At 37.2% G+C, this 72,089-nt stretch overlaps 1 protein-coding gene and 1 pseudogene across 1 annotated transcript; both read left to right on the top strand.

Moving 5' to 3' along the window:
- The first annotated feature begins 39,764 nt into the window (after positions 1 to 39,764).
- On the top strand, positions 39,765 to 40,439 carry LOC146544621 (heat shock transcription factor, Y-linked-like; annotated as a pseudogene).
- Positions 40,440 to 65,882: 25,443 nt separating this feature from the next.
- On the top strand, positions 65,883 to 67,811 carry MC4R (melanocortin 4 receptor). The gene has a single exon (XM_003204799.5). The coding sequence runs from the start codon at positions 66,353 to 66,355 to the stop codon at positions 67,346 to 67,348; it is 996 nt and encodes a 331-aa protein (XP_003204847.1). The 5' UTR covers positions 65,883 to 66,352; the 3' UTR covers positions 67,349 to 67,811.
- Positions 67,812 to 72,089: the final 4,278 nt, after the last annotated feature.

The raw sequence follows: 72,089 nt of genomic DNA, 5'->3' as shown, positions 1-72,089 counted from the left end.
TACACAGGCAGGTGTTGGTGCTACGGCAGTAGAGGCTGAACTTTCTCATCAGTATTCCATTACATGTTTTTGTCATGTAAGAGATGGCAGCAGAGGGGCAGTCTGACTAAATGGCATCTGACATGGAAGTATGTATGAAGCAAAGGTGTGCCATTGAATTCCTCCATGCAGGAAAAAATGGCACCCATTGACATTCATTGAATGTTGCTGAATGTTTGTGGAGACCAAACAGTGGATGTGAGTGCAGTCAGATGGTGGGTGGTGCATTTCAGCAGTAGCTGTAAAGTCCTGCTACCAAAGCACATCCTCCACCAAAGTTGTAGAACATATTGATTAAAAGGATAATCTATTTATTTTCTGTTTTTGTCCTCAACACAAGAATGCTATGTATCCATCCATAGATCATGAAGATCCAGTATTAGATAAGTTGTAAACTCTAGTTATGGTTTAATGTTGTAGGCAGTTCAGCACTACACAGCTGTTCACTCACTTCCTCCTCCCTTTGGGACTGGGAGAGAATCAGGGGTGGAGGGAGATGGGTAAACCCACATAAGTAAGAGAATAGAATTCCTGGGCAGAGACAAAAGCTATTTGCTAAGACAGAAAATGGAAGAGGGAAAAAAAGAACGATAGACACAGTAATTATATATACATGTAAATATACCAAACAAGTGATGCATAATGCAATTATTCATCACCTGCTAACCAGTATCCAGCCAGTCCCTGTGCAGCCAGTTTAGGTCAGCTGTCCTGATTCTGTCCAGCACTGTCCAACAACTACCTAAATATGTCAGTATATTTATCAATGTTGTTTTTCTCCTAAAGCCAAAACATAGCATCACACAAGATACTATAAAGGAAAAATCAACTATTGAGCTGAAACCAAGACGAATTTCTAACCAAGTTGTTTTGTGCAGTCTCTTCACTGCACAACCTCTTTTCTATGTATAATAATAATAATATGCCTTAACACGGAGTTGTTTTCTCTTTAAACACAGATTTGATTTCTGGTGGAGTGGAGAACAGTCTTCAGCACACAGTTAAATGCAGAACAGCTACCTAATTTCAGTAAACAAGACTCCTGTGTTACAGAGTATTTGTCTGGAGATAGGCATTCCCCTAAAGCATCACTTAGCATGGTAATTTTAGCTTTATTTTATATGTTGTTATCACTGTACTTTGGAGGCAATGGAGTACTAGCCTCTGAGTCTACCTGAGGCTGATTAAACCTCTCCAAGCCTCCAGGTGGAAAAGAGACCTCAATGATAGTTAAGGGTCCTGTTGCTCATAAGTAGCAGGTGTGCTAAGAACATGGGAGTGTAGGGGAAGTGGTGTCGCCCCTTACTGGTTTAAGTAAGTGTTTCCTTGACACATACAGTTCCTCCCAGCCATTTGGTACTGATGCTGGATTTATGGAAGTCAAACCACATAGAATCATAGAATTATTAAGGTTCAAAAAGACCACCAACATCTTCTACTCCATCCATCAACCTACCACCACTACTACTAAACCATGCCCCTCAGAGCCATATCTACACATTTTTTGAACACATCTGGGGATGACGGCTCCACCAACTCCCTGGGCAGCATGTTCCAGTGTCTCACCATTCTTCCTGAGAATGATTTTCTAATATCCAGCCTGAACCTGCCCTGGTGCAACTTGAGGCCATTACCTCTTGTCCTATCACTATTACCAGGGAGAAGAGACTAATTCCTACTTCTCTGCATCCTCTGTTCAGGGAGTTGTAGAGAGCATTAAACAATTGCAGCTCCCTCAGCTGCTCCCCATAAGAGTTGTACTCCAGGACCTTCACAGGGCCATTGCCATTCTCTGGAGGTGGACCAGGGCCTCAGTGTCTTTCTTTTAGTGAGGAGCCCAAAACAGAACACAGTACACAAGGTGTGGCTCCAGAAAGAAATGAAACCTAGCAATAATAATCCTAAAAATGAACTGAGTAGCAACATTTTGTTCCACAATCACATAGATATAAGAGCCTGTTTTTAGGAAATCATAAATTGTTTTGGCTACTCATGCATAATGAACCTTATTTTCCATCCATTTTCCTTGACAGAATGTTCTGTTGACTTTACTACAGTCAGAAGTCACAAGTCTAAAGCAAGAGATTCTCATCTACAACAGTACGTTTGATTCATTCAGAAATAATGCTCTATATTAGAATACTTCACTGTGAAGAGATTGAGGCAGGTCATGTTATTGAGTTGGTTTTTTTTTTTTGTTTAATAGAGAAGTAATAACTGAAGGTCAATATTTGTGCAATGGTTGAGCTGACTTCTTCCTGAAAGAAACTACTTAGAAATAAAAGCCTGAGGCTTATTAAGCTGATGAATCTGCAGCCTATTATGAAAATATGGGCCCCAGCAGCTGCCTTAAATGTTCTCTTTCACAGTGATTTGTCAGTGCTGTGACACTGCTCAACTGTTTAGGGTTCATAAGCTGCTGAATATATATCTCATTGCAGTCTATATCAAAAGGGAGATTGTGTTATTACAATGCATTGAGTATATCCAATTTCAGACAAAAATTTTTCTGAACTTGCTTGCTTTTTCTTGTAATGTATTTTTACAGCCACTTCTGGATAGATACTGGAAAGTGTCATTAATGGAAAATGGAAGGAACTGTTCAGCACTAAGCAAATCCTCACATTTCAAACTCTCTATTCCAAGAACAGGGGAAAGGCTTGCAATACGTTGTTGAATGGAAAAATAAAAACACCTCATCTTGCCAAGATTCTATAAATAATTAATAAAATGTAAATAAATTCAGACAAGTACAGCTTGGCATTAAACTAGAGAAAACTGCAGCACAGAGCAGATACAAACAAAAACAAATGTCAAACTGCAGAAATCACTACTGATATCTAAAATGCTGATTGCCAGAGATAGCATTTAGGCATGCAGAGATTCTTTTTCAATCTTATGAGATACTTGTGTAGTATCTCATAAGATTGTGGTATCCCCCAAATGCTCTTTGAGAAACTGAAATATTAATGAAGACAAGTGTGCTACTTGTGGTGTATGGTGTATATTCTGCAAATCCCCCGTATGTTCACAGGAGGCTGTAATCTGAAGACGTGACTTTGATTGTCAAAATATCATAAAAGAGTTTAAAACCTATCCACTGTGTGTGGAGGTACACCTGGACTGAAAATGAAAGCTTTGTTTAGATTGTTAGCTTAGCAGCTCAGTTATATAATGACTTTAATATTAAAATTTTGTTCCAGCTTTTTCTAAATTCACTCACTCAGCAGGCACTGATCAGCAAGGGAAAAAAGCTCACTCCAGAAGGTCAGTTCCTTGCATATCTCAGGTTCACAAAGATAGAGATTCTTATCTTCATTTTCAAACTCTGGAATATGTGGCAGTCTGTCAAGTGACTAAAATGAATGTGAAAATTTGGCTCTTTGTTATTACAGCATCCAAAACATCATGAATTTTGAGAGCCTCACAGAACAAAGTAAAAGCCACTGTTTTACTTTCTTGCCGAACACTTAGGTCCAACAATCCTTGTGCCTGGGCTGAAACTTATCTCCAAGGCAGAATAAGGAGAGTAGAGCTAAGAGTTTGTGCTGATGTATGTTAGACTTGAAAAAGTTCATGGTCCTGTTCTTTGTACTCACCAGTTTCTGAGCAAAGGTGATACTGAAGATATTTTTGGCTATTTTTTCTTCTTTGTCACTAACACATTTGAAAATAAAGTCTGTAGGTTTGCCTTCTGATATTGTAAAAGTGAATTGGTCTCACTGTTATCATATTTGGTAATCTTTCTTTAACTGTAGATGTCCACACATTACTCTAAAGGTTCAAGATAAAAACCTGATTGCAGTGGTGTTATGAAGTGAGGCTATTGCTTTCATCTCTGTACTATGAGAGGGTTATAAAAAACACTGCCACTTAAAAGACAGAGAAAACTGTGTCAACTGCAGTGTCCAACACTTGAAAGTTAAGAAGCTTTGGGCTTCCTGAGGATCCTCAGTTCTATTTCCTCCTGCATGCTCACTGTCAGAGTCCTTATGTGACTGCATCCTGCTTCCTCCCTAAGGAGAACGAGGCACAGCTGCCTCAAGTCCACAGGCTGAGTACAGAGGAGGCCAATCCCTGCATTCACGGCAATTTGTGTATGAAAGTGTGTGATAAAGCAGAGGATCCCTTCAATAGCATAGTCTGATCTCAGCTGCTATATGGCTTTGAAATTCATTGGCTATTGCATCTTCTTCCTTCATTGTGCAGCAGTAGGTAAGAAAGTGTTGGAGAGTTCAGAAATTCAGTTATATAAAGACAGGGGAAGGCAGGAGTAGAGAGAGTGGACTTCAGCTGGGGAAACCTCTGAGGAGCTGCTTCTCATGCAACCTGACAACTCTTCACTGGCAATGACACGTTCAATTTTGTAAAGGGCTGAGGAAAAAAGACACATAGCTACCACAACTGGAGGACAGGAGCTCTACATATGTTCATGCTTCTGCACTTCTGAAAAGGCTGGAATTTTTCCAATACGGGAAGCAATCACAAACTAAATCAAGGATAAATAGGTGCATAAGAGCCTAGTGACTAGGCTTCTCTCAAACTGATATCTGAAGAAAAGAACCATGATGTGATTAAACTACCTGAGGCGTGATTTACTGTAAAAAGGCAGCCTTTGGCAAGTCATCAAAGATGTTCCTCTGCTTTCTTTGCATTTCTAAGTGTGTAGCTGTAATGATGACGAATGGAGATTCTGAAGGCTTATTTTCCCTCTGTATATTCCCCGTTGAGTTCTGAAAGCTAGCAGTAAAGTACTCAGTTAACATCTCGCTCTTTCTCAGTTCATCTAATGAACAGACTGTCTACTTAACAAGTAATGGCCACTTAAGAATCAAGTGATTGTGCTTCATGGTGAAGCATACTATTTTAATTCTACCAGCCAGAAGTTTCTTGGCACATCTATTCTGCTAATCTAAATAAATTTTCTGGCCTTCTTTGACAGTAGAGAGAACAGTGGTGAAAGGTAACAAGCTCTTAAGTAGTGCTTAAATGTCATACCTCTGTAATAGGAAAGTAGCAGCCCAAGGGATCTGAGTACAGAACTACCGATTTACTACAAAAATAGCTTCTACAATTTATCTTCATTGTTAAGACTCATCTCAGCTGTAGACTACAATATTTCTTAACCACAAATTAACACAATGTGCTCAAATTCAGATGAATCTGAGTGCTGATATGTTTGAAAAGATACCTTTCAAAGAGCTGCAGGAACCTATTTTCTTGTTTTTAGTAGAACTAAACCCAAGTTATCATGTTTCATATAGATTTGCTTTTATAACTGTTGATGGTTAGTTTTCTTAAAGGTCTTTAAAAATTACTTCACTGTCAAAAGATGAATTCATAATGATCCCAACAAATCAGTAAATGTTACATTTAACATCCTGTAACTATGAACCCCCATGTCTTCAACTCAAAAAGAGTTTATATTAATAGGTAAAGCTAATCCATACCGAGAAGATAATGCAGACAATTGCAGTAGTGACCTAGCATCCCTAACATCAATTAAAGAAACTGCTAGTGTTAATTCCAATGAAAATATATTTTGAGTGCTGAAGGATAAGATAACAAGAAAAGCAACAACAAATCTTCTAGTTGCATATTAAATACCATTTTAGATAAAGTGATGGCAGTAACTCGGAAAGCAAGAGTTGGTGAAAGAAGATGAGCAATGGCATACAGAGAGAACTAGATAAAACATAAATCTTCAGTATAGTTCATCATTAAGTATCATTTCCCAAGTACAGAGGCACCCAGGTCTTGGCTAACACAGGAGACAATAACTTTCAGAGTCCTCTTGTAGGCTGTGCTTGTGTTAATACCCACTGTATAAATGCTTCCTCTGAGTTCTTCCATAGGATGTATGCTTAGCTGAATCCTGGTCTTCTGTATTATAAACTCACAGACCTTAATACATCGAAGTTTATAGGACTCCTTGTCATTATCAATTTCTAGCTGTCTGCCTTGTCCAAAGGCAAAGACAGATTAGAAGAAATATTCTGTAGGAAACATGGGTTTATAGCTGAAACCGATTTGAGCCAAAATTACTTAAAGTCTCCAAATCATAACACTTAAGAACTTTAAATCACACAGTCAGAGCCAGTAAGTGTAACACTTGGGCTCTTTTATAACTTCCATAATCTCTATGTATTTACACTGGCTTGCCTGTCTATCCACACGAGTGTAAACCATGCCATTTAGTGAAGTCTGAAAACTGTCAATCCAATTCTTTAGTCTCAGCCTACTATCTGTTTTCCTTTTGTAGAGCTAAAATGTGTACGTGCAAATAAATATAGGTTGTAACTATCTGACACAACAGGGAATGCTATATAGTTTTGTTGTTTTTTTTTTTTTTTTAAATGTGAGCTTTGCCATTTTAAAAACCCTTACATTAGTTAAGGAATGCTTTCTATCAACTCTATCAACAGGACAGAAAATTATCACTATTATTTTTTCCTGTGTGCTCTTATTTGTGGAGCTGAATGACTTGTGACATAGGAGAGAGGAAAATACCTTTGAACTCAAACACGAAATACTGCCCTAAATTCTCAGCAATGAGAATGTTCTTCAAACATCTACAAAGTATTGGCTAGTGATCCAGTTATCTACTGAATTTCAAGCTTCAGCAATTAAATTTTAGCAGATACCTGAGATACTAGCTATCCTATCCTTCTCAGAATGGATAAGGAATATCTCTGAGGAGGAATATCCCTTCAAGCCTGTGAAGCAGGTTTTTACACATCAGGCAAACATAAAGTTTTTCTCATGATGAATAAGAATTATACTGGACAGTCACAGAGCAGTTGTGGAAATGCAGACTAGGAAGGTCTAAACCAGAAAGAGGGCATCGTGGGGGGGGGGAGGAGGAAAGGCTTGCAATAGTACGGACTTAACTTTAATATCTGAATGATCAAAGGTAAAACGAAAATAAAAATAAAAATCAGCATTGATTCTCCAATTTAATGGTATTTAGCTCAAAATAAATGCTCTAGGGATCAGTTTAAACAGAGAACTGGACACCTGCTGTTGCTTGACTTTAGTATCAGTCTGTAAAACAAATTTTGGCCATTGTAGAAATGTGTAGTGTAAAGACATGTTAGTAGCAATGAAACTCTGGGAACAAGAGCTGTCTTTACCAACCTTTGATACCGTCAGGTTTATTACTGTAATTTTTCACTGTACCTCAGCATGGCTGATTCTGTTTCTTTTCTTGCTGACAGGCAAATTTAGTCTGGCTGCTGATGACAATCTGTGGTGATATTTGTGAATGAAATCTGTTACTCTTACTGAAGCCAATATTTGCTGGAGTTTAGTTCTATCAGATAAATCCTCTTGCCTATGCTGTTGTTTGGTGGTTGGGCCTAGGAATAGGCTCTCCACGGTCACAGCCTCAAGTTGCTGGCATTCAAGGAGTGTTTGGAGAATGCCCTTAAGCATAGGGTTTGAATTTTGACTGGTCCTCTGTGGAGACAGGAGCTGGACTCGGTGATTTTTATGGATTCCTTCCAACTCAGAAGACTCTATGCTTCTATAAACCTATGTGTATAGCAGCATAGGTCAGTTCACAACAGTTAATGATTTCAAGGTCAGCTCCTGCAAGGTGTCAATTGTCCTTTGGGTATATTGAATACTCAGTCCTTATCACTTAGGTCAAAAAGCAGGAGGAGAGATTAAAGCAAACACAACAGCTGCCAAATTGATAAGTTTATGTGAAGTGTCACCCACGAAACACCAATTAAATCTATGAAAATTTAAATTCACTGTTAGACTTCTGTCTTTTTTGTGATCTTTCCACACCAAACAAATCACTGGAGAGGTGACAACCATCACACAGCTCACTCACACTGAGACTACTGAGCTAAATCTGCCTCAGAGCAGGCTGCCCAAGTCTTTGGTGTGTTTTGTGGCGAGGAATTGATCAGCAAAGTTTGCAGCCTGAAATTCCTAAGCTGGTTAGCTAGTGCGTGCCATCATGTGCAGTCATAGGCAACAAGTAGAAATGCAGGCTTCTATTGAAAAATAATAACGTTGGGTTTTGTTAGGTTTTTGGTCATATTTAGTTTTGTTTTTTTTTGTTTGTTTGTTTGAGGCTCTCTTAAGAGACTGATTTTTCAAGCATTGTGATTAGGAAGTCAAGCACCCTCTGCCACAGCAAATAAATGGAAAACTGATGGATAGTATTCAACTGATGTTCCAGCAAGTGTTTGGAAAACTTCTTCCTCCTCCCTCCCCCCAAGGCTCCTAAAAAAAATTAGCAGAAGAGACACTTGAAGATCTATTGGAGCTATTCCTTAGAGAAGAACTGCATATTGAAATTTGACTTCACAAAGAGTATAATTCTTCAGTCTGTTTGATCAAAACAAACCTCTGGAAAGGGATAAAAACACTGCACTGAACTTACTTTCGCTTGCTGATACACTTGTTTTGCTTTTAAAACAGTAGACATAATGAGGATCCTTGTACTACCACAATGACATTACCAGAGAAACAGCCCTAGAACTTCTATCTCATGTTACAAATCAGCCTCCAAGTTTCTACTGTGCCACTCCGCAGGTCAAAACCCAGTCAAATTTCCTCCTCCTCCTCTTATCCCACCCACCTTTGCTTATTATATCAAATGGTTCTGGAAACTGCCATATCTTCTCTCAGACCTGAAATGTATTCTGGAATGCTGCTGCTGGAGTAAAGGTTGGGAATGAGGAAAGAAGGAAGCAAAAAGTGAGGTATGTTATATATATGTGTGTGTATATATATATATGTATGTATGGTATATGTGTATTTCCATACTGAAATTCATCATAACATCACAAAGATTATTTTGCTTTCATTTATTAAACACTTTTATATAATTACTACAAATTTAACTACAGTAAACAAATATGTTTTTACTTGCATAAGCGTATTATTTTAAGTGACCAAATAAATGGATAGGCAAGCAGAAGGTTTAATAAAATCTAAAAAAAATGAAGTGTTTGCATGATGTATTTTTGTTCACTTTTAGGTAGTTATTCTTTGATATGGTTATTATAATTCTAAATTGTACAATTGTACAATTGTTCAATTACTTCTGCCTAAGGTCATGAAAATCCATTAGTAGCAAGATATAGAAAGAGAGAGAAAAAATAACAAAAAACTTTGCTTTTCTGCTTAGATGTTAAATATGGTTGAAATTATTTACCTTTGTAATCCGAATGTAGAACTCAGATTATTCAAGAAGGCAAAAAAAGATAAACTGATGTGAGAGAATAACTGATCAATTATTAAAATATAAAATCATGTTCATTCTTTACTATGGGTTTGTATGGCTGTATGGAGAAAAACTGTAGATTGTACCGCTCCTGTTAATGTCGTATACCCACTACTCATCACAGAAAAATAGACTATGATATGTCTAACTCAGTCAGTTATGCAGTTATTCTACTTTTTTTTTTTTTTTGTGATGCTGAAGTATAAAAAAATGGAGAAGATTTCTTGCTGATAGCAGCATGGGTTTCATTTACTGGAACTTTGGGAAAACAATGTTCTATGTCCTTTGTTTTTCTGTAAATGTCAGTTAAATGTCCCTAGGTATTTACTGGATTATAGTCAAAAGATTTTTTTAAAAGTACAGTTGCTTCCATTGACCTACCTGCAATCTTCTGTAATCTCCCTCTCTAATATTCTACTTCTCTACAGCAGCAACTTAAAAGATGTAAAAAGATACTGTAACAGTTTAAAAAATATTATGAATACTTCTTTCTAATGGTTGTAAACTGTATTTATCTGAGTAACAATGTTTACTTAAAACTGCAAACTAGATAAAGAATAACTTTTTCTATTTTATGCAATTCTTTTACTATCTAAAGCTAAATTGACCTTATGGGATAGTGCAAGCCTTACTTAGATTTCAGTCTGATTTCTTTCCTTATTTTCACCCATCAAAATGTGCTTTTAAAAACACTCAGCATTATGCTAAAGGATGCACGTCCATTTAAACTGTTTACAAAACATACTCTCTAGCAAAAATAATGGTAAAAGATAACTCTGGGATGCATCTATCAACGTTTTACTATAAACAAAGGTTCTCAAAGGACTCCACAGTTCTCAGCCATAGGAGCAGGGTTTTTAACTCCCCTGAAGTCCCTTGGGTATTCGCAGGGACTTAAGGGCATGAGCAGCAGCATGAATGGCAATAACTTAATTCACAGCTGATCTCAGTCATTGCTAATGGGAAGTTGGATACGATAAAGCATTAGCATATTTTCATCTCTTAGAATACACAGTGTTTCATTTAGCACCTCTCTTTGGGGAGGCAAAATAGGAAGGACAGCTTCTAGCATTTGCTCATTTGGCTTGCTGACTGAGTCACTCTCAATTTGTCTGCAAATGGAAGTGCTTATTTAAGTTTATGCCTGATCTGTTTGCAAATGTGACCCTTAGCTAGGACTTCGCTTGCAGGTTAATGGCACACCGATGTTAATGGAAACTGTTCATACACTGCTAAGCCAAACTTTTCAGGTTAAGACAAACTAGCAGTTGTTCACATTTGGAAAGCTGTCTTTGCAACCAGAGGAGACAAGTAGTTTCCTCTCTCACTGTGACAGTAATTATATATCATTAGATGCTTACAACTTAAGAATAATGGGAATACAACTGTGCATTCAAATCCAACTCATCTTTATTTAATTTTTAAAACAACCTGACTTGACTTCCAGCAGGACTGCAAGCTCATCATGTGCCCATTTAGAACATGAAAAAGGGGATTGCAGTGAAAAAATCTGGCACTTGCAGTTCTTATTCTTCACTTACTGCTTACTTTGGAATTCGTCTATGGTAAGGCAAGAGGGAAGAAGCTTTTTGGGTTTAAAAAAAAAGTGCTAAATGGCCCTCTCTCATTGTATTTCAGAGTTCCTGTAAGGTGCTGGTAAGTCCTAAGAGCAAGGTTTTTGTGAATGTTAGCTATTTTCCTCATATTTTCCTTATATTCTATATGCCTAAACTGATCAACGTTCAGCAGTGCAACATGAAATTCTCCAGAACTAGGAAGCTTTTGACCAAACCCAAAATATTTTGCATAGTACAAGTGTTTATTCTAGTAATGGGAATACAGTTCCTTAGCTGAAAACCACCTGCAATTGATTGCAGGCTCCATCTCGGGGGTTTGTTAAATGTGAAAATGTCTACAAATTATTATTATTTTTTTTAAACTGAGAGCTATAAAACGTCTCCAATTCTTTTCATAGCTATCGTTCTATTTAGTCATTTCCGGATACTTTTCATCAACACCAACAGATGCTAATCAAATATTTTATTTTTGATAATAAAATCATATGTCTCTTTTATTATCACAGTTATACAGTAGAAATCTTCCAATATAAAGGAATAATCCTCATGTAAGGAACAAGATGTAGACAGAAGCTTTCCACAGATGCTGATGCTTTAACACATTTGATTGTGCATGGCACTGAAGATGCTAAGAGCTTATTGATTAATAACACAATTTCAAAATATTATCCAGCTACAGTACCTTGAATTTTGGTACTACTGCCCCTGCCTTGTAATATATATATTTTTTAATTTCTGTGGTGCATTATCTCTAAAGAATGGTTTATTCTAATTTTCCATACACTACTTACCTTTAAGTTCATGTTCTTTAGAAATCTATGGTTTTCTCAGTACTAGTCTCTTTTGCACAAAGAAACTTTTTACAAAGAAACTACATGAAAGAGAAGATAACTAGAAAATAAATCAGAAGAGAAACACAATGACTACCAAATATTATTTCTGTTATGTACTACTAATAATGCATGAAAGTACTTCATTTTTTCCCCTTTGAAATGAGGTGTTTAGAATTCTGCTAAATGAAAAATGTAGCGTGAAAAAATATACTAGTTATAAGAATCTTTCACTCCCATTGAATCTTCAAGGATATGTTAAAGTAATCATGCTAGGTTAGCCTCTCTTCAATTTTTTTTTTTTCAGAGGGAAACCTTTCCCTCTAAGAAACCTTGCTGTATGGGGCTGCTGAATCACGGCCTGAACCTCTGATTAATCACCTGAGGCGAGCAATGAGTCAGCCACGGAGCACAGGTGAAGGCAATTCACCTGTGCTGCAGGAAGGGGTGGAGCCTGACTCCATCTCTCCTAGACCCATTTAAGAGCTGACTGCCAGTGGGGAAGGTTCTCTTATGGAGATCCACTCCACTGGATTTTCCTATGCGAGCCCAGGATAGGGTGAGTGTCCTTTTCTGCTCTAGTATAATAACTATACATGCCAAGCTCTCAAATATACTATATCATCTGTATATTTATTGATTGTACACCTTGCTTTTTTTTTTTTGAAGTTGCTGTTTAACTATTATTTTCAAGAAAATGTAAATGTAAACATATTGTATGCTGTATTTTACAACTTACTCTATGTACTTGGACAGGCTGATATTTTTTGGCTATTTATAGCAACAACAAAAAAAAAGTATATGTAAAAGAGCTTGTGTGCTACCCACAATTGTATGTACCACTGTGTAAAAGAAAGGTGTAGCTGGTGGAATTAGGGAGCGACATAACTAACAAATAAATAGGTCATACTGGAAGAAATCTGTTCTATGTGTCCACAAATCCAGGACAGGAGAAATGAATCCATTTTGTGACAAGTGGGACTTAAATTAAATGTAAGGGAATGCTTCTAATGGTAGCATGTGGAATCATGAAAACGGTCAGACAGAGAGATTTTGGTATTTCCCACATGGGAACAACTCCAAGGTGCAATAGGGCTCACGGGTTAGGAAGGACCCTGATACAAGGAGTAGTGAAGTAGCAGGGACCGAACGACAGCTTAAGGATGCATTTGCCCCTGTGGTTCTAGATTACTGTGGAGTGGTAGGGAAGATCTCTCCAGTTCTGGAGCTCATTCATTTTGCTAACAATCACCACAGCTAAGGTGACTGTGTGCTCTTTATGATTGTCAGCTAGAATGCCAGAATGACCAAGCCAGAGAGGAAGTTATACTATGTGTGTGAAAGAAGTCATATTCAAAGAGTTTCTATCAATAGCCTAAGCTTCTTTCACAGTGTAGCAGAAATGCCAAGTTGCAGCCTCAGCCAGTGATTGAGCACCTGTTAGGAAGGTAGGGTGAACTCAGGGGAGCTCAGGTGCAAGCAATGTAGCTGAGGGACTGGAACAGATGGAGCCATGATGCACTCCTTCCCAGATTTCATTGAAGGCTAGGTAGTGAGGGTGAGGGCTTTTCATCTTGAAATCTCTGCTTATGTGAGAACTTCACAGGCATTCTGAAGGTAAGCAGATTCTTTCTCTTATCTCTGTGACCACTGCTGTTACTTCTGAGTGTATCCTTACTCTCTGTGGCCTGGGATCTTGTTGTTCTGCTGTCCTGTTGTGCTTTCCATTGCATTATGCACAATTTCTAAAGCAAAGCCACTGAAGAATTATGTTTCAAGTGAAAACTGCATTCAGAGCATGAAATCAGCTCTATGAGAACCTAAGACATAAACTCACTTTGAAAATTTGACTTTTCTATTTGCTAAAAATGTTAGGCGAAAAATTGCTTATCTGTCTCAAGCACTGTAGCCTCTAAATGTGTAATAGCTTTTTAAATGTTAAAATTACACTCCATGCTGTTCAGGTTTTTTTAATTTACTTCTTGTTCTTATGTATTAATGGCTATCTTGGGTTTGCTTTCTTATTCAGCCTGTAAAGCAGAGCAGCATATTGACTAAACTCTATTGTCAAAGCCAGGTTGAGTGGAGGTCTGAATAGAATTATTGATTGAGACTTCATTGGCAAAAGCTAAGGTTCAGTGCAGAATATCAGCAAATGGAAAGCTTAACTTCTGAAATTAACTTCAGCATTGCAGTAGCTGTCAGTATGTTACCATGGAAGCGTGTTTGAGATGGAAAAACTGAGCTGCAGAGAGGGAATTAACTCTCACAACATGGCTGGAGATAACTTTTACAATGGTAAACCTTTGGTAAACTCTTATAGCGTTCCTCTTTTATAAAATTTACCTAGAGACTGTAAATCTAGACCAATATTCCATGATTTGCCTCATTTGCAGATGAGTGGTAATAATTCACTAGCTGTCTATAGAATTGAATTTACTCTATACAACAGATCTCATGAAGAGGCTCAGATTTAGACCAGATTAGTAGAAACTTCAAATGCTAAATAACAAAGAAAATAGCAACAGCCATGAAATGCCAATATAATTGGCAAAACATTTAGTGCAGGAAGGGTAGACCATGTATGGAAGAGAAGCACAAGGTGTTTCTGCCATTTTTATTTCTGTCAACTTTTTCATCACAAAGCAGTTGGCTTTGATCCCAGAGGCATATATTTCAGGAGCCCTAATACTTAAGTTCAAACCAAAAATGAATAGAATTTCATATATAAAGGAAGATGTATAGTTGAAATCCTTTCTTCAAAAGCACAGTAAGAGCTAGGCTTATAGATGCCTTGAGGTAGATCCACTACCAGTTTAAGGGAATTTTGAAACTCTCTCTAAAATGTTAAGACATACCTAAAATGCTACTCCATAAAGATCTTACTGGAAAAGGCATTTTTGAAGGGTACTGGTATACTCCATTACTCACGTGTCATTCAGAAAATATACTCACATTCAGTACTCAGGTGTTGAGCATCCATCTTTCAGTGTAAAATGGCACATTAGACCTCTGGTAATCTCTAAATCTATAACTCCTCTGAGTGCTTAGTCAAGGGACTTGAAAACAACCTGCACTTCAGGGAAACAATTTCCTCTTGCACACTGCTCTCCAACACGTTCTGTTGGAAGAGTGCAAAGGCAGTCTGTGACTTACTACATATATTAACCTACAGATTACAAAATGCAGAATATGTTGAATATGTTTGAACACCACTTACTCTTCCAGTGTTAGTCTAGCTTTTTGTATTCTCCTCTTTTAACCCTGTTTTCATATGTGGTGAGTGAATTCCCACTGGCTGTATGTTAGAGCTGAAATCCAGTTTAAAAACTAGCAAGTTTAATGGAAAGGACTGAAATGAAATGCTTCTTTTCCATCAAGTAATAAAGAGTGTACTTTCTATCAGCCTGTGCTAGTGGAGATAGAAAAATACAGTCATCAGTAAACTCAGTAATGTATATATTGGAAGATTTTTTTCTTGTTTATAATTTATGCTATTATGTTTTCTTGCCTGATCTTAAAAAAAAAAAAAAGAAACAAAGCTTATATCACTACAAAGAAGTCTTAATCACATTAGTATCTTCATTAACAGCAACTGAGCTAGGCAATCCATTGGCAAAGACAAATGAGTCACAAGCATAAGTAATTGGAAAAAGGAAATAAGAAAATAATAAACACATAAATTGATCTCTCTTTCTGCAAAACACGTAAGAGAAAATAGCTGTCAATTGTTGAGATGTTTTGTAACTCCATGAATTTCTTTGTACCCAACTTGTCCTTGTTCTGCTGTTTCATTTCATTGACACTGAGTCTCACTAAAGCTGTGTCAAGGGTTCTTGTGGAGAACAGCATTATCTGTTTCTTGGAACTGAGGATGAACTATCTGACTGACTGGTGCTGAGACTGATGTATCTTAATTAAATCCTGGGTCATATCTAGAAATACTGGAGGTCATCTAAAGCAACCTCCTGCTTGAAGCCAGCATTACTGTTGATCCAGAGTAAGCCATGGTTATGTTTAGTCAGGTCTTCGCAACTTCCAACAAAGGCATATCTTTTTGCACGACTTTGCTGTGTTACTTTACTATCGAAAAGTCAGATCATGCCGATAGAGATTCAAAACAAAACCCAAGCTCTCATTAAATGCTAGCCTATAAGTATAATGGCTCCTTCTTACTGCTTCTGCAGAAGTGTGCTGGCAGTACAGATGTGTTCTTTCAGTTTCCACATTGTACTGAAGTGTCAAGAGTTCATGTAACAAAGAAGCATAGAAAATTTTCCTCTAGGATATTCTACCCTCTTCCCAAGAGAGTACGTATACCCTCTTGGCACAAATCTTTGGCAAATCTGTATTTATAGAGCTAACTATCCCAGAGGATAACTTGAATAAGCAGTTCTTGATAATGACAAGTCTGGCTCCCACTGAGTGCTGGGGTCAGTGAGGAAGGTTCTAATGCAGAAGTGTTCCCAATTCTGCTCTGTTGTTGTTACTGTTGTCATAGTCTCACTCAACCACTTGAAGCCTCCTGAATGTTAATGAGGTGCTTGTGCATGGTAACTCAGTGTGTTGAGCTGTTTGAGATGGTTGCAGAGCATTCTTAATCTTCATTTGCATCTAGCCAAGAGCTGCAGTTAATACTGTATGTGGCATTGAGCGTATTAGTTCATGTTTAGAAAATATAAGGAAACTAAGTTTTTCTACCAAATCTCATACTTTGGAAATAGAGAGTTAGAAATCTTATACTAACAACAACTGGTGACACTCAGAGATGCAAAATTTTGTTTCCTCTAGCTGAGATATATTTTCTTTTCCTATTGCCAAAACCTTCATTATAAACAAGACAATGTTATGCAAAATATTGTCTAAGCAAACAAAAGCCAGAGGGAGCCTCCTGTGTAGACATTAAGACAAGAAAACAAAGAAATACTTCAAAGAAGGTTACTCAAGAAAAGTGAGGTAAGAGTGGACAGGAAACAGTTTCAACACCTTTTATCACCTTCACAGAAAGACTCCAGAGGGGAATTATAAGGCAGAATTGAGTGAGGGCAAAGAGGTGATATTAGAAGTTCATAGAACTCCTGCTTTTCAGTGGGGAGGAGAAAGAGATAGAAGTATGAAAGAGAGAAGAGTGAAAATGTGAAGTAGTGTGTGCTGGTGACCAAGAAGGCCAGTGGGATCCTGGATGCATTAAAAGGAGTGTTGCCAGCAGGTCAAGGGTGGTGATCCTCCTCTACTCTGCCCTGGTCAGGCCTCACCTGGAGTACTGTATCCAGTTCTGATCTTCCTGGTAGGAAAAAAAAGAAAGACAGGGATCTCCTGGAAAGAATTCAGCAGAGGGCCACAAGGATGACTGTATAATCAATGAATATACAGTTCTTATAATTAAGAAATATCCAGGAAAATTTAAGCTAAGTAAGATTATTGCAACAGGAGGAAAATAAATGGAAAGTGCTTACTGATGATATAGGCTTGCAATATTTTCCAGGAGGAGTGATCTCCAGGAAGAGATCCTTCCTCAGTGGCAGTCAGCCCTTAAATGGGATCTAGGAGAGGTGAAGCAAGTCTCCATGCCTCCTGGTAGCACAAGTGAAGGTAATTTACCTGTGGCTGATTCATTGCTTACCTCAGGTGGTCAGTCAGAGGTACAGGCTGTGATTCAGCAGTTTCCATACAATGATAAAAACCTGGAGCATCTCCCCTATGAGGAAAGGCTGAGTGAACTGAGCATTTCTCAGCCTTGAGAAAAGAAGACTTGGAGGGGATCTAATCAATGTCTACAAATATCTTGAGCGTGGGAGTCAAAGAAACATGGCCAACCTCTTCAGTGATCTGTAGGGACAGGCTGAGGGGAAACAACCATTAACTGGAGCTTAGCTAATTACACATCAGTATGCAAAGGAACTTCTTCACAGTGAGAGTGATGAAGTACTGGACCAGGCTGTTTAGGGAGGTTGCGGATTCTCCTCTGGAAATATTAAAGACATACCGGGATGCCTACCTGTGCAGCCTGCTGTAAGGGAGCCTGCTTTGCAGTGGGTCTGGACTCGATCCTTAGAGGTTCCTTCCAGCCCCTACAGTTCTGTGATTCTGTGAAAATGAAGCAGCCTTGGTGACAAACTTCTGGTGCAACTGAAGACTGAGTGATCTGAAATTTTTACTCTATCCAGCAAGAAAAGATAGCATTGTATCCCCTGAAATTAGCTGCTGTCTTTGAGCGTAATTTATCTGAACCAGTTCTTATGAGGTCTATTAGTTCTTTTTCAATAGAAGAAGAACATACAAGTGGATAGTAATTTATCATTACTAACAAAGAATATATGGCAGAATAGGAATAGCAAGTGGGTTTCATCTAAATGGTAGAGGCTGAAGGTATATTGCAATGAGCTAAAACTCAGTAGGAGCTTTCTGCAAGTGAAACAGTAATCAGACCTTTAGAGTTTCTTATTCTCTTCTTTTCAGAAACTGATATAGATGGCTGTTTAGTTTTTTTTTTTGCTAGTGTTGGTAGTATTCCAGGATAGAAACTGAAACATCTCCTTTCAGAAGGATTATGGTCTGTAGACAGAGGGTTGGGAATACATGTCTGAATGTTGCTGACAAACCACACACTGTGTCTAATGCTATAAATATTGTATAGCATCTAAATTGATTTTGGTACTTCTTGTTTTAATGAGTTTGTACTAACTGAATAAATTTGGAAGGGAAACTTCTTTTTACTGTGATACAGCTTGCAGGGGAGGCAGTGGGAATTAGGTTGGGGGAAGCATCAAAGCCAGTGAAAATTATCCAAATGAAAAGGCATAATGAGGAACGTATTGCTTCTGTGAGCTGCTAAGGTTTTACAGTGTGAGAAGGAGGACTTCATGATCTAGCAGTAGCTCATGTATTAAACAAGAGATAAGCAAACTGTCAAATGGATTGGGCAATCAGCACACGTCAGCTATTAATTGTTGAAAGTCTTCTCACATGGAAGTCAGTTTTACATATGCAGATATGCTCTTTTATACACCTAGTCATCAGAGTTATCTAATGAGAAGAAGATACGGCTCCTTCAGGTTGTTTCTGCTTGGGAGGGATCGGCAAGTTTAGTTCAAGACTTGGAATGTGACCTTGCACAGCTCTTGTTGCATATGTGCTAAAGAAAGGGCTGCTCTCTCATTTGCCTATCAGCATCCTTTCCCTATGCTTTCTTGCAAGTATGTCTATGCTCTCCCTGTACATTGCTGATCCAAATGCTGTCTTACCACCTTGTCTTCCTAGACTGACTTGAGAATGGCCTTGTAGCTGCAGCTTCACTTGGACAGTCTGGAATCACCCTGGGACACAATTTGCACATTATTTTAGTCTAAGATCTTATCCAGAATACACAGCTTATAAAATGCAGCTGTGGACAGTTGCTTTCAAAACTACAGGCATTGATATTTTTGTTATGAATAACAGAAGAGCATCAGGCCATGGGGTTCATACATGCTTGTATGCTAGGGGTGACTTTGCAGTCACCTTACCCCCAACAAAGATATATGGTAATGATGGCTGGTTACATTACCTACCTTTGGGTACTAGGATGCTATTTTTTGCTGCTGTCATACTACAGAGTTGCCCTTCTTTCTTGTTAGACCTGAAAGTAAGCTGTTTCCTGGTATTGTGAAAGAGTTTCAAGGGTTCTCAAAGTGGAGTAGACAGAGTGCTTATTCTTACCAAGGGAAACGAGATATGAAGTACTAGAATTGGTGATATTTCCTCAAAGGACTATATGTAAAGTGACTTCCAACATTCTGCAAAGAAGTTTGCAGTATGTATTATTTATTGGTGCACAGAAGCAACAGTTTTCATTTAAGTTTCTTTTCACAATAAAGATGTAACAAATTCCAATATATATTCTGAAATAAGTGTGCTGAGAATTTTATTTTTTTTCAGGAGACAGATTCCTCTGCTTCTGTATTTTCAATATCTAATAGAAATAGTTTTCTCCTACCTCAGTTCATTTTGTCTCTTAGATACTCCGTATCAATTCATGTTTTTGCCACTGACTTCCCAACCAAATTTCGTAATTAAATTTAAGCCAGAGTAAAATATTTCTCTGTATAAATAACAAGAACTGAAATTAAGTAATTTTAGTAGCATGTACATAGTGCATGACTGCACTTTGTTATACGTAAAACATGTATGTTTAAATATTCTTCAGCAAGGTGGAAGGTCTAAAGGGAGTAAAACAATTTCTATTACTAATTGTTTTCAAACTGTCTGCAGATCTGCATGAGATTTTGCAACTATAACTTCACTAAAAGGATCTATCAACGAAGGTACCTCAGCAGAGATAAAACATAAGTTATATTCAGCAGAAGTCAGTTGAGTCTGTGGAAACTGTGCCTATATAGATGTATGGCTCCGTGCTATTAACTTTCACTGTCTGTCATCCTTTGGCATACAATATATGTAAATTAAGTACGTAGTCATAATTTTTGTTAATATTCACCATTGTTTTTTCTCACCTGCTACATGTAGAGGAACACAAACTTATCATCAGCCTTCTTCAGCTTTTTCTAAAATGTCCTTTGCTCTTCAGGTAGTAAATGAAATTACTTCCTTCACATGCCATTGAGTGAGATACTGCTTTGTGATTGCTGGCCAATGTACAAGGGGATAAACAACCTCACAGAGCTTACCTTTAGCTCAGTGGTGTAAATGTTCAGTGGATTGCTATAGCAACCAAATTGAAGAATTCACTAGTTTCTCCCACTGGCATCTCTTAAATTACTCTGTATTTTGGAGGAGAAGGAGATGGATTTGGTTCTTGTTCAGTGACGAGCTAGGAAAAAAAAAAACTAGGCCCTTTGACATGATCCCACTTGGGTCTGTGTGTGTAAGTGCTACCAAACTCAGGGCAATCAAGAGTCCTGTGACTCTGCTGCTGCCTAGCACTGAGACCCAGAGATAACTACTGTTGGGAAAATCCTGCATTTTGGAAAAGCCCAAGCAGAAGCAGGTTTGCAGCCCCATAGGAGGAGCTGTGGCTCACAGGAGTTATTTGTGCAGCAGAATCTTTTTCTTCTCTGGGGTTGCCTGGCTTGCTTCTGAGGTTGCTCTGCAACCTTCACACTGGTCTGTCTGGCTCACTGAAAAAAATGAAATCTCTGAAGTGGTTTGGGAGAACTTTGACTGTACTCCTGAATATGATTTTCTCAGTCTAGCATTTTCCCTTACAGTGGTGTTCAGAAAAAGAAGCAACACAAGCATCTGTTGATTACTCAGTCATTGTTTCCCTCACTCCTGTTTAAAATGCTCATCAACAAGAAGTTCTTGAGGGTGTGAGGATGAAGTCATCAATTGCAGAGACCAGAGAGGGGGGATCAAAAACTATCAATTTGGAAAGTATTTGGGCCTCTCAGCTCACAAATAAAGCTGAAGGTAAGAGCTCCTGACTGACTTGTATCATACTTCTGCTCTTCTACCAGGAACTAAGCTACCAGGCTCTTGAGTGGACCTTGATGTTGCAGGTGCCTTTATTAGTTGAAAACATTACCCTCTTTTGCTTCTTGTGACTTCAAGGCCAAATCAGAATCAATAGAAGTAATAGCTAAACCAGAAAGTTTGTAAGTCATCTCATCCTTGTGGAGTTCAAAAACTCAGGAAATGAGTAAAAACTTTCTTACAGCACCAGAGTAATTGGTCTCAAATCTAGATCAGCATTAAAGAAAAATATATTCTTACAGTTTTATCTTCGTGTAGGTGCAATGACTGAATGCACATCAGCAAGCAGCAGAAAAGCAGAAATCCTCATATGACTGAGCACTGGAAAGTAGCAGATTGCTATGTACAAGACTGATATGAGTTAAACTGCAGCAGTCATGTAGTGTCTACAGCTGATTTGTGAAGCTGTAGCAGCAGGGAGGGAGGCTTTCATTTCAGATGTGGGGCTCCATGCTTCTGGGGCTGTTGAGGCCAGGATATCTCCTGCTGTTTATTGCCTCATGGTTAGCCATGCGTTAGATCTGAGCTTTCCATGCTTTTTCTTTGTGCTTCTTGGAATAATAATAATTCATCCATTAGCTGACATTGGTGCTTTAAAGTATGTCAGGAATCCTCTATCTGCAGAGATTAGGAATGTTATCCTTTCTGGGATAACAAGGTTGCAGCACAGCAGCTAACAAACAGACCTGCAAGTGTTTCATTTTATTGTTTGTTTGCAGGTAGGAAAAATAAGTGGTCCATTTGAGCAGTCCCAAATACTCTAAAATATCCTGTTCTATTCTACTTTACCACTTCTGGGGTAAAACAGAATGAAGGGACCTCATCTTGAAGTACTGATGGGTAGGGCATCCTCCACATTCAGACAACTGCCATATCGTTTAGGATGGTGCTGACTAAATTTGAGAAAAGACTGTCTCCAAATCCTGGTGTTACCTTACTTCCATGCCTGGTACAATGCATGAGTAAAGTTAGATGCTAGTAGAAAATCCTGCAAATCCAGTGGCACTAAATGTGTGATAAAATATCCACAAATAAAACAGTTGAATATATCCATGAAAACAAAGATGAAACAAATATGCAGAGAGAAAAGATTGTTTTCTCCACAGAATACTTCTTCCTTCTTTTGTACCATAAGTATTTGTAAATTGCCTTCCCTCCATTTTCTCACCATTTTCACTAAACACAAACTGGATTTAATAATAGATAACTTATTCCTTCTCTGAAACTCTAGGCAATATAAGTTTAAAGCAAAAATGAAAACTCTCTTTTAGGATTTAGTTGGATTAGGGGCTTTTTCACTTCTTTGTGTCGATGTATGTAGAGGCCATAAAAACATGAGTTGAAGAAAGGGTCTCCTTTGTTCTTACCAGAAAATTCACCATACTTTAAAGAGCTTCATTGCTTGCTTGCTCAGTCCTTAATCCATGATAGAAGCAGTTCTAAAGTGAATGTACAAATGAAATAGCTCAGCTTCTGTTATGACTGACTGATAAGGGCGTTTGCTACTTTCTATGATGTACTTGTTTCACATTTACATTCAGAAGTACTGAAAACTTCATTCTAGATTCAGAAGAACTATTAGGACACCCTGGTTGAGAAATAAAAGCGGGAAATTCAGTTTTCTAGTTGTTTAACTATCCACATAACATGAAAAGAATAAGATTTTCTCTCACCCTGGGCAATCAACCTATGAAAGAGGGAATCAGGTTTTCACTTGACAGCTTCCACAGAGGAAGTTATTAAGTTATTACTTGGGTTGAGATAACACATATATTGTCAGTGCAATCATTCATTTTACCTGCAGTAGATTTTAAGGAAAAAAGATGGTATACTACTGTTTACAGACAGAACTACTCTAGCATTTGTAAGGGCTTTTCCACAAGGACAGTGATTTTTCAGCAGTGTAATTACAGCATGGGTAAATATTTTCAAGCTATCTCTAATCTTGCTAATATGAGTTAATAGCAAATATTTCAGTATCTGGTATGTCAGCAACCTCATGCAGAAGTCTGTGCAGCTAGTAGATAATGAGTTTGCTGTATGAAGTAGCTTCTCAAGTTTACTTGTGGGACTGTCCAGTTTTGCTCTCAACAGCGCCTTTGAATCACATTGAAAGATACTCTCTGGTTAGAGGTGGGTACAAGTGTTCTGATATCTTCATCAGATTTATAACTGCTGAATTCCATGCAACCATTTCAGTTAGTATTTTACAGCTTTTGCAAGCTTTTTGTTGATGAAGGACTTTCATGTGATTACAGAAGATCTGTGGGAAGAGTTTGGTTGAAAGAAACAGGATGTCCTAGGTTCATGACATGTTCAAACTATGATAATGTAGCTGCTCCACTTTCATGCTCATTTCTCTCTTAGGAGACAAGTCTGCTATTCTTCATCACAGAATCACAGAACTATAGGGGTTGGAAGGGATCTCTAGAGATTGAGTCCAACTCCCCTGCTAAAGCAGGTTCCCTACCATAGGCAAGTAGGAATCTGGGCACATCTTGAATATCTCTGTGGGAAGAGACACCACAACCTCTCTGGGCAGCCTGTTCCAGGCTCCCTCACCCTCACAGGAAAGAAGCTCTTCCACATATTTTTGTGGAACTTCATATGTTCCATTTTTCAGCTGTTTCTCCTTGTCCTATCACGACACACCACTGAAAAAGAGCCTGGCTTCATCCAATTGCCTTCTGCACTTCAGAAATTTTTTTAAATGTTGATCAGATCCCCACTGTCTTCTCTTCTGCAGGCTGAGCAGAGCCAGTGCTTGTTTTTTAAAGACTGAAGTGGATACATGATTAGGAATTGATTTGACACTGTTGGTTCACTTTGAGATGGACTACAGGGGCTACAGGAAAAAAAAAAGCCACAAATATGTAAAACTAATGATTATTTTGGCATCTTTGCTGAGTGGCTAATCTTGGTCATTCTCTTGTTTCCAGTAGGTAGGGGATGCACTTCAGCAACAGATGATTTCTCTGGTGTTTGCTCAGTCTTTTCTCTGGCTCTGCTTCTCAATGAAAGCAAAGTGCTCTATCAAAGTGAGTTAAGTACTACAAGAAGGACTCTTCCTGGGAAGTTGGTTTTGGATGATCTTTCCTTCAATAAGGTAGCTGAAATCTTGATACACTGTCTGAACTAAAAGTGTTTGATGTAAAGCCTAGAAATGTTTTTCTATGCTTTTGAATTTTGTCTCAATTACTGCTATAATACATACTCTTGTCCAAGAAAAAAATCTTGTTTCCACCATGTTTGAAACTGAAAGACAAACTGTATATCCACTCTATGATCACTTTATGATCTATCTATCTATATATAGAACTGAAACACATTTGGGGTAGCTAATATGCTAGTAAACATGTTGCAGCTGAGAGGGATAATTGCTGAAGTACTACTACCACCCTGCTTAAAGAAGCTTTGCAGCCTCTTCTAAGCTATATGCTGAGAGCCAAACTGCTGCTGGAGAAGATAACTGCTGGTTTGATAGATTATTTATTTATTTTTGAAGCTTAATGAGCTTAGTAACAATTAGATAAACAATTTCAAATGTTAGACTTGTAAATATCAAATTTCCAAAGGTACAAGTATGTGATATACTCCTGGGCAGACCCTAAAGACTTCCAAGTCTTTGTATGTGGTCAAATTGTATAGGCAACAGTGTTATTTTTTGTTGCTTTGTTCTGAGAGCCTTCTATGCCATAATGTTGTTACTTAACCTTTTGAAATGCAAATTTTAAGCTCAGAGTATCCTTTAAGTCATTTATTTGGAGAAATATGCTGAGAAAAAGGGAAGGCATACAATTTTACTGAGCATTTGAACATCGGAGACATGTAGTATTTTTGACAGGCAGGTTCACTACACTGGAAAATAAGAAAACGTTAGTGCAGAAAGAACTAAATAACTGAAGAGTGGCAAAACAAGGAACTCAAGAAGTTGGAAGTGAGTTACTAGGACTTTTAACTTCAGGTCACTGATTGTAATCCAGGCTAGCTCTGTATTGATAAGCAAGTAATTATTCTTTGCCACCTCTGAAGGGGTCTGGGGTGCTATGACTTAAAGATCTGGACTAAAACCTAATGAAAAGCTCTACATGTCACAAAGGAAAAGAATACAAAGTGCAATCAATTTAGTCAGAAAAAGACTGAGAATGCCTATTAAAATGTGCAAAACTGATTTTATGGGAAGAAAATAAATGTGATATAGATCCTAGTCTTGTCAGGAACCAGGGTGTTTCAGCTGTCTGTAATAATGGATTCTATAGATCAAATATTTTGTTTTCTCTTCCCCATCCCACCCCTCTCCTCCCCCCATTCCTGTGATACAGACTTCCATCCAGAAGGACTTCATTTAACATGTTCAGAAGGTCACAGGGATAAAAATCAATGTAATGAGCACTAGTTTCGTTGACTGAAGTTACTTGCCAACTTTGAACTCTCCTTTGAATTAGCTGTCCTAAGCACCAATGCACTAATGTAGAGTCACTGAAGTACAACTGCTGAATATGTCTTCTGTGCTTTGCACTTTTATGTTTCTTTAGTCTTCACAGACCCTCTTCCAATAACAGCTATCCTGCTAGGTTCTGTGATTAGTAGCACAGAGACTGTAGGGGATTTTATATATCCTTTGTACTTAACTAAAATATGTCCTTTTTCCCCCTTGCTTTGATGGCAAAATTGGGAAAAATCTGATAGCATGGCCGGAGTCACAGAAATCAGTAGAACAGGAGATAATCAACTGTATTTTATAATCAATAGTTTAGAACAGTCAGTATTTAGAGGTATTTTTTATGAAGCAAAACTTTGTGTGGCAGAAGGAAGGAAAACTGATGCTTTTGGTATTTATGTAATGCATGATTACACCTTTATACCAAATGGAAAGAAAGTTACAATGAAAAGGTGCTCCATTATCATTTTCAGGACTGGAAATAGAAAGCAGACCTTGATTGACCAACTGTGTATTGACAAACAACAAGCAATATTAAAGGATCCCTAGAACATCATTATTTCATCAGAAATCACAATTTAAAAATAAGCCAAAACATTTTGCAGGAATTCCAAAATCTTACAAATTCTGAAGGGAAGGGAGGGAAAGAAGCAACAGATCCCAGTCTATGGCACACTTCAACATGTTTACCTGGTGTCCCAGCAACAGGACTAGCAAGCAGGAGAGAAATCTGCAAATCAAGTCTCCTTCTGTTCAGCTTGCCAGAGCCTTATGCTACAGCTTTTCAAGAGCTGTAGCTGTGAGCTTGGCCAACAGGTGATCTTCCTCTGCTGAATCAAAACTCTCTGCAACAAAATAATCTCTGCCCACTTGGTTCTGCAATCATCAGAGCTGGTATAATGTTTAGTGTACAAAAGAATGTTAGAGTACAAAAGAAAACAGTTTACTAGTTCCAGCTAGGAATAGAAAGCAAACACAAAAAATGAGACCTGCATTTAAAAGGAAATCAGATTTAATTTAAAGGTTTTGCTCAGCTGTGTATGAGCTCAGTATGAATATTATTTCCATGCTCAAATTACTGCATACTACATTCATCAGTTTTCAGGGTACCATATAAAGGATGCTTCCATAGTGGAAAATTATGGCAGTGGCTTAATTTGCTTCTGATTAACTACTTACTGTATTTAGTAAAATGAATGCAAGAACATGACCTGAGTCTTCAGTAAGCCATCTGGGAGCAATCTAGCCCTATCAAGACTAATAAAAACACTAGCAATTTCTTGTCCTCCTCCAAAGTTCACTCTCTACTTTATAATTAATCAATTTCTTGCTTACTTGTACTTGTAAATTAGGAACAGTGCACTAAAGAGAAGAGGTAAAGAAAAAGAATCATTATTCCTAATCTAATCACAGCAACATTTAGATGAAAAAGCGATCATATGGATTAGCTCCTTAAGTGACAAACTGAGATTAATGATTACAACAGTAACTATACAAGGCCAAATATGAGAGCTGCTCCAAAAGCAATGCTTCTATTTTAGTATGTTGGCCCATGACGTCAGAGGCAGATGTTGGTGGTATGACAGTAGCAGCAGTAACCCACCTGAAAATATCCCTTTACATTTTGTTGCTGTGGGACAGATGGCAGCAGAGGAGCAAAAGACAAAACTGTGTCTGACATGGAAATGCTTATGAAGCAAAGGTGTAGAACTGAATTCCTGTATGAAAAATGGCATACACTGACATTCATCAACGTTTGCTAAACACTTCTGGAGACCAAACAGTGGATGTGAGCACAGTGAGGTGGTGGGTGGTGTGTTTCAGCAGTGGCAACAGCAACATGAAGAACAAGCCGCATTCCAGATAGCCATGCACAGCTGTTGTGCTGTGAAATGAAGAGCATCTTAGCTCATCCATGTGAATAGGCTAACAATGATGACTATATTGAAAAATAGCCTTTTATAGTTGAGAGTTTGCTGTATCAAATAGTGTTATTGTGCTCTTTGCATCTGTTGTAGTTTCTATGGAAATAAACAGGAGGCATTACTTTTGAAGTGACATGTATTTACAGTGAAGGTTCAGCAGCAGCATAAAAGAAATGGAGGTTTCAATTTGTATCATCTTTTTTTTTTTTAAGGCTTTGGTTTGTTTTTGTTGTTTGTTTTATTTTGGTAAACTTATCCTGGTGTTGTTTATCCTTTTGCACTTAGATTCAGAATGGCTTTTTATATTTTTGCTGTTTTTAAGTGGCAACTATACCTATTCTATTACCATAGTTGTCTTGGGATGGAAGGCTGAGAGCACAGAATCAGTGGCTTGAGACTCCCTGTTAGTCCAGGTAATATTAAGAAACACAACTGCTCTAACTCTATCTGCTTGTTTAAATGCATAGATTCCTGCAAAACGGCAAAGAATGATCTCTTGTTCTGACCACAAATTAAGATGAAAAGTCTTTCTGTGCAGCTTAAAAAGAAAGAATTAGAATCTGAAGGATCATTTACCAACTGACACTTTCATTTTCATTATCAATAGCATCCACCAGGAAGCAAACAAGGAAGAGGAGTATTTTTATTCTCACATCTATATAGGTAGACTTTGATTCTTCTGACGTTGTGTAAATGAAATAAGTAATAAGTAAAATGAATTCTCAAGGAATGAGGCAGATTGTCTATACATTGTTTTATTTTGTTAATTTTGACCTACTCCAATATTGTTTTTTCTTAGCTAACCTCTAACACTATTTGTCTTATTCTCTTTCACTCTTCCTGTCACATTTCAAATATTATGGTGTGCATTTTGATCTTGGTATTTGACCTCCCAAGTCCGTTAGTGATAACAGGAGTTGCATTGAGTTCTCAGCCCTACAACTAGGGAGGAAGAATTTTTATGAGGCTTGTTTGCCTCTTAACGCAGTGGCAAAAGTGCCGTCAACGTTCTTTGAAACATAGTCACTAATAACTTTTTAAACATTTATTCTCTCTCCTTGAGCTGAAGATTCATATGTTTATAACGTTGAGATTCAACTCAGAACTTCTGTTGCTGTATTTTTTTTTTCCTAACAGTGCCTATCAGTGTTTTGGTAGCACTGCATGAAGGAATCTGTTCTCAAGTGAATTATGCCTCTCTTATTTACAACTTTATTACTACTTACCTTAATGACTAAGTCCCTTCCCATTACTTTGCAAAGTGCCATTTGAATCCGAGTGACAGAGGAATGCTCTCACCTAGTAGTTCCCTTACAGCAGTAGTTCCCATCAATGTTCAATCACTATAACTTCCATTTCTTTCTTCTAATTTCAGTATTTCCTTCACAGTTTTGAAATGCCTATGAGAACATCTTACCCTTGCTTTGTTTCTGAAATGTCACCCCATGAAATCCCCATAGCACTTTACAGCTCAGATAGAAGTTTTAAGAGCCAGGAAGGAATATTGAGTTGTCAGCAAGGATTCCTTTCAAAAACTCCCCTTTAATTTGCAGTGGAATGACAGATATGAGAGGTGTCTGTGACTGGTATTTTGCACTTTTAACTGTATGAATTAAAACTGAACTGACAAGATATTTCCTCCCCAGACACTTCCTTCAGAAAGCAAATGTCTTAGGGGATAACTTTTTCTGTTTTCCCATAGAATCAGTAAAGTTGGAAAAGACCTCTGAGATCATCTAGTCCAAACTTTCACCAATCTCCATATTTCCACTGAACCATGTTCCTTAGTACCATGTCTTTATGGCATTCAGTCTGCTTATTTCTAAGTCTTATCTGGAACAAAGCAAATAGCATGAGTGCTGCATATATTTTAAACAGAAACTATAAAAACCCTTTCATCATATTTCTGTTGAGAGGTATCCTCTCTTGTCCAATCTGTAGATGCAAATTACATCTGCCTCTGTTTTTCACTGCCTTCCCTATTAAGAGTTGTCTTTTTGTCCTTCCGTCACTGATAGGCTAGTTGCTGCATTAGCTTTTGAAGCTTCTACACTGGCTTTTTAGGTGAAGGAGACAGTGATCTTTTCCACTGTTCACAGCACCAGTATTTCTCATTCACAAAGCTGTTTCTGGCAGCTGAAATCTTTCAGATGAATGCTCCTTCATAATGAAATTGTGGTAACACAGCACAAGAAAAAGCCAGCTCAGCATCGGAAACAGAAATTGTAAGGGATCAACTTTATTTTTAAATCAAAACCAGTATATTTGCTTATTTTCACAAAATCAAGACTGACCTGACGATAATCTTGATTTTTCTGTTAGAGCAGAATCCTACAGGATCAGTGTCCATTTAATTTGGCTGTTAATGCCATGTTTGTCATCTTTAAAAGAAATAAAGTCCAGTTCTCTTGAAGTTTATTTTGTGACATTTTAGAGGAGATTGATTTATTTGACCTAAGCAGGCTGAGACTGCTTAATATCTGGTGTGCTGTTCTTTTGACTCCATAATGACCTGGCCTGTTTTATGCTTAGCATGAAACTTTGATGAATGCCTGTATTTTATTTCCTCTCTGCCACATACCTGTGTACATTTCTACAATAGTGCTGAGAAACAAGTGAAATAGATAAAGTTTACAAGATGTATTCAATGCTGCTCAAGTGTTCTTATGATTTCTTGAGTTTCAATTTATTCTTAATCCATATAACTCTGCCACCTTCTTCACTTTCATTACTTTTGAAATTATAACAAGCAGGCAATTTAACATACAGTAAGTCTCAACTAGGTAGATCTGCTGAGAGCGTATGTCTATTGAGAGAAGGTTTCTATGCAGTACTGTTAAAAAATATGCTACTGTGTTTTTTCCTTAATGTCTCCCTCTGAGTAATTACAACAGCACTTCATAAATATATCAATAGGAAAACTGAATCATACATGTAATTATATTAATGCTCCTAGGACTCAAGTTTTCTGTTGGAGAAGCTGGAAGGTCATCATATCCATTCATAGCCCAAATTCACATCAGCTCAGTGCATCACATGTAGCATTACCTGTGTAATATGTTGCTCCATATGTAAGTAGGTCCTGAAAAAATTCTGGGCATTATGAAGCTGGTGAATTAATAGAGAACACTTTTGTTGAATTTGTAATGTCTAAATTGGTTCTTAGAAGATTAACATGGTTGATTATTCTGACTTTAGGTGTTTTTGTTTTTTTTTCTTGTTTCCATGGTATGAATTCCTATTTAGATTGTTGAGCATCAGTCCTGTCTCGGGATTTTTTTATGTAGTCAAGGGGCAAAGGCTGTTTATGAAAAATATTTTGATACACATTTCTCAGTCAGTTTTGCTTCGGCATCTGTTTACTGCACTTGGAGACTTAAAACAAAATCCTATACATAACATATTAATACCCAACAATTTTCTTTTTCATGTCTAATGTTCACAGCAGTGAGCAGGGAGCAGCATGCTCAGCAGCATGCTCAAGTCCAGGTACACGTTTGCTCACTTTCTCCAGTATCTGCTATCCAAGACCTCACTGAGCAGATGGAGATGTTTCAGCCTTAGTTCCTGGGAACAAGCTGACCCTTGATCTTCCCCAGTTGCCATCTCCTGATTTTCCACTTTCTTGTTAGGTTTTATGTCTTTTCCAGTAGATGTTTCACTTTTGAATCCTTGAAATACTAGCTTATTATTAATTCAGCACACTCAATCCTGTACCCTGTGTTCTTTTCTTCTTGCCTGATGTAGTACCCTCTGGGCTCTCACTTACAAACTAACAGGGATAGCAATAGCTCAATAACATTTTTTTCTAGTAAGACAGGATCAAGGTCACAAGTCTGGGTCTCACGTAATATATGTTTGGACTCAGGTTGACCAACAATTGTGTAGACATTTTCAGTGAAGACTATAACGAAACTTAAAAAAAAAAAAAGGTAGAAATGATGGTCAGGAGGTATTGCATGGATTTGACTGAGCCTAGTATTCTTTGTCAAAATATATATACTGTTCTGAAACTATAAATTAATTTCTCTGAACTGTGAAGCACAGTTAGTGCTGAACAGTCCTAAAGAACAGAATTTCTTTTTCATTACATTTTGTCTGTTACATTTAACAGTTTTATTTACCAGGTGCCAGTGCAGTATTAGATGCTATTTATATAGCCAGTAAAAAAGCTAAGAATTGAGAACTTGCACAGAAAGATTTGAAGGCACAGCATGTTGAAATTTCAAGTTATGGGAAGAATTTTCTTCAAGAAGGTGTATTGTACAAGCATTAAGTGCTATTCCTACTGTATTGTTTCTGATATAAGGTGATAACGTACAATCACTGGAGAGTGGTTTGTCATAAATTAAATGCAATCTGCTCCTATGATGTGAACCTCCTTTAATGCGCAGAAAGAGACAAGAAGCACTGTGATTTAATGTGGTTTTCATTTTCATTTTGATGTGTAAACAGTTGTTTTCTAAAACTGTGCAACAAACATTCATATGATTTCTAAGACACTTTCTTTTAAAGAGATTTTTTTAAAAGCAAGGCACTAAAAAAACTAAAGTCAGCTCTGAAAAGAATTTTCTGTGTATCAAAATAATAGATTCAATGCTTTCTTTCAAGCTGCAGGTAATTTTCAAGAATTCAAAAGCTATGCCTTGTTTTGAGTACTGTGAAAATGACTAATGATTAAAGAGAACAGATGACTGAGGACATGGGGAACATTTTAGAATCTCAATAAGCTCTTAAACTCAATCAATTAAAAAAAAAAAGCCAATTTAATAACATATAATCAAATAGGTGCCTTTTTTCAGACAAGTTGACACTAAATCACTGCTGCAGAACACTGTATAAAAAATAAAAAGTACATTTGTGTAAGAATGCATAAAAATGTTCTGTAAAGCACCTGAGTTAACATGCAGTTTATACACTGTTTTGCCCAAGCTAACATATCTTCAATAGCATTTAGAGATACTGTGCAATTACAGACATAGATAATGCAGTATAAATAGTACTCATTAATCGAGTGCATTTGATGATATGTCAAAATCTACACCTTGATTTGTACTAAATTCATATACGGACAACTTGAGCCTGGTTTTATTTTTATGGAGATAGCACAACTTCCAGTAAATATTGTTTTTTTAAAAGACCATGGTAGTGCTAAATAACATATTATTTAGCAGGTGGCTTTTTTTTTTTTTTGCGCCAAATTCAAGGAAGTTTTGGAAAATGCTCTTAAGGCATAAGGTTTAGTTTTAGTTAGTCTACTGTGAAGCCAGAATTTGGACTCAATGATCCTTTTTGTTCCCTTACACTCAGGATATTCTGTGATTCTAAGTTTCTGAAACCTATAAAAACTATTTTATATGAATATCTTTCCCACTGAATGCTGAGAATGTTTGGAATTATTGCATGTTGAATGCTGTTGCATACATGAAGTAACTCATCCTTGCAACACCATTTATTTACAAGAAAATTCCCTGAATAGCTTCATATATGTGAGAAGACTAAAAAATGGGCTCATTTTAGACCGTCATACCAAACCACTGTGTAAGAATGTGAGTTAACTTCCACCTATTCTTCTCAGAATGCCATTACAAACTCACTAGTATGATAAGTAGAGTAGAAGTTTAGAGCAATAAATCTGTTGTTTTGATTTTTAATCTTATGCAAGCTGCTGTCTAGAAAACTAATCATGACCAAAGAACATTCACCCATGCAGCTACAACAAATGCTATCATGTAATTTTATCCTTCTGGATGCCCTGTGGTGTGCTTTTGTTTTTGGAGAAGAATTTCTGTAGAGTCGCTTAGCCTAATTTGGAGGGCTTTTTTTTCTCATTACTTAGGAAAATATTTGAACATTTGTATTTGTCACTTCTGTTCCTCTTACTATAGCTTTTCAAATAGTAATGACAGACAATGGTGGATCACTTACCTAAAATTAAGACTTCTATTTATTTACTTACATCCTTTGGCTCTTTGTAGTTCTTGGGTTTTCTGTTCTTTCATCATTCAGCTGAGCTCAAGAACTTCAGTAACTAATGAGAATTCTGCAAGTATTTCAGGGAATACAGCTCTCTCTCTTTCCACCATTACAAAGGAGGCCAAAATGAGTTATACAAAGAAGTACAATCTTGCCAATGATAAGAATATTAAAGTTAATACTCCTTGAGTTTTATCCATGATTACAGGGTCATTTTCCCCACCAAAGGAGAGACAATTTACTGATAAGAAACTGTATCACTTGAAAAATAGTATCTTCTTAGTGCAAGAAAACTTTCTGGGCTTCTCTTTCAGAAATACATTTTTCAAAACAGTGACTAGAACTGTCTTACACACCAGTAAGATGTATATCACCGAAAATTTATATTTCCTGCTCCAGAAAATGTTCTCAATGCCTTAATGGTTCCAGCAAGTTTTAATTCAATCACATGTGATATCCAGAGGAAGAAAAAGAATGATCTTATACAAATGGAGAAATATGAGAGGCATACACATCAACTTATTTTGCAGAACGAAAAGTGGTAGACTGTCACAATATAAATGATCTGCTGAAACTGCAAAGAAAGTGGACAACTTTTAAAAAAAATATATATATATATATTTTTATGTAACAGGCTTCTGAATTCCACATGAAATCATTCTTTATTACTGGAAGGCATCCAAGAGTTTGCTCCTATTTACTTTAAATATTTCTTGCTACAAGAATTGCAGAGGGTTTCCAAAAGCAGACTAGCAGTCATTGCTATGGGATTCCTCTGTCTAGCAGCTCTGCCTTCTGAGGCTCCCACAGAGAATCATGTCTATTCTGCTTTTAATTCATAACACTGACATTTCTGAAGAAATGGATTTAAAACTTTCATCTTCAAAAGCAAAAAGAACTAGTTTCTTTTTGCAAACAAACAGTTTGTTGCTGACATATAAAGACATGATTCTTATGGCGTTGGGAAGCTACAAATTTCAGCAACAAGAGAAATGAAAAAGGACATTTTTAAAATGTGAGGAAATAAGACAGTGACTGTACCAACACATTTTAAGCGTGACCAGACAAGGTACTCTTCTAACACAGTCCAAACAGATTTAAAATGATGCTTAAATACATTGTTACTAGTCTCCATAAAAATAATTGGAAATTCTCTTCTGGTAAGATTCAAGATTACAATACAAATATTTGCTGTTCATCTTTTTCATACAGTATTTGTATACAACTGTCAAAGTCAGGATGGATAGGGTGTCAAATAAAATATTATCTTGCTTAAATTTTCAAATTCTACTTTAATTGTGTAGAATTAAAGGCTCCTGACTTTAGATTGTACCTTTCTTGTCATTTACTGAAAATTATTTTGCTTTTTGCTTTTTTTTTTTTTTTTGTGGCTGTTAAAAGTCTCAAACAATCCAAACTTCTGCTAACTTTCTGAAAAGGTAGCTCAAATGTTCTCAGGCAAAAACTATAGATTTTTTTCTTATCTTACGTTAAGCTGAGATCTAGCCCTTGGTATGAGCAGCACAGATTGTTCTGGTTTGTTTGTCTCAGACTATTCAAGTGGGAGCTGATAAGAAATCTTATTCTAATAATTCCATCCATGTATTTTCAAGCCTCTTTAGAGTGCATAGGTAAACACAAGACAGATGATTCTTCTTTTACTTCTTCTTTCCCTATCCTACCTTTGCCTGCAAGACTGTGGTTCAGACAATGGCAACAGTCCCAAAAATCCAAAAGGAAAAGGGCACTTCTTTCCTTGCTGATCAGACTTCTGCACTGGTTCTGAAAACTCTGCCTGGATCTGGGCACAATAGCAGCAGGTCATTGCAACAGCAAGGATTTAGTCTTCTCTACCATCTGTTGTTAAATTGCATTGCCTCAAGGTAAATGTGAGATGGTACTCTTTACTGGAGAGGAAAAAAAAAAAAAAGAGAGACGAAAAAGTTTAAATTTCAAGTATGGTGTTTAATTGTGGAGCTCAAATTGCTGACAAAGTGAAGCAGTAGAGAAAGCCTTTGAAAATGTTGGTGAAAAATGGAGAGGCTGGTTTCCTCTTCTTGTTTTTCATCTCAACAGTTGTGTTACTAACAGCCAAGTAAGAGAGCAACAGCTATCTGTTATAGTAACTGCTCGGAATTTACCTGTTATAGAACAAAACAGACCACTTCAGATGGATGCAGTAAGAAAAAAAGCTCTTAACGTGACCAAAAATTAGTCTGAATTCAGCTTGATTTTATTTTTTATTTATATATATTTTTTAACTCAAGTCCAAACTGGGACTGAAAACTCACAAATTGAGAAATATGGATGATTGTGGCATTAACAGTGTTTCAACACATTAAATTTCAGTAGCTTTACTACATAGCTTTGAGTCTGCCTAGCAGTTCCTTGCATTGGAAACTTGTCAAAATCCTAAGCTTCATATTAAGACTTGTCTGGTGCTCATTTAAAGAAAGAAGAGTGACTCTGGCATTCATGTTTATACTTCTTTTGTGGTACGTGACTTTGAATGTCCAAGAACCATTAAATGGGGTTATGGTATCAAATATTGATTTCCAAGAAAACAGCATTTGAATGAGTGTGGAATAAATTAAAAGTGGCTTGGGTTCAATAATTCTTGAAAAATTCATAATGGGAAAAGAAATGTGAGGTAATTAAAATGTCCTAATTTCACAGCTACTGTCCAAGCTGCCTTCCAGCAAAATAAATAGGCAACCACAATCTATATGTGTAAGCAAAGAGGTAATGAGTAAACTGAAAAGAAATCATCTCCGTATCCCATCATCCCTAGTCTTTTAAATAATAAATAGGAATAAGTCTTCAGAGTCAGTTGAAAGGGCTCGTGCTCAACAAAGAACACTACTACAAATATTCACAAGAATTATGAGTTATTCTGCCTTATAATCTCAGTGGCATTGCAAAAGTGTATAAGACACGTAGGCCACCAGCTGTGTTGGTTAAGACCAGAGACACTCAACTCTGCTAAAGCCACACACAGAACTCCCTAAAGAATGAATTCTGTCTGAGCTGCTCATTTTTCCCTGTTCAAAGGGAACTCATCCCATACTCTCACATCCCTTTCCTCCTTCCAGTCTCAGCTCACAGCTTGTTACTTGCTCCTGCTGTAGACGAGTTGGGATCAATGCTTCTTGCATACAGATCACCTTGTGATATGAAGCACTTTTCATGAATCTCTGGAATAGATATGCTGAGTTCAGACATTAAGGAGAAACTCCCCAGCCTCTTTAGTGTAGTGGGATAATGTAATATTAACCATTCAGAATGCGTAAGGAAAGAAGGCAAGGGGAAAGAAGTTATTTCTGCACAGATACAAGTGGTCACCTCTACTTTTTCTGTCAACGGTACAAAGTGATCTGGTACAAGCTATTAATTATTAGTTGCGCCGACAAGGTTCTCTGCCCAACCTCAGCTTCAAAACTGGGATTTCTAGCTTGAGCACAGCATATGGCTCACATAGCAGTTTCTAGTGCGGAGGTAGTTTAGGCTGTTGGAAACACAGATGGAGCAAGCTGTGTGTATGCAATGTGCTTTAAGTTGGCTAAGGCCAGGCGGGAAGGGCCAAGATTACTGGGATTTGAAAAAACAAGTCAAAAGTTCACATCTTTACAGTAATATTTTTTCTGAAACTTTTATTATGATGTTTTTTATAGTTTTCTGCTCAGAAATACTGGTCTTCAGGTGTTGTCATTTTAACTAACATCTTTTGCAGCTTGATACTTGAAATTCTAGCAGTGACTACACATCATGGGGTTCTCTTTATGTTTTCCAACTGAATTACCTTTTCATGAGTTTTCAGCTGTGGAAGCCCGTGAGAAAATACTTTAAAATTTGTTCTCTCCAAGAAAAAAAATGCATGTCTCCTGAGTTTATTTGCATACAAGAAGATAGCAAGTAGGAAAAGTAGCAACACCAAAGCAAAGTTGTTAAATCAGATGAAATACATGTTTTCTCAGTACTTAAACTGTGATGTTTGCATGAAAGGTGCATTTGAGAAGAGCAGTGCCAAGAAAAGAATGTGCAAGAACATGAAGAGGAAGAAAATCAAGAAAAATTAACAGCTTGACCAACCACAACGGATGAAGCACTAAATAACATCAAGGTTTTGAGAGGCAAGTTAAGCAACGCTGCTGACCCGTATTGTTTGCTATGAATGCTAGTCAAAACCTGGTTAACTGCACTCCACTGATGCCTGGAATTAGCAAGTCAACAGGGCTGATGCAACCATTTTCTTTCACCTTAAAGAGCATGCCAGTTGCACTCCTAACTGGAAAATGAGCAGACAAAATTAACAGCGGAGTTGCTAGGGCTCCCAGCAGTCTTGGGATGGGGAGATGAGTGAGGCTGCTGCATTCAGCAAGATCTGTATTCTGCTATATTGCAAAGCTGGTAAAACTCACCCACACTGTTCTTTGACTTAAAGTGGTTACTGCTTCTGAATCTGTTCCAGTTGCTGAAGCTGATGAAAAGACTTCTGGCTCAAATCCTGAGCTTGCAAGTCCATGTCATTAAGGGTTCATAGGATCTGTTTGTGCTTCATGTAGCCACATTTTCAACTTGAAAAATTTACTTGGGTAATTAATTATGTTTGATTGCATCAAAGTTGGTTATGTAAGAGAAATCCCAAAGGGTATATTCCAAATCTATGTTTGGTGTAAATGATTAATGATTCACATTATGGAACACACCAGCAAGTTTCATCCTGTATCTAATTGCTGAAAAAGTTGAATTTGTTGCTTTCATTTTAATATACAGCACTGCACAAAGGAATACTTCATTCATGAACCTTTACAAGGAGGTTTTGAAAAAATCCTTGCTTAATTACATGCCACTAAGAGAATAATAGTTGAAATTTATTGCAAAAGATAGACTAAGTTTATTACAGAGCCCCAAAAATTGGCCCTTCAGGGCATTTTTATAGCCATGACAATTTGTTTCAGTATTCGTAGCTGGTTACTTGCAGTAACAGCAACTCACACTGTGAAATTCCATCTTATCTATGACTTTCCTTTCTAAATTCCAAGCCATCAATGGCCAATTGTCCTTTGAGCAAAGTCATAATCCAGCTGTCCTTTTATATAATATCTGTAGCTCTCCTGTGGAAGATGAACATTGTAGAAGATCATGCGGTTCTATTAATTTCAAGTCATATTTTTTCTCTGTAATCAATTTGAATGGGATTGTTTTTCTCTAAAACAGCAATCATCTCAGGGTACGTTTATGTCTTTTGAAGTAAGAATTTTAAAAATTCTTTGAATTTCGAAACTTGCTATGGTATCTCTCTGAAAAAAGGCTGCTTGGAACAATTCTAACATTTTTGCAGAACATAAACTATGGAACTTCTTTCTGATTCATTTGTTTGATTCCAGTTTTGGATTCCAAATTTTAGAAAATATCTCACAGAAAAAAAACAAGCTGTGCATTTCTCAAATTATACATAAGAATGTTTAATAATGACAATAGACAGATCTGCTTGTACATATACATTAATCCCCTTTATGAAATGCCAGATCTCTTATTCTGAAATCTACCTTCCCAGTCTCCTTGCTCCTGTGGATGACTATCTGAATACTCTATAGAGGAAAATTGCATTAATCTACTTCTGGGATCTTCCAACTTAAAAATATTTTGGAAGATAATTGGAACATGATGGCATTTTAAATTTTTCACATCATTTCCTACATTTCATGAAAATTGAGGAACTGAAAAAGTGCTGGATCAGATCAACTGTCTATCTAACCCAGCTGCCTGTGTTCAGTAGTAACAAGAAGAGATGTTATACAGGAAGATCATTCAAGCCTAGCAGTGTTTTCTGGCTTATTGCCCCTTGCAACACTACCCAGGGCAATTTCTATCCATGCAGGGATGGCTGCTATTACTGCTTTTCCTGCTGATGGTGATCAGCCACTTTCTGAAAGCTGCTGGCTTCTAATGGGTCTCCTTGCTCCCCTGGGCCCTCCAAGTTCAGGAACTCTCCAGGAACCACCATACTTGCACCCTGCAGAACACTTTGCCCAAGAATGATTGCCTTGGCAAGTGACTGATTTTTGAATCTGCTGAACCTGCCTACCCAGCCTTTCCAAGCTGAAAGACCATTTCTTTTACTCACTGACTCTCAACTGAGAGCATTTGCAGCTCAGCCAATGAAAAATCACCAGTGCAAATTAACCAGTATGTCCCTGTCCCATTTTGCCAGCAGATCCTTACTGGTCTTTTCTGTTACTGTGATGCACACTTGTCACCATGGTGATGTTTGTAAGCATTCCATTCCACTCCTTGGCCACAGGTGCCATTGGACTTCATCCTGTTGCTGGCAGGACAAACCCCTTTAGTTAGGGAAGGAGCCATGGACAAACATTTCTGTCAAGTTTAAAAATTAATAATTAAAGTGGAGATATCTTCATGAGAAATATCAAATGTCTCTGATCTGAACACTGACTCAGCAGTCTTGGCTTCTCCTTTGCCCAGGTGCATGGTAAAAGAGGGATGCTTGGGATGCTGTCATAGGAACTATAAAAGAAGAAAACACTTCTCAAGTGTTTTCATGAGAAACCCTGCACAAAAAGAGTATGTCTTAATCTTTCTGAGAAGAGCTCTGGCAAAGCCAAGGATTCGTCATCCTGATTTCTAAAAAAAAATTCTGGGAAATTGTTGGAAATGATAGCTTTCAATTCATTTGCTACAGTGATGATGGAAACTCTGTAATGATTCAAGAAACATTCTTCAAGAATGAAGTGCTGGCTAGGAGAGGACCTCTGCCAATGTTTGACATTGATAGCATGAAAACTTCCATCTTCATCCTCGTGGATCTTCAAAATGCGGGGGGATTTGCCAAAATCTGCCTCACATAATAAATTCCTAATAGATAAAGAAGCATTTTCTACTTCTAAGCAAGTTATGTGGTTTCCCTACTTGTGAAAGATGAAATACTTCTTGAGACCAGTGAGATTACTGTTCAGTTATTTCTAAACGGAGGTGGCTGAAAGTTGGTGCTACCTGGATTTCTAAACCAGCTACTATGCTTTTGAAAATCTTACACTTCTCTGCTCCTCTCAAAAGGCAAAAATGCAAGCAAGGGTGGTTACTACTAGGACTGCTCTGAAAGTAATACCTCCTACTTTATTATGTTGGCCCACAAAGTTGGAAATAGATATTGGTAGTATGATAGTAGAGGTTGAACCTTCTTGCTGACGTATGTTACATTTGGTTGCCGTGTGACAGATGGCAACAGAGGGGCTGTCTGACAGAATGGTGCCTGACATGGAAGTGTCTATGAAACGAAGCTGTGACATTGAATTCTTCCGTGTAGAAGAAAATTCATCCTTTGACATTCATCAGCACTTTCTGGATGTTTGTGGAGACCAAGCAGTAGGTGTGAGCACAGTGAGGGGGTGGGTGGTACATTTCAGCAGTGGCCACAGCGACAGTGGGTCACCTCTGCTGCTGCAGCATTTAATTCATTACTGAAGGCCGTGGCACGGTGTTGGCTAAGGATTCCTCTCATGCCATGGGCCTTGTTCCCCTCAGGCTAAATGTTATACAGGCCCAAAGCAATAGTAAACAGAGAATTCTGCAGCCAGTCACAACACTTAAATAGGTTATTTGGGGAGCCAGTGGCACTCTGCTCAGCTCCCTCTCAGAGCTCCATTAAGGAGGATGGGAAGGGAGATACAGTTGCTTCAGTGATGTAGTGATGTTGTTGCTGGCACCATAGCAAGAACTGCTAGCCTCACAATTAGCACACTTGTGAAACAGAGACGTCAGTATGAAGTGCATGGCCCCATCATGTCCTTTGTAAACACTTACCCTGGTTTGAGATTAGAATGAAATAAATCTGCTTGAAACAGCATTGTCCATGCTGGTTAACAAACATATGTGTTGTATCTGTGATGATAAATTTGCAGTCCTCTGCTTTTGCACTGACTCTGTGCTGCTGAATTAGGCTTAAAAGAAGATCCAGCTCCCTTCTGATGATGTGGATGTTGTAAATGTGCTTGAGGTCTATAAAGATGTTTTATGAACCAACAGAACTGTTCAGCAGCGACAGTCCTGAGCTCGTGTCAAGCCTCAGTGCCAAAGCAAGCTATGAAGCTATCCCAAAAAAACTCACTTATCATGGGCAACATTTACATTTTCATTTTTGTAAGCAGAGATTTTTTTTTTGCTTCTTTTTTCTTTTTTTTTTATACAAAGATAAACTGACATCTTAGATTTCTTGCTTGATTTCAGGTGCTTGTTTTCAAATTACTTTCATTCTTCTTAAAAAAAAAAAAAGAGAGAGAAATAATAACGATAATAATAACAAACAATAAGCCACTTAGCAATCATACTTCTTGTGTGTTTTGAAAGTGAAGGCAGAAAAATGTACATGATCAGCCAGGTCTGTGGTTTGCATTTTGTTTGAACTCTCACGTAATTTGTGAGAGGTATGTGTGTGTGTAGTAATTTAAAATTGCTATTGACAACATGATCCAGACACAGTCCAGCTGTGAGAATGACTCAGAAAGTGTCATCCTCATTTCCTGATGCTGAAAGTACATCTGCCCTAGGATACTCCTGCATACACACTCATTATATCAGGTTCAGCCTTTAGGTAGCATGGATTGGCTCAAAAAGGCGAGCTGAATGTCCTTCCTTTGTCTGGGAGAGCAGGATTTCCAGACCTCACATTCACTTCGTTAGAGGTACTGATAGCCAAGAAACACTTCCTTTTAATTAATGTAGGAAGTACTTATTACTGCAACTCTTCTTTCTAAATAGTACCAGAAGCACTTCTTATTATTCCTGGAACTGCCATATCTTCTACCTTAGGCATGTCCAACCCACGGTCTTCAGGACACATGCAACCCAGCACAGCTTGCTCTGTGCCTGCCCTCTGCTGCCATGCCATCATGCTGGTGGCTCTGCCCTGCCCCAGGTGTGCTACTATCACTCAGCAATGATCAAATGTCGGTGCATAATTAAAACTGAATGCTAAGCACAGGGTGTGGTGTGATGCTATACTTGTGGCTTCCCTTTCAGTCAACATAAATACATTACCTGCAAATTTTCAGCTGGTCTGTATAGGGTTGCAATCAGATATTCAACTCAAAAATCTGATCATGCCTCTCTATCAGACTTTTATAAGCCCTGTCTTAGCAGAGTATCATTGTTTGATGATACGCCGTATCATCGTTTATATATATATATATGAAAAGAACATCCTTTCATATACATATATTTTTTTGTTGCAGCTCATGTATCCTTGTCTCTAGGCTTGAGATAGATTTTCCATCCCATTTCCCCGTCCTTTCCATGATCACACAGATTAAACCACTGGATGACATCTGATTTGAACTCACTATGTCCTCTCTCTTGGACAGAAGAACACTTCTGTTAACTAAAATGCTGATCAGTGCAGGTAGGGAGAAAGATATATCGCCTTTGAGTTGCTTACTTGGGAAAGTTTTTCCACAGCTAAGATGCAGTGCCACAGGGAGGAAGAAAAAGTTTCTTCATATTGCTGGAGTTGTTCAGCAAATTCATTCACCATTTAGAAGTCAGATGGAAGTAGCTATGAAGTAATGCTTTAAACAAAACTCTTCTTCTGCTTATGTTTCTGTACCTTTATTTGTCCACCCAAACAATAAAGGAAACATAGAAGAGGGGTGAACAAACAAAAAAATTACAGCTTTGTTAGCACATTGCACAGAATATGAAATATTTGTATTATAAAAAAAAGTACTCAGCTCACTCAAGAAACAACTGTATTAGGCCACGTGCCAAACAAAAGTGATGGCATTCACTTCATAAAGCCCATATAGTCAGAATAGAGAGGACTGGTAAAATATTAGCGGAAAGTAAAAATAGAATAATTTGCCTAAAAACTGGTCTAGACAGGAGCTCTAAATAGAGTCCATGCCTGAAAAGCTCTACTCTTCCCCTCACAGTGCAAGAAAATGTATGCTCCACTCTTGCTTTTTAATGTCATATAATACTTTGGCCTCAAATTTGTATGTGAACTATAGGCAAAGCTAAGAGCCATTTAAATTTTTGATACATTTCCTTTGTAAACAACTTCTGTGTTATGTTTATACTTAATCATTCTGAAACTTGAGACTTGCATTGGATTACTCACTCATGTGTATCAAGGAGAAGATCAAGGAGAGCAGAAGTTATTTTGCATTTTAAATAAAGAGAAAACACTAACCTCCAGAGTAAGAGAAAGGCACTTTATACATTTCAAGAGGAAAATCAGTAGAGCAAAGCCAGGCAGGACTCCTTTAATTTTTCTTTTTATGGTGTCTTCAATGAAAACAGAAAATACTAGATCATTGAATTACAATCAGGAAGCATTACATTCTTCTATCATCACATTATTCTTTTTTTCATCTATCCTAATGTAAACTTTAGAAAAAGAGCACACACTCTTTAAAATTCATGTTTATTTAAAATGAATTCATCTGTGATCTTTAGGAAGGGAGAAACTCATTTCTTTTCTTACTTTTTTGTAAAGTCTAATTTAGCTTAATTATCTGATAAAAAATGAAATTTAATTCAGTCAAGGAAAAAAAATGAAACAGAATGGTGGGAACATGCACAAACTGAACTTTGCCATCTTCAAAATAAAGTTGCCTATGAATTTTCAGTTGTGTTTTGTTTTGCAGTAGAAATTTCATTGTCTTCGTATAATTAACACAGAAACACAGAATTGCAGGTGTTGGAAAGGACCTCAAGAATTCACTGAGTCCAACCACCTGCTAAAGCAGGTTGCTTACCGTTGGTCACAAAGATAGGCGTCCAGATGGGTCTTGAATACCTCTGTGTTACTCTTGTGATTTAAATCATAAAGCTAAATAATGGAAGGAAAATGGCATCTGTTTTAGAAAACATGTTTCAGTGCCTTGTAGAATTGGATAATTTTTTAGAAATCTCCTGGGTAATCAGAAGCAGATTATCACCACTAGCTGTTTTCTTGCAAGCATTGGGAATTCCTGCTTTAAGACATATTAATCTTCACATGATAAGAAAAGAACAAAGAAAGAAAACTTAATATTGTAAATATGACACAATTTATTTATCTATGTTGTAGAAGTGGCAAAAGAAGTTGGTTAAGAAATTATTTCTCATCTTGGGCACAGATCCCCTTTTCACTAATGGCTCTGCATCCCTACCAGGCATAAGTGACCACTGTTCTGCAAATAAATGAGCAAATATGATTCTCCTATGCAACTGCTAGAAGTAAGCTGAGGTGCTTTGTCTCTACTGAAATTGTTATTCCCTTTTCTATCCAACAGAACAAATTGATTTCCTGAAATTTTCCTTTCGTTTATCTATTTACATTGGCTTTTATAAAGTTTATTACACAGACTGATCTGCATCTTTTTAACCAGCTGTTTATAGTCATAATGAGGGCTGGAAATGAGCATGACCCAAAGAAATTATGACTGAATATCATGCACTAAGTGTTCTTTCTTACTGATTTCCTTAGAAGCTCTAACATGCTCCAAGCAATTTGGGATCAAATAAAACCGTGCACTGTGCTGTCTTCATTTAAAAAAGTGAGTGGAGCATATGTGAAATGGCTTAACAAAGAGGGAAAATGGAGCTGCCTTGTGCTTGACATGAATAGCTTAATATGTACTCCTGTTTTATGCTTTCAGTTTGTTTTGGCTCTTAAAATATAGCACCACATTTTAGGGGACATGCTGTGTTCTTACATGCTCTCCAGTCACCTAAAGCTATGGAAAGATTTATTTTGACTTTAAAACAACAAGATCCTTTGTTTTTTTTTTTGTCAGAAGCATAATAAACAGTGCAGCTGCTTAACCTTTAACTGATACACACTGTAACTCTTGTCTGGAGTTTTAGAGCTCTGAGAAAGGAAGAGAATTTTTCATGCAAATGATGACTTGGGTGAAATGACAAAAGGGATCTAGAAGATTTGTACCAGAAGTAGAAAAAGACCAAGTCAGGAATGTAGATGAATCTGAACGGTACTAATTGAAGTAAAAAAAATGAAAGAATGCTGACAATTTCATGCGAAGTATGGCTTTTCATGATAGCTTCTGGTAAACAACATTCATTCTACAACTCCTGATTTATGGAAGCAAAAAGCAAGTTCAGAAATGCAGGCAAGAGTATGGCAGCTAAGTTTAATGCTCATAAAAATCAATACCATTTGCATTTTTTTTTAAACACAATATTTTCAAATATTCTATTTATTTTTGCAGTTGAGAACATACTGCTATTTACTCTGCTTATATAATCTTACTTGTTTATAAACACAAACGTCATTCAAGGCAGGCAAACATTGGACCATCTGGCTAAACTAAGTCAGATGGAGAATAACAAACCAGTCTATCTTTAGTCAGGAAACATGAAATACAGTATTTTTCACACACCTGATTTGGCTAATTTCTAAGGCAGTAATGACTGAAACTGTCAGAAACAGATCAGAAGTAAAGAGAACACTGAGCTTTGAAAGGAACACAAATGTGTTCCTAATGTCTGAAATACTTCAACAGCATAGAAAGGTCCAATGAATATACAATTTCCATAAATGTCATAACCATCTTGTAACTAGAAAGAGATTTGTTTATCATAGTGGGAATAGGCATCAATGGATGTTAGCAGAATAAATCCAAATATATTTTTTCTTCCAAGATTAGAGCATAAAATACTTTTTTTTTTTTTTTTTAAACAGGGAAATAGAGGAGAAAGAGAAAAGACCAACGAAAATCACCCTAGTAACTGATATTTCTTTAATTTTCCTTAAAATTTGTTCAATTTTTAAAGTAATTGTACAGTCAATCAGAAAGCATTAGCCACTGGAATTATCGTCTATCTGAACATAATGAAACACTTTGTTTTTACTGTGAGAGTGACCAAGAACTGTGAGAGGATGCAGAGAGGTTATGGAGTCTCCCTCTTTGGAGATACTCAAAACCCTGTCTGGACAGGGCAGCTGCTCTGAGTGGCCGTGCAGGAGGTTGGGCAAAATGGCCTCCAGGGGTTCTTACCAACGTCAACCACTCTGTAATTCCACAATTATGAAAAGAAAGTTCACATTTTCTGAGATTCATTTTTCTGTGAGATACTATTAAGGAAGTAGTCTCATTAAAATAACACTTCTCCCCCCCTCACCCCCAGTTTTATTCCATTATGTTTATGGAGTTGTGGCGTTTTTGTTTGTTTGTTTGTTTGAGAATGTATCAGATGTTCAAAGGTACCAAATCTGTTTTTAGCCTATGAAGAGGTGAGAGAGATTTATATCTGATAATCATAATGGACTGAAGGGTAAATGGCCCCATTTTTAAAACATGGTGGAGTAATGATGGAAACACAGTAAGCTGAATGCTTAGTAACAGCGTACAAAGTCCTGTACAAATGAGTACTGGAATACTTTTAGGAGAAATTATGTGATTCAATTAACTGGTTATTTTGAAAATGATAGGATATATTACAAGGCAATATAATATAGTAAATACAATATAATAACATAGGCTGTTCTGAAAGTAATGCCTTCTATTTTATTATGTCTGTCCACAGTGTCAGAAATGGATGTTGGTGGTATGGTGGTAGAGGTTGAACCTTCCCACCAATATTCCATTACATTTTGTTGTGCATGACAGATGGCAGCAGAAAGGCAGTATGACAGAATGGCATCTGACTCAGAAGTGCATTTGAAGCAAAGGAGTGGAATTGAATTCCTCTTTATGTAAAATGGCACCCACTCACATTCATTGATGCTTGCTGAACATTGGTAGAGATCAAGTAGTTGATGTGAATACAGTGAGGCAGTAAGTGGTGCGTTTCAGCAGTGGTGACAGTGACAGTGGATGACCTCTGCTGGTACAGATTTTTACAAGTGCAGCATGCAGGCTCTTGTTCATTGCTGACAAAAATGCATAACTAGTGGTAGTGATTACAATATTGAAAATTAGTGTTTTGTAGCTGAGAATTTTCTCTATCAAATAGTGTTATTGTGCTCTTTGTATCTATTGTAGTATCCATGGAAATAAATAGGAGACATTACTCTTAGAGGGACCTATATAATGTAATATAATGTTATATAATATAAACCTGAGCACTCTTTTAATCTTCATTTCATAGGAACCAAGTGCTATCAATCAAACAACATAAAAAATGTTATGGATGCTCATTCTACAGGACCTTTATTTTAAAAGCTCCAAAGAAATCAAAGGAGAAGCAATGTATGTGTAAATGAATTTTCAATGTGCTTTCAGCAGAGGTTCTCCTAATAATGTATGAGACACCCCAAATATGTTTAATTAACCATGAAAATTACTTTCTGAGGTTGTCTTGAGCAGAAAGCAAAGAATGTATATATTGAAATGAATGAAAGGTTCCCATTTCCCCTGAAATCTCTCAACCTTTTAGGTTTCCAATCAGGATTAATTATTCTCCCTCTACAGTGAAGCCTCTGTCACTGCCATGTAATTGTACACACTACATCTAGAAAGGTTGCTAAACCAAGAGTTAACAAATGACTAAGGAAGAATTATTTCATAAAAGCATTTATGAATTTTCTAAAACATGATTGCCTAGGGAAGAATGTTCCTCTTAATTTCAAGCTGCTCACCTAAGCCCATTTATGCTTAGCCATTAAAGAAAGGTATTTTTCATCAGTAACAGAAAGAAAACATGTCCGTCTAGATGACATCTAAAGGTACAGATAAAACTGTAGTGAAGATACATTATCTAGTCAGTATCTACCTTGATTACATTTTGTATTTATATAATTCTGTAATAATCAGGAAAAAAACCCACAGAATGCAGTAATCAAGTAACACACTTATTCTTTGACTGATTCCAAATAATGTTCCTGAATAACTTTAAGCCTGAGTTATGTGCTTTTATTTAGTGTATCAAGGTCATTCTTGCATGCTATTTTTGTAGTCTATATATCTGAAGTATAGTGGTTTTGCTTATAGTACGTGGGTCTTGCTGATACATTCGGCTTATTTGAAGCCACAGTTAACACTGAGATAGTTTAGGGGATGTTGCCCCGCAGTGTTGGTTTATTTACATTATTTATGTACTGAAATTTCTGTGAAAACATGTCCAAAGTGATTCTGTAAAACATGGTCGAATATGAAACAAATTCCTAAATGATGAAGGCATTTTTTGAAGCTGCTTACTTAAAAGCATCAGAAAGGGTAAGTTGTCTCGCTTCTGCAAAATGGATAGATTCTTCCTTGTGAAGCAATTCCTGAAATGAATTGCTCATGAACATTGGAGTAATGATAGGATCCACATGTAAGAGGCTGAAAATCCTAAGAATGATGGAACATGTCAAAAGTTAGATGGCTGCTTCTCTTTCAACGGTCCAGTTATTTCAAAAGTGCTCACATGTTTTTATGGCTTCTTCTGTTAGTCCTGTTGTGCTAGAAATAGCTTTGGGGAATAACTACTGAACCCTTTGGGGGTGTTCACAGAATTTAATGGCACGAATACCACAAAGTTAATTCTTAAGCTCTCAGTTACAGTTCTTGAGGCCAGAATAATCTTGATGTTGATGTTCCAGTCTGACCTCTTGGATGTCTTTTGACAGATACTTTATTAAAAAAAAAAAAAAAAAAAAAAATCATTCCATGAGGAAAATATTTTTATTAATGAAAAAAATTCTATTTTTACAAGAGATATTCAGAATTACTGATATGACTCAGTGGTAGTTAGTTTCCCATAGCATTCTGTCAGGATATGACAGGTCATTATCAAGATTTTACAGCTAAAAGTTTGAGCTTTCTCAACATCAACATTTGGATGGCAGGTTACTGCTTGTCAGACATCCTCCAAGTTTGGTAGAGTGATTTACGTGCTTTCTGCACTCTTACATAAATCCTCAGTAGTTATGTTCCATGATTCTGTGAACTTTTCACCTTCCTCACTTATAAACATGACATTGTGAATATGTTTTCAGTGTCTCTTTGAAATAAGTGTTGGTTTTTTTATTGTTTTTTTTTTTTGTTTGTTTGTTTTTTGTTTTGTTTTTTTTCTTTTTATACGGACAGAGAATAATTCTTTTAACAGTTTACTGATATGTCTCTATCTTTTTAGTTTCTATTTTTTATTCACCCCATCCACTGCAAATGGATGTAGTGTTCAGGAAGCTGGCTCATTACCTGAAGCATGGATGCAGTACTCAGGCCTAAGCAGCTCAGAGAGAAGCTGTGAGTTCTGCTGCAGTGAGAGAAGACAACTCTCAGTGATGCCAGTGGGATATCTCTGGTAAGTACAGAGAGGAATTCTAAGCATTTTAATTAGTGTTGCTATAAGGCTAATGTAATGTCTCTAAAGAGCAAACTTGAATTTTAGCTGTTGAAAAGATATGTCAGGTTGAAAAGTATTGGAGATATGTAGTTCCAATCTCTTTCTCCCAGGAGCTGCAGTGCTGATGGATGCTATGAGGACACATATAATGGTATTCTTACTATACTTAAATTACGAAAAGACTAGAAAATAACAAAAAGACTATTTAACTGCAATATTTGAGCTTTATGAGAAATATGAAGGCATTTTATGAATAATACATTAAATTATTACTGCTAGGCAAACAGATGGGAATTACAAGGTAGCCACACTCGCAGCAGGGTACTAGAGCTACCTCCAAAACTCCTCAAAATCTTCTACATGTTAACATTGAAGATACCTCAGTTTTTAGCCTAAAAACATCTCACACAGCTCATAAATGTCACTGCTACCCCTGAGAACTACATATTCCATTGAGGTTTAAAAGATTGATAGTACGCAAAACTCAGCTCAGCTCTTCTCGAGTTTTCTTTCTTTTTGTCTGGACCTTAAAGGCAAGAACATATCTTTGATAGCAAAGTAATTCCAATGAAGTTGATGAAGCTTGTCTAATTTACAAAAGTTGAGCACCTGTTACACTGTGTCAAACAGGTGACCATATTGAACTGACCAAGACTGCATCAGGAGGCTTTATTGCACAGGGATCAGTGGGTGTTAAGACTGAGAGGTAGAGAATGCACAGGTGTTGGTCTTAAACTCTGCAGCCTGGAGAGATAACTTCTTACATTCAGAAAATCATCTGCTTAATACCAAACTGAGATACTCAGATAAACAGTAGTTAAAATGTTTATCCAGCATTCAGCCTTTATTATAGCTTTTTTTTTTCCTTTCTCTATAACAACCTAGGAAATTTACTTAATACAGAGGAGTAAGTTTCCTTCACACCTTGAACTTGCATCTTAATAATTCCACCTGCAGCTGCTTCCTGAGATCATAATAAATTTGCTCTTTAGGAGCTTGAATTTCATAGGCTTTTAAGATTATGTTTCTGTTCAACTCCCTGATTTCTGACTGTAGAAGGAAAAATTGGGCCCAGAGGGACAAGATGTACAATTTTTGTTGCAAGAGTGCACGTTTTGAATATATATGTATTAATACCTGCTAGTAATTATCTTTATGAATTTCTCTCTGTGCACAGTGGTAACACATAATATTAATATTTCCTCTGTAAGGTTCTTATAAATTAATGTCATTTACACTGGATGACTCAACTGTTTTGACTGTACTTTAATTAGAAACAGAAACAATCCAAAAGACTTTACTGAGTTGTTGAAGTGAACAGTAGTTGAACTCTGGAGGAGCTACATTTCTGTGAGCCTTTTGCCTGTGTTGATCCACTTCACTGCACTCCTAACATCAAATTCTGAAGCAGAATGTGGAGCAACAAGATGCAGTTATTTATCAGTTGTATGCCCTTATCTCTTCTCTAGTATGTGCGCCCTCTTTCAAGGCCCTGCATAATTATGGTTATATTCCAGTGGCTTAAATCTCACATGCATTCCCCCCATCTGGTGTTGTCTGTTTCCAAGGGGCTGACAAATTCTCTCTCAGCTGTACAGGTTGCAAGCACCAGTGGCTCTGTATGTAATAAAAGTGCTTTGCATTACAAGATAGTATTTATAGTGAAATCTTGAACCCATTTGTTAACGTGTCTGGGTATTTTTGCCTGCAGGAAGGAGTGAATGTGAAGGAGGAGGCAGTTTTCCTTTCTTTCTTTCTTTACTCAGAATGTTAAGATATAAGAATTTTTTGAATTTTGTTAAACCATCTTCAAAGATCATAAACCTTGACAAATCTTTCATTAACCACAGTAAAAGGAAGAAGGAAATGGTTCTGTAATACTATTCTCCAAAGAGCAGAGAGGAAGTTAATTGCTTCTACTGAGGCAGTGAGCAAAGTATTTCTGAAATTGTTTGTTTGTTTGTTCAAAAGCTTCTGGTTTACATCTGTTAAGTACATGGGAAATGCTCTGTGTGAATGAAAGGAACAAAGCAGTCTGGCATCACTTTATGAGTATGCTAAAAATCTGGAAGTATGCTAACATTTTGGAAGATTTCACAGATATCTAATGCTTTTACTCTGGAAAGGAGTAGGGGTACAGCTTAATCTCAAATTCTTCATGAGTGTTTAAGATTGTAAAATATTCTCATTAAAGAGCATGGTTCCTTTTGTTACAGTCAGAAAGATTAGCACAGTGGAAAGGCAATACAGGAGTGGAACAGCAAAAAGACAAACAGGAAAGGAATGCTCATCCATCTCAAAGGATCTAGGCTCATGGAGAAAAACTCCACGAGGGAGGGATCTCCAACCAGAGATACTTCTCCAGTGGTAGTGCCTTCACCTGTGCTCCTAGGGCTGAGCTGGTCCTTTCCTCAGGTGATCAATCAGTGTGGTTCAGGCCGTGATTCAACAGTTCCCATATACCTTTGTGAAGGAAATATGATTCTCTCTTCCTGCTTTTCTCCTAGGCAACATTAAACCCACAAAATGTGCTACAGGAAATGAAGGCACACAAGAATTAAACAATAAAAAAGAAATAGTCTAAGTTTTTGTGTTAAGACTGAAAGAAAGGTTATTTTTTGAGTGCAGCATTTGCTCTTCCTGAGATGAGTGACAAAGCTGCTGTTTATTTTGTGAGGAAGAGAATCAGGACCCAAATTATTTTGTTTTTCTGCTGTCCTTATTAACTGTCTCTGCAATAAATATGGACCTGGAAGAGGATGGGGATGTTTCTCCTTCTGTGGTATGTCAGCCAGTGGGAACACAGTCACACCATTCGCTGTTTACTCAGGTGTTCAAAGGTGTTAACTTGAGAAACTAGGAATATCTAAGAGAAAAAACAAATAGGAAGTTCCTCACCCATCCTTATGAAAGTGATCGGAGAGATGAAAGAGGCAACCCATCTATGATAATGAGCATAGGAAATCTATTACAGAGGGCTATCTAGCTGCAGAAAAGTAGAATTCAAGAAAATAAGAAAACCAGAACTCAACATCCCTCCTCCTTACTTAAAAGCCTTCTTTTTCAGAGCCTGTATTTGGAAATTGTAGACATCTGCTTGTATGATAGCATCTAGAACAGTTTTTGGCTGTCAGGTTATGTTGGGAAGGTTGAATACGATATTCAGAGTGATAGGACACATCCTTCCTTTTGGAGATATAGCAGAGCAGTGAGAGATGATGCTGCTATGATTTGGAGGAACAGCCTTGCAGGAAGCATAATTTTTCTTTTTCTAGCATACCACTGTGCTGTCCTCAGTATATTTTATCACTTTTTCTCCTTTGCTTTTACTGAAACATCCTGTGGGGAAATAAAGCTAGGATGCAGCCAGCTGGTATTTAACTTTCAAGCAATGCTTAACCACAGCATAAACAGAGAAGAAGCAAGAAGAGCTATAGCAGGGGGCCCATCATCTAGTGCAGATCCAACTGTGCCTTATTCTCACTCTGTAACATTATTTGTGCAGCTCTGTCTAGCACAACTCACTGAGCAATTAGCAGCAGTACACATGAGCTGGAAGAGGCAGCCCAGAGAAGTTGTGGATGCCCCTTTGCAGGAGGTTGGATGGAGCCCTGGGCAGTTTGATCTAGTGAGTGGCAACCTTGCCCCATAGTAGGAGTGTTGAAACTAAATGATTTGGGTTGAAAGAGACCTCAAAGATCATTCTGTGTTTCTATGAATATCTACCTGGAAAGAACATCTTCAAAGAAAAATGGATCCCTATTTTATCTATACCCACTGACAGATTACTTATTTTTGTCCATGCTCACCCATGGTGCTAGAACTAGTAGGGAGATTAGTGCCCCTCAGATGGACTTAATCCTCTTTTTAGTTGGATTTTCATCAAACAAGTAGACATTAAGGAATTTTAAATTATAAGGAATATAGGTGGAACCAAGAACATGTTAGTTTAAAACTAGGATGGAGAAAATGTAAGGAAACCTGGACAAAAACAAAATAAATAAAACAAAAACCAAAAAGGCATTATTTCAATCTGATGAAGAGTTTAATGTGCTACGAATTCATCTAATTTCTTTAAATAATGTACAGAAACTCCCAGGAGAGGTTTCTCTCCTGCTGTCATCACACCTAAAAAAAAAGAGTGTGACTGACGTAACGAATTATTATATTATACAAGAGCTTGTAAGTCCAACTTCAGATCAGAACAAATCTGCATTTTTTTCTTGTAGTTAAAGGAAAACTCACTGCTACAGGAAGCATCTGGAACCTAACAGAGTTTGCAAAGATAAACAAGCACTTGTACGTTTTCAGTGAGATTCAGCCATGAATGTAGCATACGTAGCATATACGTAGCATATATGTAGGGTAAAGTTGCCATTGTGAAATGTGTCTTTGTGTGTGATATAAGAATTCCTGTCCTACTGAAGAGCTCAATAGCAGACAAATTAGTGCTACCAGAGACTGTGAAAACAGCTATGGTTTTACAGAAAAATGTTTTCAATTGAGACCACTTGGAACAGGGACACTGGAAAGAGAGATCTGGGAAGATATTCTGAGAATTATTATTTTTTTGTTGGCACGTAGCAATGTATTATGCACAGATGAAATATACAAAAGTCAGGATGATTTTTCTGTTTTGCTGTCTGTCTGAAAGTGTATAGGAAGTGAGTAAGTAACCACTTCTGCAAACTACCAAATTTTGCAGCAGCAAAAACAATTGTCCTGATTAATTTTTAATGACAGGCCCTTTCCTATAGGAGTTGTAGGTAACTGCTAAGCCCTATGCAGAAAATTTACTGCACAAAAATAAAAGGAAGGTGAGCTTTTTAGACAAAGCTCTCATATTATTATGAATAGTTTAATAGAGTGTAATAGCACTAACAAAATAAGCTCACAGAACTGTACACTGGTTATGCAATAGCATAAACCCAAATTTCATTAACCTTCCTGACCTATACTTCAGAAAGATGTAGAATGGTGGGAAAAAGTCAGGAAGACAGCAATGAGAATGACAGGAGGTCTAGCAAACATGAACCATAGGGAAAGGTTGAACAAATTAACTAAAGAAAAAAGGCTAATGTGGAAAATGAATTCAGTAGCTAAACATAAAACATACTGGGCAATTGCAAGGGATACAAAATAATTATTTTTCAAGTAAAAAATGGAAAGAAAGCAGTGAGAGTATCAGCACATCCTGTATTAAATTATCAAATCGTACAGAGAACTTTGACTGTTTGTTGTTGATGTGCGTTTGAGGTGGAAAAAAAGCTAGGAGACTGAAGTCAGAAAACATTACATATTGATGCTTTCCACCTCTCTATTTCTTTAACTATGTTACTTTTCTTGTTTGAACTTTTTCACCTCAATTTCATTTTTTGTGCACCACTTGCACAGTCTCATAAAACCTTTCCCAGATTGGACAACACGCTCATTGATGGACAAAGCAAAAGTGACAAAAGCTGAATAGCACTTACATGAATCATCAGAAAAAACTTCACGCATTTTTCCATATGAATGCCACCTATATAATATTAACTGTCTAAAGTAATGGAAAGCTGAATGTTTGTTTTGTTGAGATAAAGATCAAAATCACCCTGTTCTTTTCACACTTTGTTCACTTCCATTGTGTAAGAGTTTATTCACAGTGGAATACTTTTGAAATTATTTGGTTGAATAATATCCCAAAGCATGTCCTTTACCCAGATGATCTTTAAGATTCCTTCCAACCCAATGCATTCTGTGATATGATTCTATGATTTACAGCACTGCTTATTCTGGAACACTGGTATCTGAATAACATCTACTCTTCTCTGTGGAAACAAGAACATTGATTTTTCCCCCAGTTTTCAATAAACTATGAACATAGATATCATTCTAGGAACTAAGTTTTGTAATTTATCTCACCTACAATCTATTTCTCTCTGCCACATATATTGCCCTGAACAGTGGGATTATCCATAGCATTTGCAAAAACAATAATTTGTTTTCAGATTACTGAAATCAAGATTTTAATAATCAGCAAGCTTTACAATACTTAGAGTTAAATTTTAGAAGCTTCACTAAACCCTAACTTGCAAATCTTTCTGGAAAAATCAAGAAATATTTTTCTAGAAATCTTCTAGTATGTGGATTAACTTACTGGAAACAATCTAGAATTGCTATTTTCATATCCAGTGTTGCTTTTAAGACAACTTTTCTCAGATGAGTTGGGCAAAGAGAGTTGGGCATTTATACTTTTTTGCTGAAGATGGGTTAAGAGCAGTTGTTTGTTGATAATTGCTTTTAACCCTCTAATGGCAGCTGAAGAAAATGAAATGTTCGTATTTGTATTCTTTTCAGGAGCAATTTGAATTAAAGGAGCTTTGTTCCAGCTTGGAAAATTCTACTAGTCCATTTCACTGTTATGTGGTACTGATATAAACATCCTGTAGCCTGACATTCAGAATCCTGTGCAGCACAACCTGCTGCATTTTTATGCAATGACTAGTTAGGATCCAAACAATGACATTGAATACTTGGCTTAAGGTTGTTGAAACGGGGGAGGAAGACGTGAGAAGATTTCTTGATTCTTAAATCTCTAGTGAGAATTCATGCTGATAAAACCTGGACAGGTAGAAAGGATTTTAGATTACATACTGCTGAGAGAGATCAAGAGAGCATCTTGTCAGGGGAGAGGGGTAATTGCATAATGGTAGAATAGTTCTGTATATAAGAGCTTATAAGTACATTTGCTACATGATGGCAGACAATATTTGATATCCAGAAAAAGGGTCAAAGAAACCTTGAATTTTCTGGTCATGGATTCATTTTCCCCTGGGCAGTTAAAAATGTCAAAATGTTTTGGTTTTGATTGCAATTGCTTACACCATCTCAAGAAGATCTGAGGCCATTTGTACAACTGCACTTTCACAGTGAATACTGAGTGCAAGGAAATGTTTTCTGCTTGAAAACTTCACGTGAACTTATTAAGTGAGACTTCATAAGATTATTGTTAATTATCACTAAGGAATCAACTTCTGCTGGAAAATTTTGTGAAATGCAGCCTTGGTCAATATTCTATACAACGTACTTCTATCATAGACTCTGTGCTAGCAGCTTCTTTCAGTTTAAATTGAACACCTTTGTTATTTTTTTTAGGAGATTCATCCAATGGGAAGATTCTTTTTTAAACCAATTCAGCTTAGAGTAAACAGAAAGAATACTTCAAGTCTACCGCATGTTCATAAGCATGATCTCAGACAAAAAGGCAGCAGAAATATTTCTTCCACATCCTACTAAGTTATGTCAGGTGCACACAGATAGGGAAACCATAGTACACAAATGAATAAGTAAATTGACTGTAAGAGTAAGGTGATAGCCAAATTCTTCTACAGGTCTTTATTGCTGTTGTCAGGGTAATAAGTCCTGTGATCAAAGGACAACAAATTGCAGATCTGAGGCACAGAGGTGAGTCATCTTACTGAGAAAGCTGGCTCACACTGCCTACTGTGCTCTCTTCATTTCAACACCTTTCTAGAACAAGACGCAGTCTGACAGTAATGTCCATGCTTGTCTATTTGAACATCTTTCTGCTCTGAGGCATTTTACAATTTTTAACCTTATACCATCAACCCTGTGATTGGGATATATGTTTGCCTGTGATGGCAGTTATCTGAGAAACTCCTTAATTCTGTTAAAAACAATAAAACAAAAACAAAAACAAAAAACAAAAACAAACAAACAAACAAAAAAAACCAAACAAAACAAAACGAAAAAACCCACCATTGTTGATTTTCATTTTCGTGCCAGGAATGAATTTTGATCATTTTCTCAGTCTTTTTCCTGAGCTGTAACCAGTTATGCTGTCTGTCTTTGAAAGTCACATGCATGAAAAAAGAAGAGAGCATTCAGCTTGTAGACCCAGTGAAAAACTTGAGGATCTTCTGTCACTGTATATTCAGCTTGTTGCTTTAGTATAATAAAATGTTGGTTGTTTTGCTTCAGGTTGCATTTCTGGAAGCGTGATTTTTACGTGCAATTTCCTTTGTTAAAAGAATATATATAACGTTACACGCTCAAACACAAAAATTTAAGAAATACCAACATGCAGGTATTTATACTCTTTTTCACCACTTTTCCTGATTAGTTCAAAGGAATACAGTGAATATTTATGATTTTTTGGTGGCATTTTGGCTGAACTAAATCTTCAGAGCAGAAAAAAGAATTGCAGTTTGCCTAAAATGCTCCTTACTTTCTCTCTCTTTGTTATTCTGTATGTTCTACCTCAAAGAAAAGGCAGTTGTCAAAGGCAGAGATCAAGTAATTAATTAAGACAGACTTCTAATGATAGACTTGTAATGAACTAGTAAGAATTTTGCCATCAATTTCAAGAAAGTTGAGGAATAACTTAATACTTACACTTTTACAATGTGTTTGTCTTACATGAAATGAGCTTTAGCAATATGTTGAACAGAATACACTGTTCTGAATTAAGAAAAATAGCGAGAACTACACCATATTGAGTATTTTGTGAGACTAGGCTCTGTTATTTGTGGTTTAGGTGGAGATTGTAGATGTCAGTTAAGGATTACCCTCCTGAGTGAAGAAAGGTCTACAGAGATGCCAGTTGTCCTGTGAGCAATAGACTGTATTTTTCAGTGTCTAGGACAATAGGGTCTCATGCATGTTTGATCCCTTCACATTCCTATCAAATACCTGACATTAATTTAGTGATTCGAAGTAACAACCCATTAGTTCTGCAGGCTGTTACTCTCTAGATAAAAATGCAGTTTGGAAATCACATGCCCTTAAACAAAATTGCCTTTCATATTATTGACTTTCTGAAAAGATTAGAAAAGTTTCAACTTGCTATTTCCATTGATTCTGTGCCACTATGTATGGAAAATAGTCACTGAGGAGGTAGGGAAAATGCACAGAAAACAATATCTTTTCTCAAATGTTTGCACAATGAGAAAAGGATTTCTGCTCGTGAGCTGAACTAAAACACTGTTGGCATTAAATTGCTTGCTTAACAGAAAATATTAAATATTCTCATATGACAAGCACTGGGAGCATATCCTTATATTTGATAGTTAAAACCGATTGGTAACATTTCATCCTTGTTTTCTCTTTTCTGTTCCTTAAATTAATCAGAATGTAATTGTATGGTTTCCATGAGTCTAGCACATAAAACTACCCCTTTTTGGCTTAGAGTGATTTGAATCTCTTTCATGAAGAAAATAACTTGTGTGTGAATTTTAATAATCTGACTAACTGACCTTTTTGTACAGATGTTATGCTAGTTGAGATGGAAAAGAAGCTGATGGCCCTCATAAGTAGCTTGCTATGCTTCACTTAAGGTGTTTTTTTCATATTGTTACCTGCATAGGAAGATGCATATGGGAGCTTTTTATAAATAAAAGATATACAGGACATGGCAGTGCTTGCTTTTGCTAATACATGAGAGCCACACGTAGATAACTGCACCTGGAAAACAGCATTCACTACCTTGGTCATTCCTGTTTAAGTCTCAGAGTTCTTAATTAACCTTCTAAGCTCTCTACTAACCATTCAGCATCAGTATTTTTTTTTCTTTTCAGTACAGTTCAGGCAGATGAAATATTACTAATATTTTAAGAATTTTCAGTCTAACTTGGAGCCTCTGGGTATTTCCTTGATCATTTCTCAAAGAAGAAGCAATTTATCTAGATAAAGGACACTGCCTCTGAGACTTTATAAACCTTTTATTTACTTTAAAGATTAAGACCTTTGGTAATCAACCTATTTTGTGGACAAAAAAGCATTTTCTAGCCTGGACTGATTTCTCAGCCATCCTTTTTTGCACCAGACCATAATAAGGTAATTCACACGTTACTCTTCTACCACTGATACTTCTTCTGTCTCCTGTTCCTTTTCTAGTAGTTTTAGAATATGGAGTTTTGAACCCCACAAAGGCAAGAATTACAGCATTTAATTTACTGCACTGTTCTCACATACCCATTTATCCTTTTCAAGCAAGTCTGCTCTGACAGAAAATTACCAAATTACCACCCTTTGTCAAGGCAGCCATAAAATATACCCCAGTAGTAGTGAGAAAAAGGATTCATAGTGCATGCTTTCTCATAAATGGAAGGGAAGGGAAGAGAAAGGGAAAGGGAAGGGGAAAAGGTTTAATAAAACTGAACCTTATCAAGGACTAGTTCAGAATAATGACCTATCCCAGATCATTTTTGCTATTCAGAAAAATAATTCGTTAATTCTCCTGAATTTCAAAGGATCTTTTTTTCTGTGTGGGCGATGGAAATGAAAAAATTTCTACTTTCCAGTGGTTAAGATTCAGTATCAATATAGTCTTCTAATTTGGACTTTTCTGAATATCAAGGATCTTTGAAAGAGCGACAGCAATTGCAGCAGTTGTGGAAAGATGAAACAGAGTGTTCTTATCACCATATTTTGATGACTGATGCAAAGAAATTGACAAGAAACCAAATCACTGCAGATACACTATAGCTCTTTAAGAGGTTAAACATTTTGTTAGGTATTCTAAAATACTTTCCCTCTTTTCGTCCAGTTCTTAGACAAAACTGTGACAAATACATGTCTGTGAAGATGTGCTTACCTCAAGACAGTGTTAGGCTTGCCCTTGCATCTACTGTTCTCTACTGTCACAACTGCTGCCTAATTCACTCATCTGTCATGTGGCTTGGGGTGTCTACTTCGTACCTTATAGCAGATTATAACTCTAATAATTCTAATTGTTTTTATAAAAAAATTAATTCCTATGGAGGAAAACAATTCACACATACCCCCTGCTGTACTGGCAGACTGTCCAGAGACTGTCCAGTACCTCTGCTAAAAAAAAAAAACCAGTGCTTTGAGGATATATCAGAATGGTGGGTGGCCGTGAAAGGTCACTATGCAGCTACTCATTTGGAGCCTAACTCTGTTAGCAAAGCTAAAACAACTTTTGGTATTCTTGAGGACTAGCTCTTACTTTCTGTACATGGATTTGTATGGAAAAGAATGAGGAAATGCAGAATATGACTACATGATGAGGAACTGAGACAGGAGTGAGCATTTTATATTCAGTAACCGCAAATATATAACACCGCCCCCACCTCCATAAATTAGGTATCTCAACAGTAGGTACTAGCATTTTGCTCTCTTTGCAAAGGTACAAAAGAAATTATGTCATGGTAACAGCTGTAGCCTAGTAATTGTGAACTTGTCATATGCACAGGATGTATAAGCACAATGATATAAATAGAACGATATAAGGATTTCGTTTACAAATAAAGACTGACATTTTTATGACCATAGAGATTAAATGCAAACCAGATGGATGGATGGATAGGTCCCATAACTATAAACCACTGGAAATATTAATTTATAGTACAGAATTACTGAAAAATAGTTCTTCTGCATCAAGTTGCTCGCAAACTCTGGTTTCTGTAGAATTAATGTTCTCTTTGATCAGATTTTTCCAGACCTAACTGCATGTTATTTTCTCTGCCCCAATCCTCAACACCAAAGGGTTTTGGTCCCCCAAATGCAGCAAGTAGAAGCCTTATAGGACACACGCCATCCTGTAGTACTGAATGATACACACACGAGAGTCAGGGCCCTGACCACAGCTGCTGGTATCTTCCTAAATTCCATCAATAAATAATCTATCATCCTGATCTATAGTGGTTCTAATCGACTGACTGTTAATCTTTTTACACTTGTCTCACCAATCACTTTCTGGTATGAATTTAAGAAGTAGCTGCATGGTTTGTTCATTGGAATATAACAGCACTGTCACCCTCTGAAGAAAATGGGCCAAAATAGAGAACTTAAGCTATTAGTACATTTGCATATCACACTAACTGTAGGTCTGTAGGCTATAATCCCACTCTGAGGACTTTTCTGAACAGCTGAACTAACCTAGTGTCATCCAATGCAGCAGGTTTTGTGGGTTGGTTTTTTTTGTTTGTTTGTTTTTCTTTTTTTTTGTCACTATGCAACCTTCAACTATCACTAAATGATGTTCTGTAATTTTTTCTGTCTTGGTTCTCTGCTTCTCATTTGACTATAATGAGACATAGCATTTTCCAAGCTTTCATGGCTAGACAGCTGAACTGACTAAGTAGTTTTTCTGAAAGCATAAAATGCTACTGCACCTCTCACACTGAAAAACACTGAATATCATTATGGAAGAAAACTGAATGCGATAAACTAAAAAAGCAAAGATAATTCTTAAGTTCATAATATAAAATTATATAATGATCTGACGTGAGAGAAGCAATGGCAGTGCTGTAAGCTGTTCTGTTTAGGATGATACAGGCAGTGAAGAAGAGCATGTAGTTGTTATGAATATTTGTTGTATTTGTACAAAAGACTATGGAAAAAAAGAGAAAGGAAAAGGTCAGATTAACAGCTTTTTTTTGGGCATAAAACAAAATGAGAAATTGACAATTTCAGGATTATTTGCTGAACTGGATGAAGAGCAATGTTTAATTTATACTTAATCCTGCATGCTGGTCCATGGAGAGTTATTTGGAGACAGATACTAAAACTAAGCAGATTCTAGAGTTATTTATACAGAGTGCTTCTGATGAGTATGAGCAGAGAACCATTTGAATGTAAAAGCAAATAAGAGAAAATTGATTATTTGGGAGAGAGCGGTTGTGAGGGAAAAAGTTTGGTCAAGGATAGTGACTACTGCATTGACTATATATAAACGATCTCCATGATCAAAACAGTAATTGCCTAAAGCTGAAATGAGATCAGATTTAAATATTTAAGCACTCAAAGCCCCAGAACTCATGGAATTTTAATGGGAAATTTTCCACACACACATTCGCAGTATATTCAAGTAGGAAATGTTTTATTTGCCTGCAGAATATACATTTCGGTGCTTTTTGGTGACCAGATTGGCTAAATTGTTGTTTGAATTTATACAAACACAAAGAATAATAATTTATTTATTATAGTACCTTTTTTTTTCTTTCTCTCTTTTTCTGGATAGTAACATTGCACACAAACTTCTCAAGTTCTATGCTGCAGAACTAGTGACCTACCGTGCGAATTTTCTTTGCTGTATGCAACAGGCATCACTTTTATTACATCCAAAACCAGTATTAGTTCTCTGCATTTCTTGTGTTCTAGGATAGCATCTGAAGTTTGTGATAGCCTTTTTTGTATTGATACATTTTCACGCTTGTGTCAGACTCAATGGAAAATAATACTGTTTTGATAATCTACTTGCTTGGATCTTCCTTCTAATGAGCTTCTTACAATTTCTCCTCTGTTTCTATGGACAGACATGGAAATAGTAAATCTAATCTCTGTGCTTGAGCAACATACACATGGGATTCAAATATTCACAGGCCTTAAGCAGGAATGTGACTGTGCTAAATAACTCTGCCTTTCTTTTTCTTCTCCAGGCCAATGCAGCCTTATTCTGACTCATCTTCTCTTCCTGTATCTTCATTGGTATTTTATATACTTGATGGCTCCAGTGAAAGCTTTTTTCTGACTTTCAAAAGCAACTGTTATATTATCACTTGACATTTCAAAATGTTGTAAGCAGGAGATGATGGAAACCCTATCTGGAGAGTGGATGTTGGAGGATAGCTGGAAATGGAACATAGGACAAGGGTAAAATATGTAGGAAGAATTATTAAAATTGATATTTTGTAAGACTAGTTAAAATAATATCTTTTATCATATGATTCCTCATTATATTGAAAGGGAAGACTAGTATCAAATCTTCATTGAAGTTTCTTCTAAGCTCTGGAGCTTGTGTTAATACAGCTTAATACATACTTTATCAATTTTCTTCAGACACTGCAGTTTTCTTATGGTACTGAAAATCACTTACAATACATGCAAGAAATATTAGCTCAAGTTTGTTTTTTAAAATTTAAGAAACAGCTTTAGTATATTACCCCTGTTATCCATCATTAAAAAAATCTTACATATTAGTACACTTTCAGGCATGATAAAGTTCCTCTGTGCTATTTTAGAATTGTATGATTTCAGTTTTGTTAAGTGGGAGCCAGAGGCAGATATCCATCTTCTACCGTAGAAATATTTAAACATGCATCTTTTCTCATCTAAAGAAGTACTCATATGACACATTTTACCTTCTAGCCAGAGAAGGCTAATGATTTATCTTTACATTTACTCTCTGGCTATAGCTGGAGATGAAAACAGAGATAATGTGCAGAGAAAGGGAAAAGCCAGATGAGGGAAACAGAACAGAACAGAACTCCTGGAGGCAGCTTCTCTCTTCTCTTACCAGCCTCTACTCCTCTGGGTCCACCAAAGTAAGCCAAGGATAGAAGTCCCTGTGTTGTGTGCCATGCAAGGAGCAGTGGATGCTGAACAACTGCTTCCCTGATGTGCCTTGCAGTTGACACACTTCTGGCTGTCAGTGCAGAAAAATGCATTGTCTGGGAAGATGCTGCTCTCACACGTCAGTCTTCCTATAAATTGTCTCTGTTCTCCCAGTGTAGCTATGCCTTTAAGGGTTAGGTATACAAGTCCTATCTGTAGCAGGAGTTACAGCTACTTGCCCAGGAGCCAGTAGCTAGATAATGCATCTTTTTGAGTCCTGGTTGCAAGGATGTTGCTGGTGAATGATGATGAGGTTTCCTCTGCCTGAAGTTATTTTGTTTGAGTGTTTGGGTTTCAGCTCTGTGAAGTAATCTATCTGGGAGAAGGCCCACAAACAATTGGCTGAGGCTTTTCTTCTGATACAAATCTTCATAACCATTGAATTAAATCCAAATATGAAAGTAAAACTGTGCTTCATCCTGATGCTGGGATGTTGAGTACAGATAGATGTGCTTCCACAAGCATGCCATGTTCCTGTGTCTCTTTAGCTTTCATTTGGAAAATGGCTAATGCATGGAAGATGAAAAATATTTTGAGGAAAACGGATTCCTGCACCAGATACAGATGCTTCCATAGCCTTTCTCTTAGGCTACTGGAAATAATCATTCAAACCACATCACTGCAAAAATTACACTCAGGTGTAACAACTGACTCTCACATAGCTTTTGTAACTTAAAAATCCACCTATACTTTAGGCTTCTTTTCATATATTTGTTTTTTAGTCTTTAATTGCACTTCTTGAAACACTAAAACTACTTTTGCCTCTGTTTCTTTGTATTTATTTGACATTCTACTCCTTCTTCTCAAGGGCTTTCCTTATCAGGCAGCACTCAAGCTGACTTTCAGCTCATGTCAGGTAAACACAGGGACAGACATTTGGATGGATTTTACTAGATTTATTCATGATTTGGTGTCATTACTTGTGTCTCAGCCACATTTCCCACAGGCTACTACATTGTCTCCTGTTGCTTTCCTTCACCTGTTCTAGGCACTGCCTTTTTTTTTTTTTTTTTTCCTGTGCAGCATCTTAATTCCTGATGGTGACAAGGCTTCAGGATTTAACTCTATTATATTTTCCCTCATGGAAATAAGATGATGAAGAAGAGTATTATATGGGATAAAATTATTTTCTTTAGGAAAATTTATTAAGCTACTTAAGTCTTTGGCCTCCTTATTTTTGGTCATTGAATGGTCTCCATTCCTTGAAAATTACAACCAGCTTAGCTAGTATTATAATGTAGCCTTACTACACTGTGTCTTGCAAGTGGAAAACTGAGGCATAGAAAAATTAACAATGTGTGGGAGGTCTGAAAGAAAGAAGCAGTAGGAGATAAATATTTTCTTGCTTCCTAGTCCCTTTTCTATTTTGCCCGATACACAAAGCAGAGCAGCTATATGCCACAGAAGAGGCAGATCACAGTCTGAAAATAAAAACCCACCAGTTCAGCTCAGGATATTCTGTAAGACTGGTAGTACGCTGCTATAACGTTGCTAATACAAAGTCACTGTTAATATATTATTCTGAAAATTAAAGAAGGAAGATAGATCTCTTGTAGCCCCTCTGCTTGCCTGTTGCTACTGGAAGCTCGTGCAGCATCCAAGTCTGCAGTACTGTGTGATGTTTCAGAGAGACTCAGAATTAGCAGCCCCTTGACTTTCTGCAGCGCCGAGTCCCATTGGCTGAAAGGCAAAGCAGAGGCGGAGAGTGCAGAGTTTTTTTTTCCTCTACACACCATAAAGCAGGCAGTCAGCATGCACTTCCTGACAGCGAGACTGGTGCTTGGAGTTTGAAATTAGTTTCTGCTCGGCAGCAGTCACCTAAGCCTTTTACATTTACCTCTCTCAATGGAAGGGTTAAAAAAAAAAAAAAAAAAGACCTGCAGCATAATAGTGAACTAAGCAAGAAGTGAACTTAAGGGAGAATCGGATGCAAACTTCCATACTGTTGGGACTCAGTGATACAGATCACCGAGATGAAATGTGATGATGATCAGAATCTGCATCTGTGAGAGCGCAAACCAGCATCTCTGAGTTTGAAACCTTATTTTACAACAGCAAACTGCTCTGAACGACTGTCTGCCGCAGTGCTGCCTTATTTTTCTTTTCTTCCCAAACTGAAAAGCAAAAGGAGGATTTCAGAGGAATGCAAAAAGGACAGTTTTAAAAGCAGGAAGCTGAGAGGGTTTCTGCGTAAGATGAATTTCACCCAGCATCGTGGGACACTCCAGCCTCTCCATTTCTGGAACCACAGCAACGGACTGCACAGGGGTGCCAGCGAGCCCAGTGCAAAGGGCCACTCCTCGGGAGGCTGCTATGAACAACTCTTTGTATCCCCTGAAGTGTTTGTGACTCTGGGCATCATCAGCTTGCTGGAGAACGTCTTGGTCATTGTGGCAATAGCCAAGAACAAGAACCTCCATTCACCCATGTACTTCTTCATCTGTAGCTTGGCAGTGGCTGACATGCTAGTGAGTGTATCTAATGGATCAGAAACTATTGTCATCACGCTGCTAAACAATACAGATACAGATGCACAGAGCTTTACCATAAACATTGACAATGTCATTGACTCAGTGATTTGCAGTTCCCTGCTTGCATCAATTTGCAGTCTCCTCTCAATAGCAGTGGACAGGTATTTTACTATCTTTTATGCCCTCCAGTACCATAATATCATGACGGTCAAGCGCGTAGGGGTCATCATCACATGCATTTGGGCTGCTTGCACTGTCTCAGGCATTTTGTTCATTATTTACTCTGACAGTAGCGTTGTCATCATCTGCCTTATCAGCATGTTCTTCACCATGCTCATTCTCATGGCATCCCTTTATGTTCACATGTTCATGATGGCTCGGATGCACATCAAGAAGATAGCAGTTCTACCAGGGACTGGCCCCATTCGCCAGGGGGCCAACATGAAAGGGGCCATCACTCTCACTATACTCATTGGAGTTTTTGTTGTGTGCTGGGCCCCGTTTTTTCTGCACCTCATTTTCTACATCTCCTGCCCCTACAACCCTTACTGTGTTTGCTTCATGTCCCACTTTAACTTCTACCTTATCCTCATCATGTGCAATTCCATCATTGATCCACTTATCTATGCATTTCGGAGTCAGGAGCTCAGGAAAACATTCAAAGAAATTATATGCTGCTGTAGCTTGAGAGGGCTTTGTGATTTGCCTGGCAAGTATTAGACTGAAGTGGATATGTTACTGTGTATTCAGCATACAGCACGGTCTTCTAAGCCATTAGAATACTTTTTCGTGAGAACTTGGGTTACGTGTTTAAGAGCAAACACTTCTTTCTCTTTTCCTTCCCTCCCATCTTTGTATCCCATTTATGTGTAATTCATATTTCTGTATAGTGTTTGTGATGTCTATAGTTTGTAATTCATTTGGCTAGGAAGAGAAAAAAAGTAGCACTTCATAGCAGTTTGTAAATGAGTAAATAAATGTAATGCTGATTGTGAAATACTAACAAATATGAGCAGCTGTATGTTCCAACTGCTGACAAAATAAAAAACTTGCCTGAGTCACAGTGCATATTGGTTGATAATGTTCCTTATTCCGCTGAAGTAATTATAGCTATTCATTATGCTGTGTACAACTTAAAATAGAGCTTATGCTTCTCTATTAGTGGATTAGAGGTTCGCTAGAATTAAGAGGCAAATTTGTCACGAGAATTACTGGAATCAAAGGGTTGTGTTCATTTATTTTATATGCTTTTCCATGTACTCTAAAAGCAGCAACCCTGTTCTTTGTTACAGCTATTGCCTACAACAAGATTTTTTCAAATACTTGCTAGCCAGACAATTGAAAGCTTGCTTTATTTTGGTTTTCAATATGATGATTGCTGTGTGTTTGAAAGTACCTTTTCACAAAATTAAAATTGAATTTGAAATTGAAATTGAATGTTCCCTGGAGCACCAGTTAGCACTGGATAAATTTAATAAACTGAAATCCAGATAGATTGTCACACTCCGTTCCCTCATGAAGCAGGTGCAGTACTAACACTGACAGTGCTGGCACCTGTGTAAAGCTTTGCAGTGAGGTTCAGCTGATGATAATGAAGAAGGGATATCAGTCTTAACATTCAATTCTGATATTCTGTGGTGAACAAGGACTCTGTACTTCAGAAGAAAATACAACTTTCCTAGAACCAGCTGCTTTGTGTTCTGAAGCATTATTAGATGAGATCCACTGCCTGGATCCTTACAGAGGAATGAAAGCAGGAATCAACTTCTTGTGACCTCCTCAGGCACTACTGTGGACCATGTGATCTTGTCTGGGCAAGAAAGTTGGCAGTCTGACAAGTGTCTAGATCTATGCTTTGTATCTGGCAGCCCTGTGTGTTAGTGCTGCTTGAGGACAGTTCACCTTTTCAGACATCTGATTTAGATGTTTAATAAGCAGATCTCTGACTTTAGCACCTTGAAAATGTTTAAAGTGTAGATGGAAGTACAAAAGAGCCCATGGAAGACATCCTTTAACACCTGGACAACAACAGCTTCTATGTAAGAGCATAGGAAAATAAACTTATTTATTCTTGGTAAGTATAAAAATAGAGTGGTAACTGGAAAAGATCTGGAAAGTTTTGATATAGAAAGTAAAACTTTAATGTAAAGAATAATTTACATTTTAAGCCTGGGTGCTTGATTCCACCAAGGTAAATACTGAAATAGTGAGATGGAAGTTGTGATTCCTATTTCATTAGTTTAGCCCAAGACATTAGAGGCAGATGTTGATGTTACAGCAACAGAGGTTGAACTTTCCAACCATTCCATTGCATTTAGTTGATGTCTGACAGAATGGTGTCTGGTGCAGAAGTGCATATGAATCAAAGGGGTGAAACTGAATTTCTCTGTGAGGAAAAAAATTCACACGTTGATATTCATTGTTGCTTACTGAACATTTATGGAGACCAAATGATGAATGTGACAGAGGGAAGGAGGGTGGTGCGTTTCAGTAGTGGAAACAGCAATACAAAAGTGACGTGAAAGACAATCCACATTCCAGATGGCCATGCACAGCTGTCACACCACAAAATGAAGAGTGGCTCAATCAACTCATCTGCCCATATTGGCTAATGGTGGTGACTGTGTTGAAAAACTGTGTTTTGTAGCTGAGAATTTGCTCTATCAAATAGTGTTGCTGTGCTCTTTGTAACTATTGTAGTTTCCATGGAAATAAATAGGAGACATTACATTTGAAGTGACCTACATACATTAAAACTACCTTTTTTGGGGAGAGATGGGGGGGAGGAACTTGAAACTTGTCAGTAATATAGCTCTACCTGGTTCTACTTGCTAGGGAATAAAAGATATCAAAGTAGGAGGATTAATGCTCTGTGAGGGGGAATATGTGAATGTATTAAAATTAATAGGCAATCCAGAAATCTTCTGGAATTCTCTTGGACTTTATTAAAAGCATTTCCTTCTCCCAGAAGACATGATGCTAGCTATGCAGAAATGCTCCGGCAACAGTGCAAGAAATTTCTGCTGCCTATTTGAAAAATCTCCCTTGATCTTTGTTCTACCTTATACTCTTTAGTTATTTTAGGGCTGTAAATTATGATAGTTGGTGCCAGAGATTTGTTTTGTAGTCCATGGATGCATACACAGTTCAGCAGAAGGTGGAACAAGAGAAAGATGTTACTTTAGGTGCTAAAAAATTTACCTTGAAAGTCCCTCTTTCTCTCCTTATGAGGATTTGATACCTAATCTAAACAAATCTGAATGCTGAAGAGGCTATGCTTCTGTAAATTATTTCCTGAAATCTCAGTTGATTCTTAAAAAATAACAATTTTACTTCTTTTTGCAATGCAAAGAGTTGGGGGTTTTCACCAATGGTTTTCTTGTAGTGTCCAAATACCTTCTGCATCTCATCTTCATTTATTTGGACTAAGATAATTAAGAGAATTTTGACCCCTTTAATCTCTAAATCTCATTTAGAATTATATGTTTAAAAACTAGTTTATTGCAGAGTTTTATCAACTTTGAGACTGCTTGACATCTCTTCTGTCTTTGTTACATAAAGCTGAATGTATATACCTACTTTTTAATGGACTTTGATTTAATTAAAGACTTTTTCAGTTCATAGTATTATCTCTAGAGTGTAATGTATCGAAATTGCTGGCAAACCTGCTATATAGATAATTTTTCTATATTCAGAGTTTTTTCCTTTTAAGTAGCTGCATCAGTTTCTGTTTGCCTATAGATCTGGCAGCTATTCAGCAGGGAGTTACAGAAATTAGTTTTTCAAAAAGTAAATACATTAATCTACTTTCCTGGAGAGTGATGAAAGTGGAAGATGATTTTTCACATTCAATTTTCTGGAGCTTTGTCTTGCTATTTCAAAATGTTCTAAGAAAATTAATTTTCTTTCATTAAATATTTGGGATCCTAATCCCTTCAGCACTTCACAGTTTAGCTATGTTGGGTAACCATGAGACATTCCTCTGTGGCAAAGAAAAGGTTTTGTCTCCACTTTACAGGTGCAAATAGTTGTTTTCACTTCTGGAGAAGGGACTAATGTATTTTCCTCGCCTCCCGGAATGTAGTCTATTGCTGGAGACTGATGGTTGTGTTCTTTGTCCTTTCCCAATAAATGTCCATTACATACCACAAAAACTTTGAGTATTGAAGCAAATGACTTTCTATAAGTGGGACATTTCTTTAGCTTTGAAGAAGCTTTTCAGCAAAGCACATAACTCAAAGCACACCTAAGAGGCTGCAGTGTAGCGGATTTTGAATGGTGCTCTGACATCTCCTTTGCAATTGAACCATGCTGTCAGATAGAAGTAAGGAGAAATGCAGTTATGAGCTCGTGGGGTACTAAATGTGCAGCAACACCAACCTCTGCAGTCATACCCTTAATAAACATGTACTGTGCTTGTTATTCATGTAATTCTGTAGCGACTTTCTTGTTGTTAAGGCTAATCCTATTCCCCAACATGTTTATCTGGGGGTCCTTCTTTCTCAAGCTGAAATTCTGATGAATAAGGATTTTGGAGCTGATTTAATTGATAATACACTGTATTGCTTACTGCAATCTCAATCCCACCAGAAGGAACTCTCAGAAAACGTACCTTTAGGGATGAAATCTTAATTACTAGTCCAGAAATTACCTCAGATTTTAAATTAATATTCCAATACTTGAAATCACACCTTAAGTATTCTAAGGCTTTCTCTTTAGATGAAGTGCTTCTCTTGTTCATTAATTCTGTTGTCCTTGCTGGTTATTCATAGTTTTACCCACTCTATTTCTAGAAGAGAATTTCAAGTCGGAGGATTAAATGTCATTCTTTTTAAGTGTGTAATATAAACCTTTCACTGATTGTACTTTTCACCTCTTTGTTCTCTTGCAAACATTGTTCATTTGTTTCAGTGGCTTTCCTCCATGCTGGGTGTATTTTTGAATTTGTACAGAACTGGACTCTGTCTTCTCCAGGTTGGGTCAGCTTTGTCCAAATCTCCCATCTAGCTGCTCACTCACTCCCCAGCTCAGCAAGCAGAGGGGGAGAAAGCAAGAAGATCAGGAAGAAGAAAGCTTGTGGTGAAGGCAAAGACAGGATATCATTCAACATCTATCTTTGTAGCCAGGCAGCATTTTGTCCTTTCTTCCCCAGGTGCTCACCAAGGCGCTCTCCCATGGCTGCTGGTCCCAGTCATGGCCTGTGGTGGGGCAGCCCTGGCCTCTCCTCACACCAGCCCTACAGCACCCAGGGACGATGCCTGGCATCCTCACACTGAATGCAGCAGGGCACAATGCTGTAAGCAACATTTCAGGTGAAATCCTATTGCTCTTTACATTGATGTTTTGCTTCTGTTCCACAGAAGGCTTCTCACTTAAATTATTTGCTTCTTTCACAATCACAGTTTCGGAGTGGCTCAAACATTTCTTTTTTTCCTGTGATGAACTAATCAGTCTGAAACAT

This window comes from Meleagris gallopavo, chromosome 3 (assembly GCF_905368555.1).
Source record: "Meleagris gallopavo chromosome 3, MGAL_WU_HG_1.1, whole genome shotgun sequence".
Taxonomy (NCBI): domain Eukaryota; kingdom Metazoa; phylum Chordata; class Aves; order Galliformes; family Phasianidae; genus Meleagris; species Meleagris gallopavo.
This window is presented reverse-complemented; position numbering and strand designations above follow the sequence as displayed.

What these genes read in the sequence shown, in the direction of transcription:
- MC4R (XM_003204799.5), top strand. Translation starts at nt 66,353, where the DNA reads ATGAATTTCACCCAGCATCGTGGGACACTCCAGCCTCTCCATTTCTGG.